General features: G+C 35.5%; 8 protein-coding genes, 1 non-coding gene and 1 pseudogene across 11 annotated transcripts; 4 read left to right on the forward strand and 6 right to left on the reverse strand.

The window, feature by feature from the left end:
• The first annotated feature begins 3,427 nt into the window (after positions 1-3,427).
• LOC121804591 (beta-caryophyllene synthase-like) lies at positions 3,428-7,106 on the forward strand. The gene is made up of 7 exons (XM_042204196.1): positions 3,428-3,565; positions 4,040-4,313; positions 4,681-5,056; positions 5,146-5,364; positions 6,135-6,273; positions 6,361-6,609; positions 6,687-7,106. Exons 1-7 carry the CDS (start codon positions 3,434-3,436, stop codon positions 6,969-6,971), a joined length of 1,674 nt encoding a protein of 557 aa, XP_042060130.1. The 5' UTR covers positions 3,428-3,433; the 3' UTR covers positions 6,972-7,106.
• A 1,368-nt stretch (positions 7,107-8,474) lies between these two features.
• LOC121804592 (ATP-dependent 6-phosphofructokinase 3-like) lies at positions 8,475-14,406 on the forward strand. Of its 2 annotated transcripts, none has more exons than XM_042204198.1 (14): positions 8,475-8,868; positions 9,840-9,886; positions 9,990-10,029; positions 10,390-10,452; positions 10,541-10,678; positions 11,018-11,176; positions 11,318-11,371; positions 11,464-11,532; positions 11,900-12,029; positions 12,317-12,570; positions 13,295-13,343; positions 13,413-13,567; positions 13,870-13,987; positions 14,110-14,406. In XM_042204198.1, exons 1-14 carry the CDS (start codon positions 8,767-8,769, stop codon positions 14,112-14,114), a joined length of 1,383 nt encoding a protein of 460 aa, XP_042060132.1. In that variant the 5' UTR covers positions 8,475-8,766; the 3' UTR covers positions 14,115-14,406. The 2 variants fall into 2 exon arrangements, with proteins under 2 accessions (XP_042060132.1, XP_042060131.1); XM_042204197.1 differs by having other exon boundaries at positions 14,119-14,406.
• Positions 14,407-14,670: 264 nt separating this feature from the next.
• LOC121804593 (serine/threonine-protein kinase Aurora-1-like) lies at positions 14,671-17,199 on the reverse strand. The gene is made up of 9 exons (XM_042204199.1): positions 17,069-17,199; positions 16,416-16,532; positions 16,055-16,201; positions 15,883-15,978; positions 15,665-15,760; positions 15,480-15,576; positions 15,242-15,359; positions 15,084-15,156; positions 14,671-14,993 (listed from the first exon to the last, which is right to left on the reverse strand). Exons 1-9 carry the CDS (start codon positions 17,105-17,107, stop codon positions 14,892-14,894), a joined length of 885 nt encoding a protein of 294 aa, XP_042060133.1. The 5' UTR covers positions 17,108-17,199; the 3' UTR covers positions 14,671-14,891.
• Positions 17,200-22,701: 5,502 nt separating this feature from the next.
• LOC121803705 (protein MAIN-LIKE 2-like) lies at positions 22,702-23,535 on the forward strand. Its single transcript, XM_042203335.1, has one exon. It carries the CDS (start codon positions 22,702-22,704, stop codon positions 23,533-23,535), a length of 834 nt encoding a protein of 277 aa, XP_042059269.1.
• A 2,732-nt stretch (positions 23,536-26,267) lies between these two features.
• On the forward strand, positions 26,268-30,736 carry LOC121805792 (clathrin interactor EPSIN 1-like). The gene is made up of 11 exons (XM_042205794.1): positions 26,268-26,494; positions 26,609-26,660; positions 27,261-27,340; positions 27,460-27,538; positions 27,707-27,790; positions 27,959-28,104; positions 28,209-28,421; positions 28,797-28,948; positions 29,148-29,341; positions 29,542-29,917; positions 30,345-30,736. The coding sequence occupies exons 1-11, from the start codon at positions 26,364-26,366 to the stop codon at positions 30,551-30,553; spliced, it is 1,716 nt and encodes a 571-aa protein (XP_042061728.1). The 5' UTR covers positions 26,268-26,363; the 3' UTR covers positions 30,554-30,736.
• On the reverse strand, positions 30,709-34,481 carry LOC121805790 (protein EARLY FLOWERING 3-like). Its single transcript, XM_042205793.1, has 4 exons — positions 33,731-34,481; positions 32,200-32,939; positions 31,955-32,006; positions 30,709-31,853 (listed from the first exon to the last, which is right to left on the reverse strand). Exons 1-4 carry the CDS (start codon positions 33,914-33,916, stop codon positions 30,828-30,830), a joined length of 2,004 nt encoding a protein of 667 aa, XP_042061727.1. The 5' UTR covers positions 33,917-34,481; the 3' UTR covers positions 30,709-30,827.
• A 408-nt stretch (positions 34,482-34,889) lies between these two features.
• LOC121803706 lies at positions 34,890-36,935 on the reverse strand (annotated as a pseudogene).
• An 8,460-nt stretch (positions 36,936-45,395) lies between these two features.
• On the reverse strand, positions 45,396-50,807 carry LOC121802987 (uncharacterized protein DDB_G0283357-like). Of its 2 annotated transcripts, none has more exons than XM_042202687.1 (8): positions 50,675-50,807; positions 50,435-50,550; positions 50,156-50,358; positions 49,965-50,075; positions 49,149-49,500; positions 47,499-47,874; positions 45,645-45,722; positions 45,396-45,565 (listed from the first exon to the last, which is right to left on the reverse strand). In XM_042202687.1, the coding sequence occupies exons 5-8, from the start codon at positions 49,481-49,483 to the stop codon at positions 45,512-45,514; spliced, it is 843 nt and encodes a 280-aa protein (XP_042058621.1). In that variant the 5' UTR covers positions 49,484-49,500; positions 49,965-50,075; positions 50,156-50,358; positions 50,435-50,550; positions 50,675-50,807; the 3' UTR covers positions 45,396-45,511. The 2 variants fall into 2 exon arrangements, with proteins under 2 accessions (XP_042058621.1, XP_042058620.1); XM_042202686.1 differs by having other exon boundaries at positions 50,664-50,800.
• A 1,993-nt stretch (positions 50,808-52,800) lies between these two features.
• Positions 52,801-56,629, reverse strand: LOC121805182 (vacuolar-processing enzyme alpha-isozyme-like). The gene is made up of 9 exons (XM_042204971.1): positions 56,327-56,629; positions 55,377-55,541; positions 55,147-55,303; positions 54,878-54,963; positions 54,600-54,802; positions 54,329-54,377; positions 53,914-54,123; positions 53,493-53,699; positions 52,801-53,210 (listed from the first exon to the last, which is right to left on the reverse strand). The coding sequence occupies exons 1-9, from the start codon at positions 56,528-56,530 to the stop codon at positions 53,028-53,030; spliced, it is 1,464 nt and encodes a 487-aa protein (XP_042060905.1). The 5' UTR covers positions 56,531-56,629; the 3' UTR covers positions 52,801-53,027.
• A 4,209-nt stretch (positions 56,630-60,838) lies between these two features.
• LOC121806109 lies at positions 60,839-60,930 on the reverse strand. Its single transcript, XR_006051642.1, has one exon. It is a non-coding gene; the product is annotated as a small nucleolar RNA R24 (small nucleolar RNA).
• Positions 60,931-63,272: the final 2,342 nt, after the last annotated feature.

The raw sequence follows: 63,272 nt of genomic DNA on the forward strand, positions 1-63,272 counted from the left end.
GAAGGATATTGAACTTGTACGACGCATTAAACTATGGAGTGCACGGAGAGGAAATTCTTGATAAAGCATTAGAATTTTCGTCTTCTCATCTCGAGTGTTCAATCATGAACATGAGTGATAATTCTCTTTCGACATGAGTTAGGGAAGCTCTGAATATCCCGATTTCAAAGACTCTAAACGGAGGAGCAAGAAAGTTCAATTCTATGTAGAAAGAAGACGACTCATGCAACGAAAAACTACTAGATTTTGCGATATTGGACTTCAATCTTGTGCAGAAGATGGATACCATGCATTTTCGTCGTTTTTTATGATAAATCTGCAATCAAAGAGAATGCACCACTAAATTGATAGAATTATTGTTGTAGGTGGTGGGAGGAAATGGACTTTGCAAATAAACTTCCTTTGCTAGAGATAGACTTGTGGAATGCTATTTTTGGATTGTGGGTGTTTACTTTGAGCCAAGCTATGCAATTGCAAGAAAGCGACTGGCCAAAGTCATTTATATGGCTTCTGTCCTTGACGACGTTTACAAGGTTCAGATTATGTTGAGTGTTTTTAGTGTCAAACGACACGAAGAAACTAGAACACGAGAGCCACGCGAGAAACGGATAATGAGATAAATAATTAGAGGATGCGTAATAGAAATTAGAGATCAATATAGTGACGATATTAATATCAAAATAATTAAAGAATAGATATTTTTATAATACAGAACATAATATTAAAATTGATTTTACTAATATTATATTTATGTTAAAGAATTATTTTTTATTATAGTTTTTTTTATCATTGAAATTGATTTTAAATAATACTATTATATTTAAGGGATTTTTGAAATAATTCATATTCTTAAATTATGAAAATCATTCTTTATGATTACAAAATAAAATTATCATTTATATATAATTACAACAGTAAGATTATAATGTTAGAAAATCCAAAAGAAAATTAGAATACACATCAGGCGTGAGTGAGTGTTATTTTAATATAAAAACATGTGTATTGGGATCAGAAAATGAGACAGATGTATAATTGCACCAATTTGAAAAACGTAGTCTCTAGTCTCTACCGAACCTTTATTTAGCACCCACTTCTGCTTTGCTGTATTATTTTACCTGTTTTTATTACTAATTAACATGCTAAAACTTTGTATATATAAAAAATTGATTGCTATCTAGTGTTGCTATTGGGTTGATTCATTTTGAAAGGGAAGATATAAAATATACTCCCTCATTCCCATAAAAGATGTCACACTTGTGGACGACACAAGATTTTTGGTAATTTTATTTTGTGTGTTAGGTGGAAATAGAAAATATAATATTTTTATTATTATGAGAGAGAACTTTTACTAAAAATAGAAATGTGATATTTATATAACAAACTAAAAAGGAAAGTGTTTATAGGACGGAGGGAGTAATACAAAAATGGATGAGAAAAATATAGTAAAATAATAAAGATATACTCCCTATGTCCACAAATAATAAAGTAGCTAAAATATGAGAGAGAAGAGAAAAAGTGAATAAAGTATGAGACTGAAAGTTCCCATTTTTGGAAATGAGACAAATGTTTGTGGATATTTCAAAATAGCAAAATGAGAATATTTTTCGTGCACGGGCGTATGTATTTTAAAATGCATTAGGAGAAAATTAAAATGGTTTATAAAATGTCGAAACTTAACTAGAATCCAATTGAAATGGAAAATATACAAAAAATGCAAAGCATGATCTTGGCTTGAAAAACGTGTTTAATAAATGAAGAAGAGAGCGAGAGGGAATCAAAGCTGTGGCGGAGAATCGAGAGTATCTTACACCATTCGACGTCGATGACGTGGCACCTTTCGATTTGCTTGTGGTAGAAGAGCTTATCCCATCACCATTTTCTCCATTCTCTTTTTCTAACAATATTGTCTATTATTATTAGTGATTCGAAATCCTGGTACACATCAAACTAACTTTTAGTGATTCCAAATCATACACATAAAAGTTAAAACTAAAACTTTGGTGCGTGTGAGGGCACCACGCACTCCTTTCACCAGAAAAATATTTTTCTTGTTCTATGTTAGTAGTACCACAAAAACCATTCACTTTCATTTCGTATAATTTTTTCATTATGTTGTAAGCCCATTCTACACTAATAATATTTGAATTTTTTTTTTATTTTCTCCATTCTACCAATTTGATATTAAACCTCGTCTCATCCCCCAAATTCCTACTTTATAGCTAGGACAATAGGAGTTACTATGATTCATTAAATGTACTAGTACTATTCTTTTCATCCTGTCATAAACGAGACATTTCTTTAGACATACGCTTTTTAAAAATAATATTTAGAGAGTAAAGTGGATAGAGAATAAAGTAGAAAAAGAGTAATTATATTAATATTTTACTAAAAAGAAAATTGACTTAATTTAGATTAGAGGTAAAAAAATATATATTTCACTTATAATGAGACAAATGAAGTAGTACTAATTAATTATATTTTCATAAAGAACTAGTCCTCATTACATGTTCATATTTTCTCATTTGGACAATTCCCAATAAATATCTCATTTCATTTTAACTATTTTAGGTAAGTGGATCCATATTCCAACAATTCATTCTATTTTATAGTTACTCCTATTACTTTATCCGTTCCATCATAAGCAAATCCCTTGTCTTATTGGAGTGTCTCATCATAAGTGAATTATTTCCCTTTTTAATAAAACATTTAATATTCATCTCTCTTATTCTTTTTTTATTCGTCTAGCTACTTTATTCTCTCTTTACCCTTCTATTTCATTTAACCGGAGAAACGCTTCGCTTGTGGTGAGACTCATAAAAGTAGTGTCCATATTCCACTATCTTTTCTTCACAATGTTAAATAAATTCTTAAAACTCGCATTCAATTAAATATGTTATTGGATACCAAAGAGAGTATTGGTTTGAGTGGTTCTCACTTCTCATACAAGAAGCCACCTCTTGACAAAACGTTTTACAACAATATTAATTTTATGACAAACGTACGAAATATGTTATTGGATACCAAAGAGAGTGCTGGTTTGAGTGGTTCTCACTTCTCATACAAGAAACCATCTCTTGACAAAACATTTTACAACAATATTAATTTTATGACTAACGTACGAAATATGTTATTGGATACCAAAGAGAGTATTGGTTTGAGTGGTTCTCACTTCTCATACAAGAAACCACCTCTTGACAAAACGTTTTACAACAATATTAATTTTATGACAAACGTACGAAATATGTTATTGGATACCAAAGAGAGTATTGGGTTGAGTGGTTCTCACTGCTCATGCAAGAAACCACTTCTTGACAAAACGTTTTACAACAATATTAATTTTATGACAAACGTACGAACCACTAAAGATTTCTCTATATAAAGGTCGCCTAAAAAGCTCCATTTATTCAAATCTATTGTGTCTAAAAATAATAAGATGGAAATTCCCTTAATGGTTACTTCCAACAACTCAGCTAATAATGTCAGTGTAAACGACAGCCGTCGCTCTGTAACTTACCATCCCAACATATGGGGAGATTTCTTTCTTTCGTATGCTTCACAACATAAGGTATATATATATATTATATTATTTCACTTATTAAAATTGTTTTAGTCATTCCATTATTTATTATATATATGTATGCAAAGTTTTCTGTCGAACCATTGTCGTGCAACATGCAGCTAGTTGATCATATTTGAAAGCTAACAATAAAAAAAAAGAAGAAGAAGTTGAGACGTCAATAGAATTTGAAACACTCATAACTCCATGTTCAGTTGAAAAGTATGCCTCAAACAATGGGCTGAAACTATTTTTACTATTATATTTTTACTTTTTTTTTTATTTCATGGACTATTCAAATTTAACCAAAATTTTTACGTAAATTATTACATAATCTGAATTAAATTAAAAATATATTTCTGAATAAAATTTTGCAAAAGCGCGACCCTTCTAACCTTTTTTTTCTGCATTTGCCCCTACGTACTTTTACGTATTACATGTATTGTCAGTTGTCACTGCTACTTTTGTGCTGGTTCGAATTAGGGCATCTCCATTGCTGAAATGGAAGAACACGCAAGACAAATGGAAGAGATTAGGGAATTGGTCCTTCAAAATGATGAAGATGATCTAACCCTAAAACTAGAACTCATTGATTCGATCCAACGGCTTGGAGTGGGCTACCATTTCGAAAAGGAAATCCACAAAACCTTACGATGGATTCATGACATCTATATCGCCAACGACAACGACAACGATCTTCGATTTGTTGCTCTTCGCTTTCGTCTGCTCCGAGAACAAGGTTTTCACATTCCATGTGGTATGTATAGATCTCTAAAAGTACACTATTGGAATTTTTACTTATATTACAATGTTCTCCCTTTGACTAAAATCATTTATAAGGTCGAACATCGAAATTCAAAATTTTAAAATAGCATATGCATTTATTGATAGTTAACTCTATTTTTATGGACAGATGATTTTAGCAAATTCGTATTTCTCACTCCGCAGTGAAATGAGACATTCTCTTTTGACAAAAAGGATTTATTTTATTTTTAATATTTTAATATTTCTCATACTATATTCTCTGTTTAATTATCTAGTTTATTCTTTCTTCGGTTTCATTCTTTGTTTGTTTATCTATTTTATTTTCTATTCACTTAACTCATTAAATACTATTTTGGCAGATGTTTTTTGCAAATTCTTAGATGAAAAAGGAAATTTCAAGGAATCGATACCAAACAATGTTGAAGGGCTGTTGGAATTATACGAGGCATCAAACTATGGAGTGCATGGAGAGGAAATTCTTGACAAAGCATTAGAATTTTCCTCTTCTAATCTCCAGTCTTTAATCATGAACATGAGTAATGATTCTCTTTCTACACGAGTTAGGGAAGCACTAAAGATCCCAATTTCAAAGACTCTAAACAGATTGGGAGCAAGAAAGTTCATTTCTATGTATAAAGAAGACGACTCATGCAATGAAAAGCTACTCGATTTTGCGATGTCGGACTTCAATCTTGTGCAGAAGCTACACCAGAAAGAGCTAAGTCATCTTACAAGGTTAGCTAAGATAGGTGCCAAACATTTTCAACGTTTTGTAATCTGCAATCAAAGAACACACCTCTGAATTGATAGAATTATTGTTGTAGGTGGTGGAAGAAATTGGACTTTGCAAATAAACTTCCCTTTGCTAGAGATAGACTTGTGGAATGCTATTTTTGGATTGTGGGTGTTTACTTTGAGCCAAGCTATGCAATTGCGAGAAAGCTACTAACCAAAGTCATGTATATGGCTTCTTTCCTTGACGACATTTACGATGTCTATGGAACGTTAGACCAACTCACGCTTTTCACTAGCATTATCCGAAGGTATGTGGAATGTTTTGTTGTCTAAAACAACATTGATTTGTTGTGACATCGTATTTAATTTTGTCATATTAGTTTCCATTTTGACTACTGAGAAACAATTGTAAGAATTTAAAAATTTATATTCCAATTTCAATAATTATAGGATTCTCAAAAGTCTACACAAAACTGTGGTTTAAATGAAAACTCAATCGTTATTTAAATGAAACCATAATTGTGATTTTACTTATTAATCATCCTTTTAATTAACTGCTAATTAAGTTTGAGAATTGATAAATTTGTCTCTTGTTAGAACTTAAATGTGATTAATTAAAGTCCAAGAATCACCAATGTTCAAAGTAATGTGATTAATTAAAGTCCAGGAATCATCCATGATTTTCAAAATATAGGCACCGCAAAAGTGCAACCAACAAAGTTAAGAGATATTTTTATAGTTCACTCTTGTTAAATTTATGAAGTTCGAGTTTAATTTGGGTTTTGATTTTGAAAGAAAATTTAATACAATAACAATGACATATCTCGGTTGGTCACTTGCTAAAAAATTATAAATATTCATCTAATCGGAACTTTAATTTGCATGCTGCGGCAATTATGATTTTACTATTTTATTTCAGCGCCTCCTACAAAATTGAGAAGCAATTTAGTAATATTTTGTACTGGAATGTTTTGTATTTAAAATTGAAACTACAAGAACTTTACTGGCTATTGACAAGAAATTATATTAAAATGCTAAAATAGAAAAAAAATAAAAAATTAACCCCGTTTGATATCAGGTGGGACATGGATGCGATTGATCAATTGCCACCATGCATGAGGATATACTACAAAGCCCTATTCGATGTATATGTTGAAATGGAAGACGAAATGGGAAAGCAAGGCAAATCATATGCGGTCGAATATGGAAAAGCTGAGGTGTGGATTTCATTTTTTCCTTACGATCGATGAGAAGGAGACAGAAAATAGGCAGGTTTAATATAATATTGGATTGAAATTGCGCAGATGATTAGGTTGGCGGAGGTGTACCTTAAAGAGGCGGAGTGGTCTTTCAGCAAGCACAAGCCAACAATGGAGGAATATACAAAAGTGGCACTTTTGTCTTCAGGATATGTGATGGTGTCAATAAATTCATTAGCTGTGATTGATGATCCAATTAGCAAGGAGGAGTTTGATTGGGTTTTGAGTGAACCACCTCTTCTTAAATCATCTTTACTCATTACTAGGCTAATGGATGACCTTGCAGGATATGGGGTAAGAATAATTTATCTATAGGTTATATACACATTCACTTATGCAACTTTGTTGATGAATCAAAAGTGTACATACAGTTTGAAAAAAAGCTCTCAGCAATACATTACTACATGCATGAAAATGGTGTGTCAGAGAAAGAAGCTTTTGCAGAGCTGCGCAAACAAGTGAAGAATGCATGGAAGGTTCTAAACAAGGAACTTCTTGACCCAAGAGAAGCTTCCATTCCTATCCTTAAATGTGTTGCCAACTTCACTCGTGTCATATTCGTGCTATACACAGATGAAGATGCATATGGGAATTCCAAAACTAAGACCAAAGACATGATCAATTCCGTGCTCGTCGACCCCCTCACCATATTGTAGTAACTACTCCTAATGAAAAGCTCAATTTTTATGTAGTAAGTCCATTTAGTTTGTTATTTTTACTGATTCTTGGAAGTTTTCCTTTGCATTCAAGGCCGAAAGTCTCCCAGTGAGTGGTGGGGTTTGAACCCGTGACTATATACTCATTATACTCATCAACACTATTTTAATTTTAAAGGACATAACTATAAGGTCGAATAGAGTGCATGGGTCGGCCCAGATTTCATTCTGCTTCTATTGGCCTAAAGGCCCATGAATAACGACCCACAAAAATAGCTCATTTAGGGCGTCCACAGATTGCAAGCTGAGGTAGTGCCGGGTACCCGGCAGTGGCGCCGCGAGACTTTGATTATTTTTTTAATTCTTTAATTTCTATCTATAAAATACGTATTTTCAATTCATTTTTTTCATTCCATTCTAATCTCAAATCTCAATTTTTTCTCAAATCCGTTCTCCGAAAATGGATTATGACGATGAGTATCAACGCGCATGAGACGAGGCCTATAAGGTGTTGTATAGGGAGTATAAGAACAATGCATAGCCAGTTTTATTTAATAGTATAAGAATAATGTATAGCAAGTTTTATTTGCTCTCCCAATATATTAAGTGATTAAATATAAGAATAATGTATAGCTAGTTTTATTTGCTCCCAATATATTAAGTTAGTCGCTCTTCAATTTATATACATTTCCCGTCCTACTCAAGATGTACATAATCTTGAGTGACACCAGGTTTTAGAATAAATTATTTATTGTACTTAATAAAGTAGAGAGGAAAGGTAATTGAGTGTTTTAATGAGGAGAGATAAGAGATAAATTTGTTTTCAAATATGGAAAGTAGACATCTTAAATGAGACAAATCAAAAAGAAAAAGTGGAAATCTTGAGTGAGATGGAGGGAGTATAAATTATTGTCAAACCATATCCAGAATTCATTATACTAATATATTCTATCTATTCAACTAAAAATGAAATGCTTTACCTTTTGGATTATTCCATTAAAAATGAAACGTTTTCTAAGATGGAAACAATATTATTTCTCATTTTCTCCTCTCTTACTTTACACTCATAAAACAACATTGCATAAAATTATGCTGAAAACCAAATGTTTTATACTCCCTTCGTTCTATATATAGTACTAGATACATTTATTTTCAACACGAAGTTAATAAAACAGTGTGTAATGTATTAAATAAAAAAAGAAAAAAAATAGAGAGAATTAATTAAGAGAGAGAGAGAATTAAGAGTAAGAAGTGTGATATTACTTTTTACTTAAAAAAAGAAATCACTATATTACTATGGAATTGCCAAAATAAAAAAATAACTCTATTACTATGGGATGCGAGGAGTATTTATTCATTAGGATTGAGGGAGTATTTTATTTCATTAAATATATTTTTAATTTCTTTTTTTTTAATTAGATCCTTAATTTTAACCATGGTGGAAGACTTTTAAAAAGAAACAAAAAATTATTCAAATTAAATGTGCATGTACTATTCTAACATGACGCAGCTGGCTCCGAATTTCAATGGAATCCGATTAGAGCAGAATCTTCCATGTTCCATACCACTCAATTCAACAGTTGCACCGCCACCTGTTTTATATAATCAGCTGTCTGGAATAATTTCATAATTAACCCCTGAATTCAAGGGAATGCTTTTCATTTTTTCGGCTTCGCCTTTCGATCGCCTTTAATCGGAGAATTCCGCTGTGAAGATTCAGATTTACTGTGTTCACATCTAGCTTATTTTTACACCACTTTTTCTCGTCGATTTGTTTTTCGCGATCGGGTGAATTATGGGGTCGCAGAGTAATTTTCAGATGAAGGTGGTTCAAGGAGAGTTCGGATACGTTCTCCAAGATGTGCCTCATTTGTCCGATTACATTTCCGATCTTCAGGTAAGCTGCGTTTATGGTTGAATGTTTTACCGTGCGCATCAGCGAGTCGATTGTATTAATCGGATACTTATTTGCATTTGCTAATTCTAATGTGCTGCTCATTTGTTCGATTATATGATGTTACTTGGACCGGGTACTGGTGGTTTTGCACTCAAGATCTTTTTTTGGTCACATTGGGAGTTTTAGGCAAAAAACTCAGCGCCAACTTAGAAACTCTCATTGGGGGCTCCACTGATTAGAAGTTTGATTAAGCCAATCCTGCATTGTCCTCAGTCTTCACTTCGAGTTTTGCACAAGATTTCGAACTTTTTAGCTATCATATAAGAATGAGTAAGATTAAAAAGAATTAAAAGTTGATTGGCGGGGGTGATCCTCATGTGTCTTACTGCATCCGCCATGTCGTAGATAAGTTGTACTCTTGTGTTGCATGTGTATATTAGATGCACAGTATATTATCTGTGCATCTAAGACTAAGAAACCGGGCTTAGAGTTCTGCTGTTTAGCTTCATTTAGATTACAGTTGAGATATGGATTGTTGGAATTATGAAGAAAAGTAGATCATAACTGATTCTGTCCTTGGTACGAGTCTATCAAATTTATCAGTAGATAAGAAAGAATTGGTCTGATAAATATCCTTCATGGATGCATTGAATTTTTACACTTTCCCTTTTCACCTTGACATTTTAAAAATTGGGTGCCCAAAGTTGTCTATTATTTATTTCCACAGCCAAGGCTTTTATTTGGAATTTTTTTGTGTTCTTAGTTAAATAGTTCTCATTTAATGTAGCATACATGGATTTGTTTAAACAGTCTCTTTCAGGAAATGGAGAAGATGGTAAGAGACTAGGAGGACTAACTGAGTCTTGTCCTATGTGTCAATAATTTGATTATTGTTTTGTACCTTTTCCTTTAAATTAATGTTAGCTCCTTTGTTCTTTTAATTAATTTTTGTGCTCAAACATTTGTTGCAGACTTATCCAAATCCCCTGCGCTCCAATCCTGCATACTCAGTGGTTAAGTGAGTTGAACTTTCTTTTTTTGGATTTCATTACATTCTTGCAGCATTGAACTTGTTTTATATTGACAGCTAATAATAATTTTCTGGTTACCACTGATTCCAGGCAATACTTTGTTGACATGGATGATAGTGTCCCTGAAAAGGTATGCTGTAGCATGCAGCTTGGTTTTATGCAGCCAGGATCATAAGTCCGGAGTTCTATTTATCCTTTTTGGTTTGGCTTTAAATCTGCAGCTTGGAACTGAAGTTGATTTTGTTATATGTTTTCCAAGGCTGGAGTATAAAAGTCCTAAAAGGCATCATAATTTAAATTTTAAGTTTTCTCTAACAATGTAAGAATTGAAAAGTTGTGTCCCTGGGTTCATTATCATTGAATTTCATGTGACTGGGAGATTGTGAGATATAGAGATCCAACCTTTTTGAGATAATAAACATTAGCCTTCCACGTCCACTCAGAGTAATTCATTCTTAGTGCATTCATGTATGCTTGGTGTATTTGACAGATGGTTGTTCACAAGGATACTCCACGAGGGGTACATTTTCGGCGAGCTGGACCTCGTCAACAGGTATATCAAACCTTTTTTTCTTCTTCTTTTCCCCCTTCTTTTAGGAAGTTTAAAGATAAATATGGTATATGTTCACTGATGTCCGCAGGTCTATTTTGCATCAGATGACGTACTTGCTTGTATTGTGACATGTGGTGGTTTATGTCCTGGGCTAAACACGGTGATCAGAGAAATTGTACACAGCCTTGATTATATGTATGGGGTCACCAAAGTCCTAGGAATAGAGGTGTGTTGGCTGTTCATGAATTTAATTGCATCTTTACAATTTATCTATTAGATATCATGAAACTTGGTCATGAACCGTCAGCCTTTTCTTTGTATCCCAGGATAGTTTGTTTAAGAATGCCTAATCTATATCCTTATGTCTGTTTTCCGTTTCGAGTTCCGTGTAGCTTTAACCTGACAGACCTACATCTTAATCTTTGTGATGGATCTTTGTTAGTCCAATTTATGGAACACATCTTTTTTGTTCATAAGACATAGTGGTTCAAAAGAGTGCTAAAGTCTCATAATTGCTCATTGCAGTTTCTTTATAATCTGACAATGGTGGCATCTCTTTTCATAGGGAGGCTACAGGGGTTTTTATTCAAAGAATACAATTAATTTGACTCCAAAGCTTTGTAATGACATACATAAGCGTGGTGGAACAATCATTGGATCTTCTCGAGGTGGCCATGATACCACAAAGATTGTTGACAACATTCAGGACCGTGGAATTAATCAGGCATGTATCAGATTGTACTTGACACAGCAACAATCTGAGATTTCTCTTTCTGGAAGTTAAATCCTTCACATGATTTACTGCTGATGCGTGGCTTTTTATAAGCTGCATTTTTTGCTCTAATGAACAGTATTATTGGCTCAGGTTTATATTATTGGAGGAGATGGCACTCTAAGAGGAGCGAATGTGATCTATGAGGTAATTTATTCAGGGGATAGGCTAAATTGTTTTACCCACAACTCTCCCAGTTCATAGGTTCTTGAGCTTAGCATGTCTAATTTGTTTGGCAGGAAATCAGAAAACGCGGTCTAAAAGTTGCTGTGGCTGGTATCCCCAAGACAATTGACAATGACATTCCGGTATCAGTCATCATACATCCTATTATATGGACTCCTTTTACCTTATTCTCCATATTGATTTTTTTAGTATCAAATTACATGCTTAACTGCGTGGAATGAAGTTTGTTAGTTTTTCACATGCACCTCTAAATAGGTCTTCTGATCTGCATGGAGGATCTGTTGTCTTCCACAGTTCCATGTTTGAAATGTGTTTCAACCAATTAGAAATTTCACTAGAAAAAAGAGAACCTATTTTGTGTTGAATGGATCATCCCTCACATTTAATTATAGGCACACCGCATCTACCTCTTTTGATTTTCTCTGTTAGATGCAAATGATCATTATTCCTTTTCATTTTTAACAAGCTCCCATTGATTTCTATTATCAGGTTATCGATAGATCATTTGGTTTTGATACTGCTGTAGAAGAAGCTCAGCGTGCCATAAATGCTGCACATGTTGAAGCAGATAGTGCAGAGAATGGAATTGGCATGGTGAAGCTAATGGGTCGCTATAGTGGTAAGATGAGTGTATACAACTGAAAAATCAGAAATGTTATGATGTAAAGGGTTTCACTTTCTAATTTAATTGCAGTCTAGTGTAGGTCTTTGCACGATAATTTCAGATCCCATTTACGGTAATATGTATATCGTATAAGCTTACAAATAGCTGAGGTCCATATACAAACAAAAACATGAGGAGTACCTATCATAAGTTACTATTTTTGCAATCTGTTCCCCTGTATTTTCTTTTATAGCGGCACAAAATTTGTACTTTCTTCCAAAATAATTGAATTCATTGTGCAGGTTTTATTGCAATGCATGCTACTTTGGCGAGCCGAGATGTGGACTGCTGTTTGATTCCAGAATCGCCTTTCTATCTTGAAGGAAAAGGGGGGCTTTTTGAATATATAGAGAAAAAACTCAAAGAAAATGGGCATATGGTCATTGTTGTTGCTGAAGGAGCAGGACAGGAGCTTCTAGTAACCAAAAACGAAGAAGATGCTTCAGGAAACAAGCTACTTCAGGATGTCGGGTTGTGGCTTGCTCAAAGGATAAAGGTACATGTTATACTGATGCTAAGTTTCAGTGGTGATTTTTTCTTCCATGTATATTTTTTATTAGCTAAATGGGAATCCACATGAAAAGTCTTTTTCACATGCAATAAGTCTTTTGCATTATCTTGAGAAAAAAAAATGGTTAGCACTAAACTTACAATCTGATGTTACCGTTGTCACACATAATGTATTATAGCGCCCTCATGTGGTTGTATGTAGAGAGACTGACCTGCAATCCCATATAGTTAATGTTTTAACCAAATATTATCCGTAGAAATCTCTCATTTTCTTGGCCTTTTGGCTTTTAGATCATATGAAAATAATATAAGTGGAATTCAGCATGCCAGATAATATCTGGAAAGGTTTTGTGGAGATAGTTGGTCCATATTCCATGATGTTCATTAACAAAGCTGGTTACTCTAGAGTGCATTTCCGAGCAAATGGTGATGGCCCTAGTAGTTATAATACTCTAATGGAGGCCTGAAAATGAATAAAGTAAATTCTAGATCAGAACACTAAGGATGGGAGTCAATTTTAATTATCTAACTGATCTTGTTTATTATTGTCCTTTGTCAAGGACCTGCATGAAGAAGGTTGTGTCATTGGTGGAGGCAATAAGCATTGTTACTTTTTTTGTACTTAATCATGTTTTCTTTATCTAAACCAACATAATGATTAATGATAGTGTCCACTGAAATTCTATTAAGTTACTTATCTCTTTTGACAGGAACATTTTGCCAAGCAAACGACAATGCCAGTCACTCTAAAGTATATAGGTTAGAGCACTTGTATTGAATTCATATGATCCTTATTACAATAGTGGCACTAAACTTGATTACATGCAGATCCAACTTACATGATCCGTGCTATTCCTAGCAATGCATCCGACAATGTTTACTGCACACTCCTTGCTCAAAGCGCAGTTCATGGGGCAATGGCAGGGTACACAGGCTTCACAAGTGGGCTTGTTAATGGCCGTCATACATACATTCCCTTCAATGTAAGTGACAGTACAAAAAATATTTCAATCTTACTGATTCAATTTCAAAATAGATTTCAGGTTTTCAAATCATCGTTCTTGATGCACACACTGGTCGGTCTACCTTCGATTCAGTATTACTCGTTGCTCAATTGGATTTTTATGGATCTTGCATGCAGCTTTAGTTCTTTCGATCCATTTGATTTTTAAATGAGGCTCTGAATACATGTCACCTGTCAAGTTTTACTCCTTTGCTTAGATTATATTAACGTAGATTTAAATAAGCTAATCCTACCAAAACCTAAATAATCCGAGTTTTGCAGCGTATAATTGAAAAGCAAAACAAGGTTGTCATAACAGACAGGATGTGGGCTAGGCTTCTATCTTCCACCAATCAACCAAGCTTCCTGGGTCCAAAATGTGCCAGTGTTTCGAGTCCAGGTAATACAGAAACCGGTATAAACTAAACAAAAAACACTTGATTCTTGACTACTTCCTTTTAGCAGCAATATTTAATCTTTTGTTCCACATTCCAACGTATGAGTAGTTATGCGTAATATTGGATTGATCAGGTCAACCAGGAACAGATGACAAGGTCACCGGTCTATTAGGATGCCTCACCCCAAAGCCATGATTTATTTTGCTCATGAAGTTATTTATATATTGAACATTTGGGACTCAAAAGTACTTTGTATACTAATTACTTTAGTAATAAGATAAGTCCTTCAAGCTATATGTAGTTTAAAGGTCTTGGTTTTATGCAGATTTAGCGTTTGAGTATTTGCTGTTAGTAATTGATAAATTAGCAGCTGAAATTTCACTCTGTTTCTGTTAAATAAATAGTTAGCCTGTTTTTCATCTGTTCATTTGTTGAGTGATATTGTTTGGACATTTTGTGAACCTATATTTTTGGCGGCAAGACTGGCCATAATTTGATTAAACTTCGTGATTTTTCAATAATATTTACCCAATTAAAAATTACAAAATACATAGAGTTTAATAGGTAAAATGATCACCCATATATTTGGACTCTCTGAATAGAATTTTAAATTATTGTCAATAATAATTTACCTGCTGTCAATATTATAACCTATGATATAATTTTTTGAACTCTGAGTAGTAAATTATTGTCAATAATAAGAAGCATTACATTCAACCAGATAATCGTTTAGTGGCAGATAATGCTGATTACTGCCCCAACATATATGTATAAGAAAGAGAGAATGCATATTATATAGCTTTCATCTACATTTAACGCAACAGAGATTAATGTAATCTACGATGCTAATCAAGGTATGAGATGATTGATTGGCCAGAAATATAAATGTTACAGCAGCAGCATCAATCAACCCCTGTAAACACCGGAGGGATCAGCATTCTGAACGATCCACGTATGCTCTAGCAGTTTGTGCAGAGGCAGACGCTTGGAAGAATCCTTGACTAGAATCTGCAGATTTTAGAAAAATCACTAGATATGAGCTTGATGAACTTGGGACATAGCATAAAACTTGATATTAGCATGTTTGGGCTAAATTACCTGACTTATTAGATCTTTAGCTGCTGAAGAAACTATTGGCTTTGGGGGGAATTTTAAATCTACTTGGACAATTCTACACAAAACAAAAACAAGTATGTGGATTGCAGATTAGTACTGTGCATATAACGAAATGGACTATGTAAGATCGTGGATTTTACCTTCTGTAAGTGTCTGAATGTTCTTTTGCTTCAAAGGGGGGCAATCCATAGAGAAACTCGTAGCACAGAATACCGAGGTTCCATATATCTACATTCGCATCATGCTCCACACTCTCCACTGCGTTAAAGATTTGGCATGACTCAGTAACCAATATAAGGATACTTTGATAAAGAGATTTTTCTCCATATATCTACATTCGCCTACTTAACACCGGATCTTGCATAAAAAATGGCTTACCCATCTCAGGTGGAAGATAATCTAGAGTGCCACACATGGTCCTCCTACGATTAAATGTGTGGACAGACCAACCAAAATCTGCAATTTTGAGCTCACCCTGAAAAATTTGGAAACACAAGTGTCAAAATGGAAAGGCTGCAGCTGTTTTCTTTCAATTAACACAAGCATAAGCGGTAGGTAGTGACCTGTGCTCCAACCAAAAGGTTTTCGGGTTTGATGTCTCGATGTATAACATGCTTCCCATGGCAATATATGAGTGCTCGGGCTAATGATGCAATATACTGTAACATGTTGGAAAAGTACAATCAGAATTATATTTCTTTTAGACAAGTCATAAAATCATCAGCTAAATGGAGCATTATTTTTCTGATCTCAGTTCATGTAAGAGAGAGGAATAGCTCACAGTTGCAGCGCGTCTTTCACTAAAATATTTGCACTTCTGTAGCTCTATGTAGAGCTCTCCCTTGGCAGCATATTCTAGAATTAAGTAAACACGTTTCTGCAGTTGATGATCTTACATTTTAGGTCCAGGCAACATTTACTTCCAAGTCAATAACTAGGGAAATGCTTGCTACCTGATCGTAAAAGTAGCCATATAGTCGTAGTATGTTGGGGTGTCGAAGATGACTTTGTATCTCCACTTCACGACGAAGCTGGTGCTCAACCTGAGATTCTTTCAACTGGCTCTTAAACAAGACCTTCAACGCAATAACGTGGTTGCTCTGCTTCAAACAACAATAAACATAATTGAGTTCTAAGCCCAAGTAAATCAAACACAGCCATTTTATCTTTCCAATTTAGTTTTCTAAAAGCTATTGATCATAACACATATAGGTCTTAATAACAAAGTGAAACAGCATAAATAGTTACTTATCAGAGTAAGCGAGATCTAAGCTCCACAAATACAAAAAGACAATTGATTCAAACAGCACTAACCCTCTTTTCTCTAGCGAGATATACATGTCCAAACTTTCCTCGGCCAAGAGGCTTTCCGATGTCAAAGTCAGTTAAGGTCCATTTCTTTCTCTCTGCCGCTGTGCTTGCTGAAGAATTCTGTAGAAAAATGGAAATTTCTTTATCGCATTCAAGCATATCGAGAAAACGGCACCTCAAAGCAGGTTTACTCTGCTCATACAATAAAAATGACAGATTATGCTATGAAAACACAATGCAGACACTGAGAACATGATTTCTATCTCTCTCGCGAATACAGAGGTTTTGTCACCGGAATTTTAGTTGTTGAAAATTTCGATTTCAGATTGCAAATTCTTCGTTTCTTTTATGTTAGAATATATTGAGAAATCGATGCATGAATCATTTCATATCCGATTACATTTTAAAGACCGAAGGCGATGAAAAACACTAAAAATAGGAGGAAGAGGAATTGAGACAACCAAATCTCATCAAAAAGAAAAAAATGAATCAGAATAGTATTTCAAGATAAATCTATAAGAAAATTGAACAAAAAAGGAGAATAACGAACTTCAGAAATTCTTCAAATTCCTGGACAAAAAATCATCCAACAACCTACCCTAACATTCATTTTTTTTTTGCAGATTTATGCAAACAGAGAGGTTTCTATCGCCTACCTTGTGCTCCTCTTGTTGAGACTCCGTCGCGATCGCCATCTCCGGAAAAACACACAAACCTCACACAGTGGACGTGAGAGAGAGAGACGAACCCTTGAAAATGATTTGAAATTTGTAGAGAGAGAAGAAAGAGGAGGTACGTTTTTGGTTTTTATTGGCGTAATATAGCAACGGTCATATTTTAACAGTAGTACTGTACATGTGGCGTTGCCGCTGCAATCGCTTTTCAAATTTTTTCATTAAATAAAAATCATTTTTAAAATACTCCGTAGCATATTTCTAGTTTGTTTTTAGGAGACCGTATTTCTAGTTTTATTTTTTTATTTCATTTCACCCATTAAAATTAGTTATAGTAGTACTTCTATTATTTATTTAAGCTAAATTTCTCTTTATAATAAGGTTATTTTTTTGGTATTAGACAGAGGGTATTCCTTAACGGAGACGATGACTATTCCTAGTACCAATTTGTAGACACTTCGAAGGGTGGAACACACAATGACTATCCTCGTGCTGATTTGTAGGCACCTCCAAGGATGGAATAACTGATTCAAAGTTTAAAGCACCTTGATTTGTAAGAACCTCGAAGGATGGGACACACAATGACTATTCCTCGTGCTAATTTGTAGGCATCTCGAATGGTGAGACAACTTACCCAAAGATTGACACACAATGACTATTCATTGTGTTGATTTGTAGGCACCTCGAAAGGGGGGACAGTTGACCCACTACCCAAAAGTACGAATCGATCCCCTGACCATTTGATTAATGATGGACGAGTCTCGTGCCACACGATTACACCACTCAGATTGAATCTCATTTTCCATTAGTACTTCATGTATATTTTCTTTTTACTTGTCTTACTTTACCAATTTCAACATTCATATAGAATTATCGTGGTCGGAATTTTAATTTGGCCGTATTCCAAAACAATCACAAATTTGTGTATTTTTGGAAAAATGAGTACTCTTTTCGTTCCAAGTTATGTGAGACACTACTATTTTGACACAAGCATTTAGGAATTGATGTTTAAAAAATTAAATTGCACTAAATAATAAAGTAGGAGAAATAAAGAAAAAATATGAAAGAGAAAGAGAGAATAACATAAGGGATACTTCCTCTGTCCGTGAAATGTTGTCCATTTTTGCTATTTCGGTTTCCGTGAAATGTTGTACATGTTTGCCATTTCGGCCCGTCAGTGAAATATTGTCAACTCTGTTTTTTTTTTCATTTTTAGTAAATGGAGTCTACTTTCCACTAATTCATTACACTCAAATTCTATTATAAAATTAATATATAAATGTGATAACACATTCTACTAACGTTTTCCACTAACTTTTCTTCACATTTCTAAAAACCTCATCGATTCAAATATGAACAACATTTTGCGGATGGAAGGAGTAAAATAAAGTATAGTATGAACAAAAACAGAGTTAATTATCGTCAAAAAAGAAAATGTCTCGCTTAGTCAAGACATCTCAAAAGCGAATGAAGTAGTTTTTCTTTTTAGTGTATTCACATGTGATATTTAATGAAATACACACCCGTCCACAAAATAATACTCCCTTCATCCACAATTAAGTTTTTTAAGTTGACTTAACACGAGTTTTAAGAAATGTAATAGAAAGTGGGTAACAAAAGTTAGTAGAGTGTGAGTTCTATTTTTATGTATTACTCCAGTTTTATACTAAAATGTGAGTGAGATAGATTAATGGAATGTGAAGTCCATAATCAAAAGTAATAAAAACTAAATGAGACACTTAATCATGGAGGAATGAAAAAGAAAACTTGAAATACTTAATCGTGGACGGTCCCGTGATAGGGTTTGACCCCTATTCTTAATCGAGAGAGAGAGCACACGTGAATAATGGAAAGATTTGAAAAAAGATTTAACCTAGTTGGAGTACTAGGTTTTGGACGGGAGAATGAGAAAGAAAGTTTTATTTCATATTCTCAATAAATGACTCTCTAATGGGATCTACAATATATAGACCCTCAACCCTACACGGTTCGACCTATCCTATTCTTCTCGGGAAAGAACCGACAAGAAAACCCGAGGCAAAAACAAAATTAAGGAAACGTTGATATCTTGCTTATGGAGCAAGATATCGAAAATAATTATTCTTACAAAATTGCATAAGGAAATAATAACTAAAATATAAAAACAATAAAAGGAAACTTGTCACTCATCCGCGAACCGGGCCGGCCTCTTCACGGATCTCTTCGGTCTGGACCTCTTCGTCGCGGTTTGTCTGCTCAATGATCGACCCCTTGACCTTGGTTTATCCCCGACTTCAGTCACGTCCTCATCTTGGTTTGTCTCGAGCTCCACCTGCACCGCCGAGTCCCTATCATCCCGCTTGGAAATTCACAATTTAAAATCTGATATATTTATTTTTTCACTTTTGGAATCATTTCATATATATTCTATTTCGGAAAAGGCCGAATGTGAATATCCACGCACCGAATAAACAATATTGGGCTCCGTATTCTTGCACATTTACAATCCTTTCGTTTAGTGATGATACTCCATTTGACATACCTCACACTCATACAGGATGAGTAGCAGGGCAGGTATCCTTCTTCGAGCTAATCCACATTGGAATCTATTTGTTCTGTGGCACGTACAGATACTGAAGACGACAATCTGCGCGATGACGTGCCTCGAGTATTTGATAATAGGTAACTAGATTCGTTCGTAACATGATATAATTGTGATTTATTTGAATCAACAACTGACTTTGGATCTTCTCCAAAAAAAAGAAAAAGAAAAAAACTGACTTAGGGTATGTTGCAGGGATGCTATAATAGCTGAAGTGACTAACTACGAAGATTCATGCATCAAAGTTCCAAAGGTCTTAAATAAGGAGTAAATATCAGGTTTTGAGTATGTTACTCTTCTCTTCTGTTCATCGTTCTGACATTTTGCCTTTGCATATTTTCATCCTTTAATTCAAGTTCGGTAATAAAGTTTGATAAATCGATTTATTTAGAGCACATTTGCAAACACTGGCTAATAATAGAAGTATATATATGCTTTACCATAAGTAAAATTTCAGTGGATTATGACTCAACAATGGCTAAGACACAAAGATAACATTCTTAAATTCCAAAGTTTCAAGGAAGCTGAAACACTGGGTTAAAACATAAGATGAACATATCATAACCCTTTTATTTTTAGCTTTAGTGAATTCTTTGGCTTTTTCAACTTCTCCAGCGGCCTTTTTCAAGAGAACCTTCTCTTTTTTTCTCTAGCATCTCAAGAGTCTGCATGGGCATTACGTATTTTAAACAATAGAAAGCACTATATTAAAATATAATAAAAAAAAACAGTACAAATATCCGTCCCGTTCAAAATGACCACTTTCTTGAATGACATGAGATTTTAGGTGGAATTGTGAGTGTATTAAAGTAAAGAGAAAAAGGCAGTTGAGTGTTTTGAATTTAAAGAGAGAAAAGACAAACTTTATTCTAAATATTAAAGGAGGATATCTTGAATGGAACAAATTAGAAAGGAAATGCGGACATCTTGAATGAGTATGACAATAGCTGCTCAACATTTGAACAATAAACACTAGAATGACCCTGAAATATAAGCCAGGAACTATGGTCACCTAGTGGGATCAACTGCTAATCACTTGTACAATTAAAACACGAAAAACATTGATGCATCATGAATTCACAATACCAACATCAATAATAAAACATATCTATATCATTTTTATATGAAGGTAACTGTAAGTAATACATAAGCACATCAGCAGAGAGCAAGTTATGATTCGTATATTACGTGGGATGCCAAGAAACCATGTGGATTCTCTCCACAGAAGCACAAAGTGATGCCAATGATATGCTTTTAAAACATTTATATCGTTAAGAAGTGGAACTTTTTGGGGACATGGTCAAAGGCGATGGATAATCAGCCCAGCTTGTTCTTCTCCAGGGCTACCAATGTTTCAAAGAAGCTGCAACACGAAGGTGTCCAAAATCTTTTTAAGATTGATTTTACAGAAACTTCCAATTTTCCAGCCTGAGCAAAAAAACTGAGCTTGCACAATTGCCAATGAACATCTCTCATTGTGGCAGGACAAAACCATCAGGGATGAAAAACAAGTTCATCAAATTGTTTACATACTTGTAAAAAACTTGTTTTTTCATCGATTTTGTTGTCATTACCCTTTTCACGCTGGTTCCTATAAATTCAACTCCCTTGATTCCTCAAATCCTCGAAATTTGTTCACATTCAACAAAACTAGCCGAATTCATCAAAACAAACAATAGCTTGCCAATGTAATAAAAACTTAAGACTGTGAACTCGACCATGAAACAATTTAAATTCAGCTACTATCATTCAGGAATTCAAAACTTAAGAGATCACACACAGAATTAACTCAATACACGGCGAGTGGTACCACTATTTCCAGATAAAAGCATTGAAGAACAAAAAAAAATCTAAAGCATTTGTCTCTTGCTTAGGCTTTCCAAAAATCCGCGTAAACATCGTTAGCGACCAAAACTACTACTATTTCCTCGCAACAAAGCAAAAATTATGCCTTTAAACCCTGAAGAAACAAAATTAAAATTGAAAAATTACGCCACTTAAATCCAGTAAACTTAATCGAACAAATTACTCAAAATCCATTACTAATCAAATAAATGTGTTACGATTGCGCAATCTTACTAACCGGGGTAATTCTTTTTTAGTTATAGACTATATTTAACATTCCATAAGTGTACTGGACTTTTTTTTATTCCAGCTTTGGGAGAGACGCATGACCCTCATGCGTATCCCGTTAATGAAACGCATGACCGTGATGCGTTTTTGTGTAAGATGCATGAAAGACATGCATCGTTCAATTTTTTTAATTTTTTTAGACGATGCATGACCGTCATGCGTCTTAGGGTAAAGCGCATGATGCTCATGCATCTCTAATTTGAACAAAACAGACGGAACAGAGGCAGTAGCTCACATTCTGCGCGAGAGAAAGAGGCAGACGCGAAACTCAGGCGATTTCTTGGCGATTCTGGCGATTTCTCGTCATATTCCGGTAAGTTTTCTTCAATCTTTCAACGTTCCTCCCTTATTTGTTGTTTATTTGCATATTTTGTGTAGGTTTCACCCAATTTTGTAAATTATGGTTTATAACAATGTGTTCAATTTTGACCGATGTTTTGTTGTTTTGTTAATTGTAATGGATTTTATTGGTGAAATTCATTCTATTATATAGTTTTTGATATGTTTGAGATGATTGGTGTTGTGCTTTTGGTTGTTATTGGAGAAGAGAGTAGGAGTTGAAATGTATCTTGTATTTAACATTCATTGGCTTGATTATATTGGTTAATTTTTGCAATGACTACTTATTTTGATTATGATAATAATTTACAAGTTATATATACATTGAAGTGGAATGAAATTGTGAATTTCTAATTTAGTAGTTATATGTAAATTAGGCCTTATAAATCATGATGAATTGTGATGAATTGGAGTTTCTAATATATAGTATATCAATGGATTAGGAGTGAATCATTTGGTTTATAATATTTTGTTGTTTTGATGATGGATTTGAATTTATATGTTATTTGTATTTTAAATGTGAGTTTGTAATTCTTGTTTTGTGAATATGTTATTAGATTAGATGGAAACTTCAAGTTCTAGCGGGCAGTTATTATATGGACCTGAAGATCCGTCAGTGCTATATCTTCAGAAAAAACACATTTCAAATAAACTACTGAAAGATGGCACAACACAACTTTTTAAAGTTCGACGGACGGAAAGTAAGACATGGGATGTGGATATTCATGACAATGTGAGGTATTGGCTTGACATATTTGGTTTCAAAGGCGTGATGGATTGTGGGAAGTCGATGAAGGTCGACAATGAACTTATCACGGCTTTGATTGAGCGTTGGAGGCCGGAGACGCAAACTTTCCATCTACCGATTGGAGAAGCGATGGTGACCTTAGAAGATATGCAAGCCATTTGGGGCTTGAGAGCGGACGGTCGCGTTTTCACAGGCCGTGACCATCATGTCGGATATACCGATTGGCCTAGCAAGTGTCGAGATTTGTTGGGATGGATACCAAATATAAACACAGAGACAAAGCAAGGCGGTTTGCTGATGACCGCTCTGATCAACCAAACGAGGATATCTTTGGGTGATGACCTACCTACATATGTATACATCCAAATGGCACGTATCCATGCCCTAATTTTGTTAGGAGGACTCATTCTACCAGACACCACGGGGTGTAAGGTTCCTTTTATGTGGTTGAATGCATTTGAGGATCCGGACGAGGTGCAGAATATTAGTTGGGGAAGTGCGGCTTTGTCGTACCTGTATCATTATCTGTGCGAGGCTTCCATGGATAAGAGGAAAGAGTTGGGCGGGCCTATGATGCTTCTGCAGCTATGGACGTGGGAAAGAATGCCCACATTGAGGCCGTCGTGCATAGGAGCGCTTGTGCACTAGCCATATACGCCATGTGGCGCCAGGCATATATAGTTAAATATTTATTTGTTTATGTATCTTGGGTTATTTATTTACATCAATTTTATTTATAGGTGGAGAGGAACTACGCAAATAGGAAATGCTCCTAGATTTTCGGTTGAGCATTACCGTGATCAAATATCCTTGATTAGACCTGACCAAATGAATTTTATTTTAATGTTGACTTAATTTATGAATTTATTATGAAGTTAATTTGGCGTTTGCATTGCTGGTTTGTAGTTTCTGTGGACGCCACATGCAGATTGCATACTGTCTGACTACTGCAGTGATGTGAATGGATGCTCCTTATGCGGCACTTACTTGGTGTGTTGGGCCTATGTCGAGGCACATGAAGCTGGACGAGTGCGCAGACAGTTTAATCAGTACTAGGATATTCCTCAATTCGTAGATAGGATGCTAAAAAATGCCGATCATTTGGGTAAAAATGATCGGCGTGGTAAGAAGGGTAATAATTGGGAAAACACGCATCAGTTCTACATTGGGGAATGAGACATGAGGTATGAAAGGTTCCAGGCAACCGAAGACGCCGCAACGATGTCCACGAACATTCTATTGAGTCCGGGGTATATGGCGTGGTATAACAGGATTACAGTGACGTACCTGACTCAACCTGGGGTACGGTCAACTGTTGAACGAGTCGGCTTCTTCGATGAGATTACTTGTAAGTTTGTTATATTAAACTATATGCTTTCATGTGTTATAAATTGTTTCGTATTGATATTTGTATGATTTTTTTTATCTAGGTTGGGGGTTTTCAGCAGGTTTGGCATTTAACTATCTCCTCATCATTAGAAACATCACCTGGAGAATCATCACTTAAAATAGCATCAGATGATGATGACGATAATGGTGGATCAAGGTCTCTTCGTACAACATCAACATTATCTTGAACATTCACTTGATTATTCATTCCAACATCAGCAGCATCTACAACATCTACTTGCTCATTTATACCACAATCAAAGCTCATATGTTCAACCCTCGTAGATGATCTAACACCATAATCAACAACTGGTGGGATTTCTAAATTTCCAACAGACGAATACTTAAGAAATAATTCAATATGACGAGTAGAATTTAGAGTCTCATTGAACATAAACATCACACTTTCATCACTGTCAACTCCAATACATATATAACTCATACCGGTACCAAAGAGACAATGCCTCCATGATATTTCGATGGAGTGTTGATATGAATCTATTCTTATCTTAGCACATATCATTGCAACTAATTCAGAGAATGAAACACACGAATTCAATATGATGAAGGCTCTTGCACGAGGTGGATCATAACCAATACCCACTTGAGGAAGTTGAACTATTCTACCACCCCAATATAAACTCACAAATACTTGCATGATTTCCAGAAAAAAAATATACAAACCAACAACAATTAGAGACAATTTTTTTCTATAAACCCTAATTTAGTAAATTTAAGATAAATTTATTAGAAACCCTAATATTATGCAATAAACACCGAATAAGGGATAAATGTTGAAATATTGAAGAAAACTTACCGAAATATATCGGAATATGACCGGAAATCGCCGGAAATCACCGAAAATCGCCAAGAAATCGCCCCTTTCTCTCTTTCTCTCGCGCAGAATGAGCTGCTGCCTCTGTTTCGCGTCTGCTTTGTTTAAAATAGAGACACATGAGCCTCATGCGTTTTACCCTAAGACGCATGAGGGTCATGCGTCGTCTAAAAAAATTAAGCGACGCATGTCTTTCATGCGTTTTATTGGAAGACGCATGACCTTCATGCGTTTTCTAAAAAAAATTAAAAAAATTGAACGACTCATATCTTTCATGCGTCTTCCCATAAAACGCATCACAGTCATGCGTTTCATTAACAGGCGACGCATGAGTGTCATGCGTCTCTCCCAAAGCTGGAATAAAAAAAAGGCCAATACACTTATGGAATGTTAAATATAGCCAAGAACTAAAAAAGAATTACCCCCTTACTAACCTGATGTGGCTTCGACCGCCGATAGTCAGGTTTGGTTTTCCGATAAATATTTATGGATTCAATTTTTCGCAGCAAATTTCGATCAACCTTAGAATTTATACAAGTATTAAGTCGTTGATTTAAAGACTAATTCTTTTCGTATTTTATATGGCATTGACGAGGTTAAGTATTTGGCGTCGACACTGTGAGCGTGGGCCACGCGACAGACCAATTAGAGTTGATGAGATAAGCTTAATTTGGAATGAATTGTGATTGAGCTTATTTTTATGTATGCTAATTATTTAAATATGATCGGTACACTAAATTGGAAATAGATATTTTTATATGAAATTCAAATTATAAAATTAAGAGAAATTCCAAACCCAGATTTTATATAATACTATCAAGTTGTATTGAATAAGCCCAATTTTATGATACTGAATGGAGCCCTAAAGTATTTAAATTTAAGATATTGGTTTTTATAAATTATCGACTCTAGTACTTTATGGTTTTTGCGAATTTCTCTACCAATTCTACTCTTCTATTTTCAATCAAACTGAAAACAATGTGGCATGTCGGATTATCTACGTGGATATTCCAGACTTCAGCTGAATCAAAACGATATGATGTATTTTAATCAAAATTCAAAGCCATCTATTTGAAATTAATATTTTTATTTTAAAGTTAAGATTGCCGCACAAATCTAATTATACCTAAAATAAATTACACTCTACAACCGAAAATGCACATACCCTTCCTTTTATCGCGCTTTCTCTAATCCTATCTGCACCAAGCTGTTTCCACATTATTAACGAATAAAAACGATTTAATTCACATTCATGATATTGATTTTTTATCAATCTCCATATTCTCATTTCGTCGCCGATTTTCTTCTTTTTTCTTTTCTCCAATTTTTAGCACAAGCAGCCATGGATTTTATGAAGGTCTTCGATCAAACAGTTAAAGAGATGTACGTGTGTGTGTGTGTTTATGTTTTTGCCATTTTCTCCTGGCACATTTTAGTTTTGTTCTCATTTATTTTGTATTAACATGCATGATTGTATCTGTATATACGTAAATGCAGAAAGAGGGAGGTGAATTTGAAGGTGTTGAAGGTTCCAGAGATCGAACAGAAGGTGATGACAAAATTATTTGAATTAATTAAGTTTTGGAATCGATAGTTTTACCGTTGCCAATTTGTTAGGATTTTACTACCTTATTGTTTGATTTGGAAGTATATGAGGATAACTGGATAAATGAAGAGCATGGCACATCAGCATAGGCAGCTTAGTTACTTATGATTTTAGGTACACTGTTTCAATAGCATTTGGACTTATCCTTATCAGATGATTTTTTTGTTATCCTGATATTCATATTCCCATATTCGAAGTTGGAGTGTTCTGGTGCAGGTTATAATATGGGAATAACTCGTACTATGATTTTTGGTCCCTAAATACGAGTATAAATATCTTCTTAATGCTATTTGTAATGTGTTAATTTATTGTTATCATAAAACCTTTGCAGTGAAAGAGAATTGTGATTGGATCGCCTGATAATGGTGTTATTGTTGTCTATTTGTTGAATTTGATCAAGGGTGATAAACTTGTTGTTTGGTCATGCATAGTGCTTTACCATTTTGGTCTGGAGATTTCTACTTTGAATTGGGAGATTGATGCACATGTAGATATTGGAGCTGGAGTTTATCAGATTGTGTTTTGACACTCTGTTTAAGTCAGGTGTTGGATGCAACGAATGATGAACCTTGGGGTCCTCATGGCACAATATTGGCAGAGATAGCTCAGGGCACAAAGAAATAGTACTTTCACATTTTTGCAGAGCTCACTATCTTCTTATATGATATGAATGATGAATCTGGTTATAAATTGACCTGATATGCCTTTTGTCATATGCCTTGCCTTTTGAGCTATTATGCAGCTCTGAGTGCCAGATGATTATGAAGGTTCTTTGGACAAGACTGGCTGAGACCGGCAAAAATTGGCGCGCTGTCTACAAGGTTGCAGCTCAATATTTTATGCTGGTCATATCTTTTATCTTTTACATTTTCGAATGAGTAAAAATGGCATCTATATTTTCCCTCATCTTTGGTATCCATTCTATTTCTTTTTAAGTCCTATCTCCTCTTCAAACTTTGGGCAAGAAAACTAATGTTATTTTGCCACAGTCTTTGTCCGTTATAGAGTATCTTGTGGCACATGGATCTGAACGTGCTGTCGATGAAATAGTAGAGCATACTTATCAGATAGCGGTATGCATCTTCATTTATTTGTAACTCAGCTCTTTTATGTTATCTCTAGATGGATTTGATGGATCTTTAGTAAAGACTATCGTGTGACAATTGTATTAGGCTCTTTTTTTCTCACTACTATTTTATTTTTCTATTCTGATTTCTTCCTCTAATATCTGAACTCTCTAGTCTCTGTCAAGTTTTGAGTATGTTGACCCAAGTGGAAAGGATAACGGAATAAATGTGAGAAAAAAATCTGAAACCATAGCGGCTCTTCTAAATGACAAAGATAAAATACAAGAAGCAAGAAATACAGCGGCTGTCAATCGTGATAAGTAAGTCTGTGTGAAGACATCAAACACTATCATTGCTTCTAATTTCTTCCTTTTCTGTTTCATTAAGGTGGGAGAGGTTTATGATATTTGTAGTTACTTTCCAGGTATATTGGACTTTCATCATCTGGACTTGCATGCAAGTCAGCTGCAGCCTCAGTCAGTAACAGTAACTATAGGAGTAGCGATCCATATCGAGGTTATAGTAATGCACGAGATAGTTATGCATCTAAAGATGCTTATAAGGGAAAGGACCAACAGAGTGAAGATAAATATTATAAACCTACCAAATCAAGGAGAGAGCCCTCTCGCTCTGGCAGGTCTGTCTTCTCTCTCTCTCTTCTTTATTTCTTTCCTTTTCCTGTTTTATTGCCAACAAAAGATTCAGGCATTGCTACGCACTCAATGTCCCAATTCTTGGCGTGCTGGATATCATTTTGTTCTTAGGATACTTCAATTCTTTTATAAATGAACTTTAGTTGGTATTTCTGCAAAATTTGAGTATAGAAAGCAATGTCCCCTGTGGTTATTGGCCTCTAATGGCAGGCTTGATACATCAGTAACCGACAAATCAAATATGTATTTTCTACCCTCTTGAAGTAAAATGTTAAGGATTTGATCACCTGTGCTCAACTCTGACATATTCCTAATAATATTTTCACTTCACTCTTCTAAACCACGAGCATGATCTGCAGCAAGAAACAAGGCTCTCCTGTCGCTGGTGCATCAAAAAAATCTACCACAACCAGTAAGACTAACATACAAACTTCAAGTTCAAAAAAAGCCCCATCAAACAAATATGATGATGAGTTTGATGATTTTGATCCACGGGGGGTTTCAAGTGCTAGTAAGCATTAACTTTTAAAGCTTTTTTTTAATTAACGTGCTGCACTATCCAAACTTTCTGTTTCATAGGAAGAGGGCACAAGATATAGCCTCGTGTCACCTGACTTATGATGCTTCACCATAATTTTACCTCTATAAACTCCGGGATTTGGAGTAAACTATACTGATGTTCTCTGGGTAATTTTTTTGGTGTTGAACAGAACCTTCAGCTGGAAGTAGCCCAGTGGATCTTTTTGCACTAGACTTTGTTTCTTTTTCGGATGAACCAGTATCTCTTCCAACAGATAATTCAACCACGTCGGTAAATAATTCATCAGAAGTTGATCTATTTGCTGATGCTGCTTTTGTATCAGCAGAGCCTGCACCGGTTTCAGGGAAATTTCCTGGATCTCAAGTAAGGCTACAGCCTGTTCCTACCTGCCAAATTTATACTCCTACCAATATACATCTCAAACAATGTTATTTTCAGTTGGAGTAGCTGTAACTGATCCGAACCTAAACAGCATTAGCTAGATTTGCTATCTACAGTGCCTTTATCTCGATTACAGGAAATATAAGGACTCCATTTTAACCAAATATGATTCCTTTGTTCAGACCAATGTTGATGATCTATTTGCATCCCAGCCTGCTCCTGCTGTTTCCACACCGATGGATCTTTTTGCTTCCCAGCCTGCTCCAGCTGCTTCCACCACAACAATGGATCTTTTTGCTGATCCAGATCCAGCTTCTAAACCTGATACAGCTAATAACACCTTCGATCCGTTTGCAGCCATTCCATTGAGCGAGTTTGACACAGATACTTTGCCAATAGCTTCTGGTCAACACTTTCCCGATGACGGTTTTCATGCGAAAACTAATTGTACTTCAGTTGACACCAACCCCGCACCCAAGAAGGATGCATTTCAAGTAAAATCTGGAATATGGTCAGATTCCTTGAATCGCGGGTTGATTGATCTAAACATAACTGGACGTAAGTATTTCTTACTTGACAGCTTATTTGGTGGTATGCTCTCTTTACTCTTAATCCATAGAATATGTAACTTGACAATATTCTCTTGATGAGTGTATAATTTGTTGGTTATATTTGTGAACATCCATATTGCATATTCTGAGCCGAGAAACTAGGGCCCGGTACATTGCTTGATCACTAGGCTTGAGCTCTAGTGACCATCATATAAACTAAGATTTCATCAGCCATCAGTTTCAATCACGTTTCTGCTTGTACAGGATCTAGTGCAAATTCACTTATATCACAACACTACTTCCTCTCGTTGAAAGTCGTAAAAAACCATAGATAATCAACTGTCGACTTAGATGATTGACATCATACTCAAATTTTGATTATGGAGTTGTTCTGATTTGTTTTGATGGTAACTGTTCATATCCTATCCTGACAGCCAAGAAGGTCAACTTAACAGACATTGGCATAGTTGGTGGATTGACAGATGGATCAGAGTCGAAAGACAAGGGACCTCTGCCTTCGTTCAACATGGGAATCGCCATGGGCGTCGCATCTGGAGTAACTACACCTGAGCGATCAAAACCAATATCTGCACTAACATTGGACGACGATTTCTTCTCCAGTTTAAGCAACCAGCAACACTAGATTCCCAAGCTTTCAAAAATGAGTTTCTCTGCTACTTGAGTTTAGTATTTATTTCGTAAAATTTTCAGCAGCAGTTTGAATGCTAGAGAAGATTGTTTACGTTTTTTTTGTTCTGTTTGTGTATGGTTGATTGTTGGTAGGAAATATTTCATGAATAAAAGGCTATAAGTGATTAAACATTAACTAAGTCGAAAAGAAAACAATATTAAATGCTGAAATTACATAATTGAGCAATACTTTGTACAAAGGCTTGGAATAAAAAACAAAGAAAGGCTTACGAAAATTCATACTGTTTTCTTTCTTCCTGTATCGATTGAAATATCCTAGCAGCAGATTCAGTCGCTGATCTTGCATTATGAGGCACAACCCTGATCACCTGTGTCAGGCGAACGGGATTGGGCCGAGCCAGGCTGCACCTCCCAGTGTCGGAAGATGGAGCCGTGGGGAAAAGTAGCTCGTTTGTTTGTTCCGCATCATTGCTTCCTCTACTATCTTGCAATCTCTTGGCAGGGCTACTCGTACCATCTGTAAAAGCTCGTACATGGTCAGAATCCCTAGGCACATGCAAGCTGCTCGCCCCGTCTCTATAAGCCCGTTTCAGGTGGCGTAGTGGTGTCAAAGACGCGTTGTGATGCTGGACGCAGATGCTGGCCTCGCCAGCTGAAGCTTGACTCGGGATAGGTCGAGGGTTCATTTGCTCGACGGACGAATTCGACATTGCGACTGCGTTCATGATCGGCAGCATGCCGAATGTTGGGAAGTATCCGTGTGGGCCTGACGGCCCGGACGGAGGTAATGGCAGCGGCTGGTAGTGAGGATGCGGATGTGGACCTGCAATCCCATACGGTCGAGTTAAGAAGCTGTCGATTGCCGGGTTTGGTCCTGGCGGCCCGACAAAACTTGGCCCCGGATAGGGCTTGTATACTAATCCTTCCGAAGGAGTCATCACAGGGATCAGCCACTGGTGCCCTGGAGGTTGATTGAAGCACCATGGCGCCGCATTCGGATTGCTGGTGAGAGATGGGGCCGGAGAGTTGCCTGTCACCAGCTGGCTGCTCGGCAGGGGCGCATCGTTCTGAATGGACGAAAACGAGGCTTTTCCAGTGGTGTTTTCTGCCGAGATTTCCTTGTCTGGACACAACTTCTCAGGTTCACTTATTTGCTTGGGAACATTAGGCATTGCCTTAACAGGAGCAGGCAGTGCGATTTTCGCCCCGGGCAAGACCTTCAGAGTAGGTTTGTCGATTAAATCCGAGTCAGCGACCAAAAGCTGTGGCGATTCAGCAATGGATTTCTGGACCTGATAGAGAGACTATGCTCAGATGTTCGAAAAAAAGAATGCAAGAACTGAAGCAAATAAGCGTTCGTGATCGTAAAACGCCAAGCCAAAAACGACTGTACCTTTACGAGTCGATGCAACTCGAATACTTGAACAGCAAAAACTCTTTGTTGACTGCGAAGTAACAAAATAAAATAATAAGATGATTGCAACTAAAACAAACTATTTAGCATTATGTTGGAGCAGCAAAATGAAGTCTTGCTAATTCATAACTCTCATATAATCATCCAAACTCGATTTCATATATGATTAAATGTGATTATAAACAGAACATGTATGATAGAACACGTTGAGCGAAGAGACTTACTTAAGAATGGCTTTCCGGGCTTTCCAAAAATGTTTCTGACCTATCACCCCGACCACATCATCAGGTGTCATATCCACTGTGACGACGGACTCCAAGACAGAAATCTCAGACACATTGTCATCCCTCTCCAAGTTCTTCATCGGCACTGATCTAAACGATCTCTTTAGAGATCTTGCCTCGTTTCCCATATGACGAGAATTTCCATGATCTCTTGAAGGATAAGATCCTGCAGAACCTCTTTCATCTAATGCTGCAGAACTCTCCGCCAACGCACTAGTGTGCTGATTACGAGCCTGCTCCAAATCAACATGGACCACTGGCTCATTATTAGTATTAGCATGAGTATCTCTTGGTTCACGGCTCAGATACGAATCAGTTGTCATCTTCGGACCTCTATCCTTTGCAATGCTAGATGAATTTGATACTCGATCAGTGGGAGTCTCTTTCGAGTTCAATTCCGTTTGGCTCTTACCTACTTGCTTTCTGTACTTATGGAATTTCGAAAGGCGCTCAGCATCAGAAGCCTTGGAAAGAGGGTCGTAACCATTCTGACCACTTTCTCGACTTTGGACAGAGTGGTTGAGAATGGGAACTCTGAAGTCTTCTTCATCCAATTTCCTTTTCTGGCTCTGTTGCTTTGATGGAGCGACGAAATTGGAAAATTGGCTGTATAGCTTGTCCGATGGATGTCCGGTAGGCAACTGATACGACAAAAACGTACTCCTTTCATTTGCAACCCTCTGCAAATCCGAGATTATATGAGACTTCAGAAAATAAATTGCCTAATCAACAAAGTGAGCAATACTTCTTTTCCAACAGAAAATGGAAGCTTGAACATTCCATACAAGCCAATGTAACTCAGAGACACAGTTCAATTAACCGCACAGTTGTGCACACCTATTAGTTCCCGCCTCAACAAGCAATTTACTGAAAAATCGGGCTGATATTTTTCCTCATACAAGTCTCGATTACAAGATCCTACATCTCTCTAGAACTGAAATAGATCACATAACTGCATCTGTCCTAACACATAATTGAATATTTTCTGATACAAGTCTCGAATTCAAGATCCTTTCATCTCCCAAGAATTGAAATATATCACATACACAATCAACCAAACAATCTGATCACTTAGCTGCAACAGTCCTAACACATAGTCGAAACATTTCATGCGTTTCCTATTACAAGTCTCGATTTCAAGATCATCCCATCTCCCTAGCATTGAAAATAATCTCATACAAAAGCAACCAATTAATCTGATCACACAACTGCATCTTCCTTGACCCATAATCAAAACATTTCATGCATTTTCTCATACGAGTCTCGATTGAAAGAAACCACATCACAACCTATCAATCTGATCACATAACTGCAACCCACAACATCTACATTCTTTCCACATAAATCACAACTTGCACATCAAATCATATCGATTTCATTAACTAATTGATGTTATACATTCTTTCCACACTCGATTGAATCCCAAAAACGTGCAATAAGCATAAATAAACCATATCAAATGCTAACTCACCTGCTCGGAATTCGAAGTAAGAAGAGGAAGAGAATGGGTGGCTCTCTGAGAAGGAATGCTGAGCTGTTCATAAAGAGCCATCTTATTTCTAGGAGGAGCTCTTAGCCCTCCTTTCTCAGTATCACTCACATGTAGCCTTGGAAACATAGGCCCTGTGCTCTTCCCTTCATCTTTCCCTCTCTTCATACCCTTCCTCTCTCTAGATTCTATACACACAACAACAAAATCTCAAATGGCAGTGAACATATAGAAAGCCAGCATAAATCACTTCAATTCCCATCTCCTAGATGCCAAGATCAAATCTTTTTCTTCAATAAAATGAATTGATTTTCAAGAACCATCTAAATAAATATCTACTATCTCAAAACCTAGCCACCCTTCCTAAGTTGCCACATAATCCCACAAACAAAATAAAACCCACTTCTCAAAAAGCCACATACTCACCTAAAAAAAGGATTCTTCCCTTTTTTCCCTCTTTCCCAAAAAAAGTGCACACAAAAAAATCACTACTCTAGACACTACCCAGAAATTTTGGGCAGACGTAAACAACTTTCTTTTTTTCTTTCCCTAGTAAAATGATTAGAAAACGGTAACAGATTCAAGAAGAAGAAAAACAGCAGGAGATAGAAATATGAAAAAGGGGAGAAAAAAGTGCAGTGGACCCAATATTTGGATATAACAGAATCTCGAGTATGCAATAAAAGGACTCAGTCATTGTAGCAGTAAACTCAAAATAATAAAAAAGTGCAGAGGACCCATTATTTGGATGGAGTACTTTTGTCTTGCAATAAAGTCTATTTAAATAATGGTTGTAATGATTGATTTATTGTGGTAATAGTTTGAGTCATTGACTTAACTTGATTTGTTTTGTTGCTATTATATTTGCAAACACTAACTTGACTTTAATGGTTGTTCAATGCAGATTTTTGTCTTAAATAAAAACAAATGGATTTATTTGGATTGTTGAGAAAGATGCTTCATCTTCATATAAGTTTGTTGAATCCTAGTTTTGTACATAAGACAAACCGTCTTTCTTGTATGTCCGTGTGATGTAAGCTCCGGAATATATTGAAATCAAGATTTAGTTATCTTTTTATAGTTGAGGTGAAATCTAACTTCAAAAATACTAAGAAATTAGATCATATTCCATTTTCGGCATTTCTAGTAGACCGTTGTGTGGTAGAGCAAATCATATCCCACATCGGAGAATGAACAAGAGTTACAAGCATATAAATGGGCTACCCCAACTCCATTAGTGTGAGGCCTTTTGTGGAGTACCCCAAGGGCAAAACCGTGAGGGCTTTGCCCAAACCGGACAATATCATACTAATGTGAAGTTCGGGTGTGCACCACCGGGGACCCAACACGTTGGGCTCCAAGCGCTAAGACTCGAAACACCGACCCTCTTAGGGCCGTTGTTGAACACATAAAAGTGAGAGTTTTCGGAGATGGCCAATGTTGGATATGCTCTTGCTGTGATGCAACTCTTCCCCTTCCCGCTAAAACTCTCTAATATCGAGTGATCAATCTGTGCAAGTCAGCAACTCTTCCCCTTCCCGCTAAAACTCTCTAGTATCGAGTGATCAATCTGTGCAAGCATGATAAATCATGACTCCTGTTGTTTATATATTTACTACTCAATGACTGAAAATGAAACAAAATACGAGATTGAGAGACAATTGTATGTACCAAAGTTCTCAATGAGATTTCCTCGTTGGGATCGACATCGAGAAATGACCCATAACTCGTGTCTTTGACTTGCGTTTTTAGTGAAGATCAACAAAAATGTTATATTTATAAACTTTTGGACGTGAATGAGATTCAAATCGCAAAATCTTACACCGACCTGCTTTGGTCACTACACATGAGCACGACGTGCTTCTCACGGCCCTTGAAAACTCGAAAGAAGACAGCAGTTTGTTCGGTCAATTCCTCTGAAGCCAGGACTAGGAGACCGAACGGCCCCAAAACTCCGTTCACGGATGCATTGTGTTGGATGCAAACGAGTTGGGGGTCGAGCAATCCTTCATCGATCAGCTCGACCCCATCTAGGTTTGAAACGCGAAATGAGACTTCAACATCAGCCTATAAAACAATAGATATCACATATTTCATCATGTACAATGTAGTAATATGATACTACTACGAAATATGGGAATGAAATAGAAATATTATGAAAAAAATAAGAATTGGAATATACTACTCCTACTAGTTTTTACCTGTGAAGCTGAATACCTGAAATTTCCAACACTTTCCCACTCTCGATCTCTTCCTTATCTAACATAACCTTTCCATAACGAAGTTGTTCAACTTCTTCAATAGGCCATTGTATCAACTGTCTATGATCTTTTTGAAGCAAAACACTTCTTGGCAATGCTTGTAAGCCGTACCACCCTCGAGTATCCACGACCACAGCACCCACCGTTTCTTGGCCGCGTCGTAGAACGATTTAGACGCGTAAAAGTTTCCGTAATCATACCTTAATTGGACTCGATCATCCATGAAATCAACCCCGACAACGTTAAATTCATCCGTCGCGGGATCATAAGTTCCCACATCGCGGCCACTGAAGCTCGCCTTCAGGACGTGCAACACAGCTTCCCCATTGGTCGACGTGTCGAGTCCATCACCACCACTAGTACTAACAGGGTAAAAATCAGGACACTCCCACATTCCCGTCCTATTCGACATGTGCAGGGGGCTATCTCCCCTGCTCCATCTAATGAAGTCGCGTCTCCTGTACAAAATCCCGGCTCCGTCACTGCCTAGCTGGCTCCCAATTAGGACACACCACGTCCCGTCTGTCTTTTGCCAGGCGGTCGTGGGGTGCCTAAAGGATCTCGGGTCTATGTCCGATGGCGGTGTTATCAAAGGATTATGCCGAGATTTTAGCCACTCCCTTAGAAAGGGATCGGACGTGTCGGTCGGCATTGCAATATTTTGCACCTCCTCGCCTTCGTGGCTAAAGCTTGTATAGAAAATGACGGGCGTGTTGTGGCTAGGTAGGATCGTGACGGAACCCAACCAGCAGCCTCGGAGGTCGTAGGGCTCGGTCGGAACAAGGGCGTGCTCGATGTGGGTCCAGTCAGTGAGGTCGTAAGGGCCCATGAAAGGTTACCGTTACCCCATGTGGATTGTATTGACAGAAAAAATGGTACACTCCATTGTAGTACATTGGTCCTGTCACATTATTATTCATCGCCATTGATATTTCATTGATCACCAAAAATACGAGATTGAATAAATAAAATAATAATCGAACCTCACTTTTAACTACGGATGCTCGAGAAAATATTATTTATGCCAATATGTGTTCTTTTCTACTCAATAACAAGAGATATTTTTTTTTTCACATAATTCATTTCAGTTCCGATCCTTGAATTAAGTCCCACTAAAATAATTAACAGAGCTTGCTGGAAATATATTAGTACTACTATGACGAAGATGAATCTCATCGAGAAAGAGAGAGAGATTACCATATGGATCTTTAAGCTCAGATGGAAAGAATCAAGATTTGCACCAACAGTGAAAATTGAAAAACAACAAAAAAAATAGTCAGAAACTATTATAGCTAAAAAATAGAGTGAGATAGGAAAATGAAATAATTAAAGAAATAAATACTACTCCTACTAAGTAACCATTCATCCAGTTTTTGGGAGGTTGAAAATGGAATCCAGTTCGGTATGGCTGATCCTCTTTCGCCTCATATTCTTCGATAATCTTTTTATTTTTTTCAAAATAACCAGTTTTAACTTTAGCTATCAAAATGGCTTGCAAAAGAATTTCCCATATCACATGGAGTATTATATTTCTCCATCTTTTACCCAGAAATGGAGCTCAATATACATATGTATAAGCTCGCTCCTTACTAACTTTTCTGTACATTTATTATATTTTTCTATTGCAACTTGCACTAATACACATATTTTGATGTGTACATTGTCATTATTTAGTCATCATTTAGTACCAAAGTTGAATACTCAAACATCATACTAGTATTTGTTTAGACATTATTTTCAAAGTGTATAATATTTTATAGTAATGCACTGTTTCTTGTCTCAGACTATTAAACCGATTTAGTAATTTTCAAAGTAACAAATACTTTAATGCTCATATTTATAAAGACTACAGCAGTTGGTTTAATAACTTGCTCTGCTGTCCGAGTCTTAATTTTATAATTAATTTTGAATATTTGTAACAACTTTCACGACAATTCACTATTATTACTTATGTTACTTAACATATCTTTTTAGCGGCAGTATTATTTTAATTTCGAGATAAAGGATTTGGTTGTTACAGTGGTGACAATTGTTTCACTATAGTGATTGTTTGAAAGTACGAGCATGCCAGAATAAGGTGAAAAACAGCTGACCATCTCCGGAAAAAACAAAAAAGAAACCTAATAAAATAACGGTAAGTGTCACACCATGAGAAGATCTCGAGAACCAAGATATTTATTTTTCACAATGAAACCAACTCCTGCTGACTCGTGTGTTTCGTGCAGTTCTCTCGACGTGACAGCATCTCATTGGCTCACCAGAGCCTATTCATGGTAAGCAACCCGACAGTTCGACACTTCATATTATTCTTTATCAAGAATAAAATCCTTAAGTCACTCGAAAATAAGAGCTGTCATAATGATAATTACTGCCACGATAGTTTATAAATGATTAAATAATAACTAAAGAAGTGGTTAATGGAGTAATATCTGAGAAGTTCATTGTTCAAATGTATTTGTCAAGATAATTATCATAGATTATAAATGATGACAGTAACTTATACTCCTTCGTAACTTAGTTGAGTCATTTCTTTTGAGCACATAATTTAAGAAATTGATTTGTTAAAGATTAAAGTATAGAGAATAAAGTAATATAGAAAACAAAATAAGAGAGATGAAGAGAGTAAAGTAAGAGAGAGAATAACGTTTGTATCAAAAAAAAAGAAATTACTCAACTGCCTTGGGAAAAAAAAGAATACGACTCAACTACCTTAAAATGATAATCCACCCCTATATCTAGGGATGTCAATCGGGCCAGCCCAGCGAGTTTCGGGCCAATCGGGTTGTGTTTTTTCGGGTTATAAAAGTTCAACCCTAACCCTAAAAGCTCAGTGTCACGACCGCCCATACTAGGGGTACTACAAACGAGACGATCGTGACCAAGGGACAAACATTAAGAATAACATTTAAGGATAACAGTTCATAAGAAAGACTCAATTAGCTTAAAAGAATAATATTTTAGTTCATCAACTATTAAACAGCAAGTTTTTAGTTTAAAGAAACTTAATGTCAAAAATTCATTATTAATTAGCAAAGACTTAGCAAACGATTTTTCCAAAGAAGCAGCGGGGAAAATAAACATAAAAAAATCCAATTAACTTCTAAAAGAAAACATTTGTTTTAGTTTACGAAAAACCATTTTAGAGTAATGAAGTAAACAACGGATTAAAGTCTAACAGAATATTGACATACTCAAAACAGTACGAAATAATGAAGACACAACGCATCCCAATTTCCTAGGCCGACTCAACATCCACCGCAACATCCCGCTCAAACTGCACATAGGGAAAACACATGTAAGGTTGAGTACTTGTTGTACTCAATGCCCTCATGCCGAAAATATTTTATACAGTTATGCCATCCATACCAGTGATCTCGAGTTTTATGTGTAGTTAAGAAATATCACGAGAACATAAAAATATTTCATAGACTGGCCAGTCAAATAATCTCCCCACTTTCTCAACAATCCATCAATCACAATCATCATTCCATGTGCGACGAAAGTGTGGCCATACTATTCGCCCACGAGACCGGCCGACTAGCAAGGACGGCTCACGATCCCACCAGTGTACACAGCCTGATAGGGTTTGCGGCCCTACTCAGACCCGAATTTGTTTCACAACTCAGCCATATAGCCTAACGGAGCAAGCTCAGACGAACTAGGCATCTGGCAACAATCTCATAAACAAAACATCATGGCATGACATAACAGTTAAACCACCCTTATAACACCACATCATATTTTTGAAAGGTAAAGAGATTTGTAAAAGAAAACTCACCTCGTTTGCTTAAACAATTCAATATCCACTTAAGGCAACCCTCGTTCCTTATGCTCACGTACAAACAATAACCCTTGCCAAACCACAATACAAATCGGCCTTCCATCAAGTCACATTATAATGCATGTCCTATCGTTCCTATTATCAGTATCTTAAATTACCCATCCCAACATTTATCAACATAAGGAAAACATGCCATAATATTTCTCAACGTGTCATACATAATCACGTCATAGGATACATTCCTAAATCGTACATGCATCATATAATTCACTCAAATTTGGCAACAAGTGATATTTCCACATAACAACAAATCTGGCAAAACTGCGCGGTTGGTTTGTAAAACTCACCAAAAATCCATCCGACCTCATATGAAGCTAAATTTTGGTCACAACACAGTAGACACATTTAAGTTCATCCAGTTAAAATTTTACACCAAATCAATAATGTAACTCTCTGGTCGGAACACAAAATTCTGGCAGCATTGTGCAGTTCAATTGAAAAATTCACCAAAAATTCATCCGATGTCCAATGACGCTGAAATTTTCACACAACTCAGAAGAAACTTCAAATTTCATCTAGTAAAAAAAATTCACATCAAAAGGAGGCCATTTAGTCAGTCAAATAGAAAACGAAACTTTCTGGGCGAGAATACAAGTTTCTGGCAGAATTGTGCAGTCAACTTCAAAAATTTATTAAATATTCATCTTTCGTTAAAAGGGGCTGAAATTCACACACAAAACAGAAAACACCTTGAAGTTTACTCAGTTAAAATTTAGTGTCAAAATTCGATCGTTTGGTTGGTCAAACATACGTTGGAATTTACTGTCCGAACACCACAGTTTTCAGGCTTCACAATTTCGAAATTAGGGTTTCTTCCCCATTCATCCAAACACAATTTTTTTCATGCTTCCAACACACAATCATGCTTAAAAAGGTTCTCACAATCACGTTCTCATATAATCACACATCATTCACCAATGATTCATTCAAACTTCACACATATTCAATCAAAATCGCATATTCACAATTGTTCTCATACAAACACAAATTCCCACCAATTAATTATGCGATCTAAGATTCCTACACTCACTATATGCATGAAGGAATCAAGAACAAGGGTTTCAATGGTGAAGATGAGGGAAAAGATTCAATTATACCTTCTTGAATCGAAAACCAAACGGTAGAAGCAAAGATTGATACGATTCGTCGAGAACTCTTGAAAATCAAACTCCAATGGATGCAAGAACAAGGATTGGAAGGAATTTTGGAGAGGATGAAGAGAGGGAGAGGAGAGTGGCGTGTGGAGAGAGGGAGAGGATGGAGGTGGACGAAAATTTGAGGGAGAATGGGGGCTAGGGTTTAGTTTAGGTGATTAAATAGTCCTAGGTTTAATCCCATAAATAAATAAATTAATTAATTGTGGAGGAATAAAATAGAGACAAATAAATAAAATCCCACAATTAAAAGGAAGGAAAGTTTTTGAAAATTATGGCTAGAAATTCAATAAGGAATTTATTTGGTATTTACTTGGAGAGTAATAGATTCACAATTTAGGAAATAAACAATGAATATTCCATAAACAAGGGAACAAAATAAATTAAATCTCCAAGTAGGAAATAATGAGGAAGGGGCGAAAATTTTGATGGTGTGCACAAGGAAATTATTTAAATTCTCAACTAAATAGAATGGGATTTAAATTTGGTAATTTCTTTATAGGAAAAGACTCCCATAAAATATGCAACAATTAAATAAATTTCCACAAGGAAATTAAGCCAAAAAAACGTGTGGGATGGAGACACAATAGAAGGAAAATATTCACATCCCCAATTAATTTGACTTAGGTATTAATTTGGTATTTAATTGAATAAAAGGAATTCCACAAAATAAGAAGCAAATATATTCTTCTCTACAAATAGGGGGCGGAAATTGGCTTAATTAGCCACAAGGAAATAATTCAACTCTTAATTTAATTGGAGTGAGGGAATAAAATGTGGCAAGATTTTATTGGATTTAAAATAGCTAAAGGAAATCAACAAGGTGCCAATTAAATCAAAGAAACTAATTCATCCTCCTAATTAAAATAGAGAATATTCGAAACTCACAAAAATAATAGGTTAGAGTTCGAATTTCATGTAGCACAATTTAGGGATAATTTGATTTGGATTTAATTTGGATGAATATCCCAAAACAATTAATTAAATCCAAGAAAGAATAAAATTTCCAATAATTGGAGGGGCCGACAATAGCCACTTTATTTGGCTAGAACAAGATGCATGATCTTATTTAAATTGATTTTCCCCACATTAAAATATAAATAGCACTTCATTCCAATTCCTCCATGACGATTTATTCCACATAATCAAACTCAATCACGTAGAAACAATTTAAATTTCATAAATGAAATTTCCAAACGACATATATTAAATAAAGGTCACAAAAAAATTGGGATGTTACACTCAGGCTTCGGGCTAGCCCAACGAGTTAATCGGGTTACTACCGATAAAATTAACATGCGAAATCCAATAAATAATAATGAAATTTAGTTATATTTATAAAATGTAAAACATTTAATTATGATAAATTTGATAATTTGAGATATATTCTTAAACTCAAACATAAGCATGAATAAATATTAATATTTGAGATTTGTGCTAAATGAAGTATAAACATATTTCGAGAAAATTTAAAGTATGTTTTAGAAATTTATACATTTTTTTAGTGAATTTGAAGTTTCTAATTTATTTATTTATTTATATTAATAAAAATATAATATATAATTTGTATATTTAATATAAATTGAAAGTTATTTTGTAGTTATATATATATTATAAAATAATCAATGAAGTGACGAATTATGAGTCGTATATATAGAACAATAGAAATTTTATCGGGTTTTCGGGCCAGCCCATTGGGTTTTCGGGTCTGGCCCTAACAGGTTGCGGGTTAATCGGGTGCGGGCTAATCAGGTTGTAATTTTATCGGGCTATAAACTTTCAGCCCTAACCCTATAAATTTGGCGGGCTATTCGGGCCTATCCGCAGGTTACGGGCTGCACTGACATCCCTCTATAATTTAAAATTCTATTATCACTTATTACAGTTTTAATTTATAAAGTTATTTTATACTATACTCCACTATCTCATTCTAACGAGAACATTTCTTATTTGGAACAGATCACTTTATGCATTATTATTTTTAAGTTAAGTAATATTGATAGATTTGTGTTTTTCATTTTAAGAAATGGGTCATGTAGAGTGGATAGTCTTAAAAGGAGTATGTGTCACTTTTCGTGGGATGAAAAAGTATAAATTATTATATAATAAAATGTAAGTATAATGATTTAGTAGAATGCAATCATTTAATAAAAATGGAATTCTAAATAGTAAATATCCCGAAATGACAAAAATGAAATACTCCATTATTATTAAGTCGACATTAAGAATTTAAGTAGTAGTATAAATTTTTTAGAAAGTACGTTATTCAACCACCAGTTAATTTTTTCATAATTATATAAGCAATACTCTTTCTGTCCCACTACAAGTGAGGCGTTTCTTTCTGGTCGTTGTTTTGTGAAGATGATAATAAATAGTTAAAATGGATAAAAAGTAAAGTAAGAGAGAGTCGTATATACATTATTATCTTACTTATTTTACTTTATCTCTAATCTAACTATTTATTACTCCCTCCGTCTCATAATAGATGTCACACTTTCCCTTTTTGTTTGTCCCACAACAGATGTCACATTTCCATTTTTGGAAAAAAGTTCTCTCTCACATGAATATAAAAATTATATTTTCTCTCTCCATTTAACATATAAAATAAAATCTCCTAAAATCTCGTGATGTCCCACAAGTGTGACATCTTTTGTGGGACGGAGAGAGTATTATTTTTGCAAAACAACGTCCAATTTGGAGCGCCTCACTTGTAGCGGGACGGAGGGAGTACTTTTTTAAAAAAAAATAACCTAGCATTTTCAGTTGCATCTCTTTAACACTTTTCACTCTTGAGCTTATTAATCCAATTATCCTAATATACATCTTATTAAGTAATCTATAACCTGTGTCTATCAGACAAACAAACCATTGCCAACCAAGTAAATACGGCGTCGTCACTCACACGAGCTGTATCTTAAGCACTGCCAGTCTGTACTACTCGGGCAGCTGCCCGTACAACCTAGCCTTTGCCCGAATATGTCTCGCCTCCGCCTATATATAAACCCTCACTCACTCTTTCTATCTCTCCCTCAGCTCAGCCGTTTAACTTTCTCTCAACCCGCATTACTTCAATCACTTTTCAGCAGCGCAATGGCGGTGTCTAAGAGAGGAGTTTTGATGGTCGTGGCAACAATTCTGGCTCTGGCTGGAGCCGCTGTGGCGCAGGAGGCGCCGGCGCCCGCTCCTGCATCCTCCGCCGGTGTGGCGGCTCCGTCGTTGGCGGTCGGCTGCGCTCTCGCCGTGGCGTCGATGGTGCTCAGGATCTGAGGTTTTATGGAGTTTCTGCATACGTATTTAGTGAGTGCTGTTTATAGAGCGAGATTCTATGATTGTGTTGTGCAGATCTGCTTCCATTTCTGATTTCTCGGCGATTTGTTAGATATACATTTCTCCATTTATTTACTTATTTGTACGTATTTGGTATTTATATTATCGTATTTTATTTTTTATACTCTTTTTTTGTGACTGAATTGCGCTTTAGTGTGATTTACTTTTATAAATACAATTGAACTATTTAACTTTAATTTTAAGGTGAAATATTCCAATTGTGCTATTCATTGAATGAAATAAGTTTTAATCGAAGACAACTTTATTGCAACATTGCGCTATGCATATAACAATGCTTAATTTTTTGGAATCTTGGGTGGTCCTTTTTTTTCTAACTTTTGAGTGGTTCAAACTTTTGTGACCTAAAAAGAAAGTTAAAGCAAACTCCATATTCTCAACTAAAGCTAGATCTAATTCCTTCTACAGAAATACTCCTAACATCCGATAACTCAATTTTTCTGTCCAGAATCTTTAATTTCACCCTAGTTTTATTAAAATCCGACCTCTTTTTTTTTAACTCTTTTTGGTGATTTTGTTTTCTTTTACTATAACTAACATTAAAATTTTCAAGAAAGGAAAACATGAATAACATCATTTGTGAATATACAAAACTATATATACATAAATTGGTAATCATGATAAATGTTTAAATATTATTCAGGTGTGTTGTCCTGTTTTAATAATTTATTAATAATTTACAATTCTACAAGATTAAAATTTAAAAATTGTCTTGTCTAAAACAGTCATAATGCGGCCGTTTGGCATTCTTAATAAAATTCGAGCAAAACAAAAGATATAGAAAAAGAGCACTCAAAAAAAAAAAGAGAAAAATCATCGAAACATGTAGTAGATAAACTATGGCGTACCCGTGTAATACAATTTGATAGCTAATTATTTCTTTGTTGACATAGTGTAACATGATTTATAAATGAAATAAATTAAATCATACTACAATAAATTTAGACCAATAATTTATAGTGCAAGTTCTGCTTAAGTAAGGGTTACAGTAATTTGGAGTTGGACGAATATTATAGTTACCCAAGAATCAAGATGAATAAGATCAGTAAACAAGAAATTATTTCACAACTTGCATTGATTTTTTTACTAGTTCTTTTTCTTCAATTTAATTTAAACTAATCTACATACACTGTCCATGCGTTGTTCCTATTTCCTAACACTCCTACTCGGAGTCTGATTCGATCATGTTTCCCATAGCTCTTAACCCTCTTGGTCTCTGCAAATAAAATAAACCATAAATTCAAATAAAATAAGTAATAGTACTAAGTAATACGTATATATGGAAACTGGGATACCTTCTTGGAAACCTTCTTCTCACGGACCTCATATCGTTCGAAGGTCAAATCGCATAGCCACGTACCCGGACTCACAAGCTGTAAAATTTTACTAGTAATTATTAATCATTTGCTACTCCATATATCATACAATTAACAACATGGGCTCCAAAAATAAAAACCACAAAATCTTAGTTCCAATGACCTGTATATCGTAAACTCTGTTCTTCACGTGAAACAAATGGAACAAGACAAAGAAAGCACCCCACCACCGCGACAAAAACAAAATTGGGATGGGGTCTATTTGGTAAGTATGTTCCTTTTAAAATACTACTGTACAATATTTTCTTATTATTAGAGAAGTTTATCTTTCAGTTGTCATTAACAATGTCAATACAGAGTACTATATTTCATTTTTATCTGAAATGTAAAATATTTATTTTTTGGATTTTACTAAGACATAAAATTATACCCCGTTCGTCCCACTCAAGATGTCTACATTCTTGACCAACAGGAATTTTAGGAGTTGTTAGATTGAGTAAATAGAAAAAAAATATAGTTGAATATTTTAATGAGGAGAGAATGATTTATATCTAAATATAGAAAGTGGACTTGAATGAGACAAACTAAAAAGGAAAGATGAACATCTTGAATGAGAATGAGGGAGTAATAAACAAAGATAGTGGTAGTTTTTATTACAGATACACAATGTGCCTACCACTAAAAAGTATTTCCTCCGTCCCACCTTAAGTTAACATTTCTAATTCGACATGAAATTTTATGTAGTATTGTTTTGTGTATAAGTAGGCAGAATAAAGTAAGAGAGTAATGTTTCTATATTTAGAAATATACTATTATTTAGAGTGGGTCATCCCAAAAAGGAAAATGTGTCAACTTAGAGTAAGACGACGAAGGGAGTTGTATACTTTGTTTTTAAAATAAGTAATACTAGTACTTACTACTGCTAAGCACTAGTTAAAGGGTTGTGACAATTAAAAACAACGCTAGTATGACAAAATTGGTAAAAGCCTAAATAACAGCTTTGATGCTTTTTCTATATGTTCAATTTTTTGTTTTTTTGCCCGACTGTGAAGTTTTGTCACTACAATAAGAGAAGAGCCTGTTTTTCTATCCACATGGCTAGCACTACCTAGCAATTACCAACCCTCTATAAATTGATACAGTACCTCATATTAGTCTCATATGTAACACCATTATAATATCAGTCCGTATAATAATTAACCATAACACCTCTCTATTAGAGTACAAATTAAACTTACAAATAATTACAACTTTCAATACTTTATTTTTTCTTCTTTCATTCCACTCCATTATTGAAATAGAAGCGTTGAATCTTAAATAGAAACTCATAAATTTGGTGGCAACGCACAATTTTCGTACAAATTATGTAACGCCCCGTTTTTCTGAACCTAATTTTTTAACCCTAATTCTTTTCGTCTGTTTATTAAATTCTTTTAATTACGATCGCCCGTATTTATTAACCCTTAAGGGCGGTCGTGACAAATTATTTCCAGATTTAGAAGTAAATAATCATTATCCATTATTAACTCATTAAAAACCTCAGATTTCACCTACTCAATTAGCATTATCGTTTCAAAATAAAAAATTTCTTTCATAGTATTATTCGAATTCAATTTCAAACCATATGGAGTATATGGAACAAAAAATAAAACCAGGCAAAGATTATATTCATTCTCTCTATCAAAAATGACATTCAACTGCATAAAGCAAATCAAGAAAGAAGCAACCACATAATTTCCTTCTAAACGCTAGATTAATTAGCTCCTATTTGACCAAATTCGAAATTTGAACACTCCGACATATAATAACTGAGGGTGGAAAGAGAAAACTCACATTGAGTGTGCGCTGAATCAATTTAGCTCGCTTCTTAGGCCGTTGAGGAAGCTTGGATCCTTTAAGCGCCATGAAATCCTCCTCCTTCTCCTTGTTGGTCAAGCCGATCACAAACTTGGGCCACACCGCAGCATCCCCGTCACCCTTTTTTATATCATGGGCGTTCTCCGATGACCCAGAACCACCACCGCCGCCGCCGCTATGGTGGTTGTTTTCATGATTGTGATTGCTATTATTGGCCTTGTTATTATGGTGGTGGCGGTGGTTATGACCATTATTGCTAGTAGATGCACCTTTTCTTTCACCTCTATCCGGAGAGGCCAACCCCTTCACACCATTGCTATTCCCTCGCATACCAATTTCTCTCTCTGAATTTCTAGCAAAGGAAAACACATATGCATCAAATACCATTTTTCAAAATTTTATAAAAATAAAAAAACAGTATCATCACATATACATCAAGAAAATTTGACAGCTCAAAGCAAAAAAGTTAGACTAGTAAAAGAAAAAAAGAGTTCTCATGGTGGGGGAGGGAAATTACGTGAATACCCTCAGGCGTAGAAAAAGGGGGGAGTTGTTGAGAAAAATGAGAGAGATATGTGTGGTTATGGTTTAGAGTCCCCTTTTATATTTTAGAGGAAGAAGGGTCAAGATATGATGTGAAGACTCTTGTAGAGAGCGAGCGCTATAGATGAGAGATTTGAACTAAAAAGGGGGAAAATAAGCTAAGAAAGTGAGAGTAAGGTGGTTTTTGTTGGGGGGGGGGGGGGGGGAATTTGGGCCAATTGATTGGAATTTACTCATATGATTCATTAACGCAATAACGCTAATCAAACAAAGCAAGATTACGTGTCCTAATCTCAAAATATGGATGTAGTAGTAACAATAAAAATCATATAACTCGTTGGAAAAGAAAGACAAATAGGTGGCCCACATTTCAAAGTCCCCTAAAACCAGTATCGCACATTTAATGGGAAAAAAGGGTAAGGTTTCTTCAAGCTTCAACAATGATGGCAATTGTGGAATTACTAGCACCAGAATTAAATTAATTTATGTTATCATGTACTCCTTCCGTCCGCCATTAGGAGTCTCATTTTTAGTGGCGGCACGAGTTTTAAGTTTAAGAAATGTTAAAAAAAGTGGGTGGAAAAAAGTTAGTGAAATAGGGGTTTCACTTGTATATATTAATTTCAAACGAAATGTGAGTGGAATGAGTTAATGGGGAATGTGGAACCCTATTACAATTTATGATAAAAGTGAACCGGGAATTCTATTCGTGGACGGACTAAAATGACAAAACATGACTCCTATTCGCGGATGGAGGGAGTAGTACATGATAAAATTCTACTCTATGGTGATGCCACCACCAACAAATACAAATAGAAGAACAAAAGAAAGAGGGGCAATTTTGTGTTTTAACATTAAATCGTGAATCGTGAGAACAATCATTAATTTTATGTTATAACTAGATTAAATGAAAATCAACAGGAAAATCTCATCTTGAACATCCCCAATTCTACTACTTCAATGGAGCCTGAGAACTAACAAAGCAAAGAAGCAACGTGACACCCAAATCGCGATTGAAGAACAACACAGGCAAATATTCTTTAAAAAATCAAGCATTAAAAATAATTGAAGAAAATTAATTACCTGAGAATTCGATGAGGCGGAGAGGTGGGGCGGTGGCGGAGGTTCAGATTGCCATTGGTAAAGGTGGGTGGATTTGGGATCGGATTCTTTGTAGTGCTGTTATTGTTATTATTGAGAAGATCCGACCTAACTACCCGCCGGTTCACCCGCTTTGACGGATCCGAACCGGCCGGGTCGTTAGTAGTAGCGCCCTTAACGTGGACCTTCATACAGCGTAACCTTTTCCGGTTCCCCCACTGTAAAACGAAGTCCGACGACGTCGTAGCAGCTGACCTGGACAATGATCTGTACTGCAATTCATCTCTATTGGTCGCGTGGGAATTCTTCCTCTCCATCTCGCTGCTTCGTGCACCTTCACAGAAACAACCGCCGTTATGTTAACGGCTGTTAAACTGAGCTCTTATTGAATTTTTTTGAGTGGAAAATGGAAACGGAGGAGCGGAAACCACTACGAACTTCGGAATTAATATATTTAGCCAATTGCAGGAAAGAGATTCCAGAATTAAGAATAACAACGGAGAAAGAATGGCTCATGATCTAAATTCTGCTTACAATTCTGGGGGAAAAGAAAGAGAGTTGGACACAGATCGAGAAACCAACAAAACTTTGACATAATTGAGAGCTTGATTTCATCATTATTCGCGATGAGATTTTCTTTAGGATATAGAAAAAAATGTTTGAATGTAGCAACTTGAAGAAGGCTCTGGATTTGCATTCTGAGCTAATTCACTGACCAGAAACATTTAGGGAACTCTGGTAAAGATCGAAACTGAAATCATGAGAAAACAATTTTTTGAAAAACAATATTTGCGTTACCGGCGAACTTCAATTCTGTTCACTGTACTCTGTTCTTCCTCATACAATCCAGATTTTCCTTCTGCTTCCAGAAATTAGATAAATCAGCTAACAGAACAGAACCATCCAAATCTGCAATTGCGAGAGCAAAAAGTTCATCAGTTAGGAAGAAAATTCAACGCTCGTCATCTTATAACGAAGAATCAAATTACCTAACGAAATCTGGATTTCGAAGCAAAGCATTCATATCATCGTCTCAGAAGCGGTGAACAGAGAATCATATTTGCTGAAAATATATGTCTAAACACAGTAATTCCGCCACGCACGTCCCGATTGACGATGAAAGAACAATAAATCACAGCTTCCAATTCAGATCTTCTGAACCAGGATAATAATCCTATATCTCCAGCACTACCTGTCGAACAAAAAATCCAGATTAATTTCCGGAAACGGAAGAAAAAACAACACAGAAGAATACAATTAATCGAAACCTCTGGAGTCAAAAAATTCGTATCAGAAATCCAATCAGAGTACAAAAACAATTCCACGATTCTCTGAACAAAATCGAGCTCCGACGCTTTCTCCTTCAACAGCTACAAAAATGCACCTGCAATTCAACAATCACGATTCAAACTTGAACTCAGAAAAGTGAGAATTTTATTACTACGAAACGAGAGGTTAGATCGTTTCGTATTATCCAATCCGCTACATTCCACTCACCAGATGCTCACCACGAAAATTAATTTACAGAGAGAGAAAGGCACTTCGAGCTTCTTCGTCTCCGCCTTGTGAAACGATGAAAGGAAATACGAAATTACTCTCTTTTTTTCTCAAACCACCATTTTTATACCTCCCAGTTTCTAAAATTCAATCTGCAGCCGTTGAAAAATAATCGACGGTGGGTAATATAAGGCTTCTAATTTTGGCCGTGCGATCCGTCGTTTCTATGTTCTACACAAGAAACCAGAATTCGACTAACGGCGTGAATTGGTGTGACGGAATCTAATATTCCGTCAGTTTCGTCGTATTTTTGTTATTCAATTGGGCTTAGCTTTTCTCATGTCGACCGGTCCATTAAGTCGTAGCAAAATTACTAGGGGTGGCAAATCGGGTGGATTGGGTCGTTATCGGGTCAACCTGATAACGACTCGACCCAATAAGGCATAACCTGAACCCGACCTATTAAGAAAGTTGTAAATCCGAACACGGACCCGACCTGCTATCCTTAAACCTGAACACGACTCGAACCCGTTAACGACAAGATATAATATGGGTTGATACGACACGATAACGACCTGAATCCAATATTACACAATTAAAACCTAATATTACAGTATTAAACATAATATTACACAAATAAACCTAATTTTTAAACTTGATTTACATGATAAAAATTCATTTTCCACAATTTAAATCTGATCTACAAGAAATTAAATCACTAAAGTAAAGTATTATTTTTAAAAAAATAATATTATTATTTCTTAATGGGTTATCTGCATCCAACCCGCATTCAACCCGAACCCAACCTGAAAGTTTCGGGTTCTTAACGGATCAACCCAATAAGGACACGAATCCAATAAGGCTGGACACAAACTCATTATTTTTGTGTGGATTCGTGTCGGATTATCGTGTTGGGTCAAAAATTATCAGCCCTAAAAATTACTCCCTTCGTTGTCCACTCTGATTGATTTGATTCGAATTTTAAAAAATACAATGAAAAGCGGATGAAAATTGGTAGTGAAAGATACTATGCTTGTACTTGTATAGTTTTATAATAAAATATAAATGAAATAAAGTTAGTGTAATATAATGTCCATTAAAAAAATAATAGTGGTAGTAGTAAATATGAAAGCTCGTCCGTGTTTCTTCTATTGAGTGCACAATGTATGTATGATGGTTATGAATCTCCAATTTGTCGTAGAGTTGGATCGACGAAAATAAAGTGGAAAATGATGATAGTTTAAAAAAAAGTCCAAAATGGCGATTGGGTTTATGGTTTGGATTTTTAAATTTTATTTAGTACTATGAAAATCAATATGTCGTATTAACAAAATAAGTAAATTAAAAATGTGTCATTTTGAGACAAGATTGGATAAACGGCGATGCCATGCACACATAGGCGTGCAAGCAGCGCATGCTGAAGCAGCACAAGATCGTGCGATAGTGTTGAGCAAGCGGCTGAGCATGTAGCATGCCAATAGCTTATTACTCACCTAACGATGCTCAGCTTGTGTTTACCATGGTTAAGTTTGCCTACGTCGTGTGTTTTTGCCTTATAAATCTGGTGGAAACAGTTCATAAGTTGCTAAATTTAGTAGCGATTTTCTTTAATTGTGAATCATCTCCTTATCGCGTCTAAATTATGGATCAATATTGATGTACTCCTTTTTAGATTTCGAATGACAAAATTAATTACCGTATCTAGAATCATCTATATAAGTGCATTACCTATGATCTTTTGATTTTTACAGAGTTAATCCAAATGAGTTTTAGACTAGTCGGATTCAACCAATAATTGTCCATGTTTACATTTAATTTCGAAATAACATCTTCAGATTGAAATCATTGTTAATTTAGTCGAACATGAATCATATACCCTACGGATGCATCAACTGACAACATAAATACTCATTTGTTATAACAAAGAAATATCATCCGATCTTTATTAGATAAAACAAATAAAATGCCCGCTCTTACAGAAGTAATATTATAAATAAATTTGCCACAAACAAATACTACTCATTAGTATTCATTTACTTTCTGCTTATATTTAGTCTTATGTGGAGTATACTTTTTAACTAATCGAATATAATGAAAGACATGCTCTTTTATAAAATTTCTTATTACTCAATATAACTTCATAATAATAGTATAGTACTACCATATACTAATTTACTCAATAAAAAGGGCATTATTTACAGAGACAACAGCCAGTTCAAGTATTAAGGAATGTGTCTATGTACATGGAGGAAATCTTTCCTTAGAGGAGAGAATCATAATAGTAACAATTTTGCATTGAAGGCCAAGAAATAGATCCATATATAGAGAAATATTAACCTACGACGTAGGTTTGTCCGTCGACCATCAAGCGCTGAAGCCCCTGTGCAGCGAGCTCCAAGGGTTAGAAGGGAAACTGGTGCAGGCTTGGGAGGATGCTTCGGCCATTTGCTGTACATTCACCCCAGCATTGCAGATATTGGCGATGGAACGCATATGTTTCATCCCGTATTGGGATAGAGATCCACAATAAGTCTCAAATTTTCGAACCTGTATAGCATATCAGCGTTATGTGTTATTCTTAGTAAGACGACAAGCTTGGAAAGTCATAGTAAATGCACAAATTTGAAGTTGGATATCTCAGCACAAAGGTGAATATTATGGCTTTCTTGCATAATTAAAACCTAGCAGAATTTTCATGACCACTTAATGCAAAGAAAGAAAAAACTATAGAAGATTTTTCTCAACTTGATAATGTAAACATAGTAATTGAAGATAGGTAACACAAAGAAATATTTGTACGAAATTGGGCACAAAATTATGATATCTTACCAGCGATTTAAGGCAATTCCAGTCATCAACAAGAGGTTCTCCGGCAGGTCTGACGTTGTTGAGCACTTTGGGGCCCCTCTCGATCCCAAAAAGAAGTTTTCCTATAAGTTTAATATTGTTGTCTACGTGTGTTCGATGTGTCATAGCTTCCGTAAGTTGTTGTTGGGATTCAAATTTCCTCGTCGAGCCTTCAGGAGCCTTACTGAACTGTTAGAAGAGATCGAGAAGCCATTGATTAACAATAAGTTTAACCATCACTCTGTTACAAGTGTACAAAACATGCATACTAATGTATGTTTATCCACTACATGATCAAAAATCAACTCTATTACACAACCATCAAAACCTAAATAGTGCTCCTCCATATGAGAGTTAAACCACTGATCTTGTTACTTGGAAACAAGAGTTTGATTGAACATACCTTATACCAAAAATGTAGAAGATCTGCATCCCGCTGGTTAACAGCTTTGGAAGAAGGCCACAGAAAGTTATCACTCAACAACGTAAAGTTATCATTTGCAGGATTTGTACCCATGTACATGTAAAGAGTATCCAAACTTTGTTTCAGATCACCATATTGCATGACATGGGAGCCATAATAAGAATTTCCAGCAGCAGTTCTCTTTTTCACCTGCATTAGTAAAAATGGCAAAACAATGTGAGTATAAACAACACACTTAAAGCGAGATTGGTAAGAACATCATCTGAATGCATAATAATGCAACACCGGCAAGAGGACAAAGTAAGTAAGACACATTGTCCTTGAGTTCCGACACTTATGGGTCACACTAAAATATGTTGCTCTCTGAAGACACATGACCCAAACACGATCTTACCAGCTGATATTGTTGTCTCAAAGTCTCGGTGCGTAGATTATGCGCGTCACTGTTCATGATGAAATAAAACAAACAATAATTAACAAAAGATGTGAGGCACCAAAACTCTTAATCACTTGGCCAACATTTTAACTTTGCTATTCTGTTGGGAGTAAGAGATGAGTTAACAACCATGATATTTTGAAAAGTAAGAGATCACCAAATTTAATTCAACTTTTGTAACTCGAGTTCAAGTCATAAATAACTAAACGAACTTAGAGTAATCGCACACCTGTCCTCCATCCATGCAACACTATACAAATCAGCTAAGCAAGTCCCGTATTCATCAGGTGTAGAACTAGGAGAGTCTCCTGGACAGTACGTTCCCCAGCTACTTTCTTCTGCATTAGCTGCCGTGGTTGCATATATATTCAAGCCTTCAGGAAGAAGACCTTCGAATATACTTCCAGACTCGCATGCTTCAAGGTAAAATACCTAATAGTACAAAGATCATAAGGGTCGATATTACTTGACTGATTTTCTAAGTCATATGAAACAATTTTGATGTACCAAGTTGTTATATGTTCCGGAAGCATGCTTCTTCTTTAAAACATTGATCAGATCATTTGCATAAAGGTACGGACTAGTAGGCATCCCTGGAAACACATAATAGAATAATGAATAGAATAGAACCAATAAAAATGCATAAAATATCAAGCACAAAATATATACCCTTCATGAATACCAACCAACTTGTCATGTTCATAAAGAATTGACATAATAGTGAATTCAAAATAACTAAAAAATGAATACGGTGATATAGCAAGAATTATACTAACCAAGCACCCCAGGACCACCATGATCGGAGTAGTATATGAATATATGATCATTGGGACCACTTTCCACGACTTTTCCGCTACCTCCTTTAACTGCAGTTTTGTTCCCAAGAAGGACGGCAAAAAAGTTGTCGACAGTAACATGTTCTCCAACATAATCCTGTTTCATAAAATCTAAGCAAGCAAAATGCAAGTAACCTCCATTTAGTCGACTAAGGGAGTTTCAACCGAACCTTTGGAACTCCATTGTAGACATCCTCACCATGAGGACTATTGACGATAATTCCACGCCTTGGATTTTCTTCATTGTTAGCAATATCATCATACATGAAAACAACAATGTTTTCATCTTTGAGACCACCCCGTTTTAGGACTTGATACGCATGGCATACATCAGCCTATATTTTCAATGATAAGACCTTTATTAGTGTATAAGATAGGATAGAAAATCAAAGGACTTCCAATTTTTTCTGTAAAGCATAATGGTAACTTCCAAATCGGCTAACCCACATTCAATTTGGTCCTAAGCCCACTGAAACTTTAGTATTGGTTGCTAGTTCTTTTACCAAATACAAAATGAAATCATAGTAAATTTTATTAAAAATCACTAATTTAACAATATTTGTAGTGGTGTGAAGAACTTCAACACCAAGATAACTGTGAAAGCATCATAGATCAGAAATTAGAGTTTGAGTTGGCAATGGTTACTTCTTGAACTTGTCAATCTTCACTAGTATAAAACCCTCAGATCTCATATTTAATGGAAAATAGACCGAAGTTTTAAAAGTCAGGAAAAAGTCTAATAAATGGCATCTAATACTAGAATAAGCCAAAAACAGTGCAGCTAGTTTATGTGTATTACTCCAAATAAGCAGCCATAAAAAAAACCAAATATTCTAGGAGAACACCAAAGAAAACAAATACTAGAGCAGATAGCATACATAGAAGTTTGGATTCGGAACACAATGTCAATTGCATTATTTAATTTAAACATACACAAATACTATAATCAACAGCTACATCATCCTACACACTGTAGAATAGCAAATTATCGGAAGCAAAAAAATCCAAGGGAGCTGAAAAATCAACATTATTAACAAATTGCTTCAACTAGTCAAAGAAAAGATGCAGAAAAGCTTATCTCAATGCTTCAGAAGTACTCCTAGTTTAGAGAGAGATAAACCTGGTGGCGATAATTCCAGTAGCCATTGGAGCCAGCTAACAGGATAGCCCATCTAGTGCCGACGTCATCGCCGTCGAAGAAGCGGCGAGCCTCGGAAGGAAGCCTGATAAAATCGCCGCCGTCGGAAAGCTTATCACACACGGCGATGATCGAGAAGGTTAGGATGAAGAATGCGAGAGCGGAGTAGCGGGATCGGATCATCATCTATTCGATCCCGTCAACAAATTTTGGATAAATTGATTTTCGAATTTGGTATGAGTATATGTTAATTGTTATAGCGCGGTTAATTTATTGCGTCTAAACTCATTGATTACGCTTTACGCTACAATGGTTAATCCTATCCATAGTTTAATTGTGTCCGATATAATAAATTATCCAAATCGGTGACAGAATTTATATAAGGAAAATTTTCCATCCAATATACTAGTACTATATAAAAATTACTAGCCCATATACATGACTCCATCATTAAATAACATACTACTATATTGATAGATTTTCCATCCAATATAATATAAAAAAAATACTAGCCCATTATACTACTACTATTGTTGATCTAAATGAAATACTATTAATATTTTAATAATTATAGAATTCAAAATTAGATATGAATATTGTGTAAAAAAGTTATTGCTGTTATTATAAACTATCCAAATCGGTGAGAGAATTTTGAGCTGAATATTATGTAGGAATATTATTAGGTGAATACACATTATATAGTATGTGTTTCTTTTGAGGGACTTCATTAGTTAAATAAGTAATTTATCCTGTTAACAAAATATCAACTCTTTTGATATCTGATTTTGATAGTATAAGGTTCGTTATCTGATTTTAATTCAATAATGGTTCAACATGTGCATAAAAAATGTTTTTCAACAAAATTTTTTATCACAATTTGCCTACACATTTCAAATGGGAGTTCAAGTTCTAGAGGAGCCTCCAATTGAACTTACTCCCTCCGTCTATGAATAAGATTCTCATTCATTTTAGACACGAGTTTTAATAAATGTTAAGAAAAATGAGTAGAAGAAAGTTAATGGAATATGAATCTCACTTATATATTAGTTTTAAATAATATATAAGTAGAATGAGTTGGTGGAATGTGAGCTTTTTTACCATTTATGGTAATTACTAGGACTCCTTTTCGCGGACGGACTAAATTGTAAATATGACTTCTATTCGCAGACGAATGAAGTACTTCATTTTAACCAGATATATCCACGCTTTCAATACAAAAAAAATATCAACTATTTTGAAATTTTATACTCCATCTGTCCCACTTAAGATGACACATTTTCTTTTTCAGTTTGTCCCAACTAATATGACACGTTTGCTTTTTTGAAAACTTTCTCTATCCAATTAATACATGATACATCCAGCTACTTTTTCTCATTCCTATTAAAATATTAATCTTTTTTTCTCTGTCTATTTTAATACTTACACTCACGTATTTTTTCTGCAATTAAATATTTTAACCAATAACTCCTAAAATCTCATATCAACTAAGAAATATGTCATTTTAATTGGGACGGAGGGAGTACTTTATTAATTTCTAACTCACTAAATACTGCATCAATTTTCAGAGCCTACCGTATGAATTTCATATTAACTCAATTTTTACAACTTGTTTAGCCAAACAATGGGATTTATCTTTAGTCACACAGTAGGCCCGACAGTCGCATAGTTATACGTTTGATGATGTTTTCTTACGTTTGCAAGAAGCGTCGCAATAATTATAATTCGCTTACAAGATACTCTCCCTAAGTCAAAATAAGACGACCACAATGTTAATCTGAAAAAGTAGTGATTTAAATGCATAACCAAATTAACTGCTAAAATCGTTAATTTAAACGGATCATGCCATTTTAAAACTCAGCCCAACCTAGCTTTTCCAATGAAATTTAGTAGCCGACAGATCATGGTGAATACACGTTATCATTTCATGAATCTATGTGACCAAATTTTGAACAACAAAACACTACTTCACTTTAGAAAAAAAATGGTTTATTTATGTATTAAACTAAAATATATGGGCGCAAATATAGTACTTCATATATCCCAAGATATTAGACTCGTATACCACTTTGAGATGTCCCATCATACTTGAGTTATTTCTATTTATGGAAAAATTTACTTTATTACCCAACTTCACTTACACCACTAAGCAACACCTCATAAATTTTTGTGCAAAAAAAATGAGTCTAATATCTTGAGACATAGAGAGTACATAGGACGTGAATAATATTGTAATCATATATTAATGATTTATGTATAAATTTTTTACATTTTCAGAACCACAAAATATAATTAATGGATATTTTAATTTAAAATTTTAAAAACAATAAAGAGACAATTCAAATATTAAAAAAAAATTGAAAATGAGACTAAAAGCAATTAAATATTTGTGCTAATCAAGTCTTTTAACTTTAACTTGTCCACTAACTAAATTTATTATTTTAAAATATATTTAATATATCAAATCACTACAAGTAATTAAATAATCCTCCGTCCCGCACTACTCGCACCTTTCCTTTTGGATACGGAGATTAAGGAATGAGTGATAGACAAAGTCAACAATTACGGCTGTAGGTATAAATTGTTACTAAAAATGGAAAGAGTGCAAATAACTTGGGACGCCCAGAAAGGAAATAAGTGCAAGTAGTGCGGGACGGAGAGAGTATATTAATTAAAAATTAAAATGATAAATGAAGTTAGTTGAAAGTTAAAAAGACTTTATTAATCTTCCACTTTATTTTTAATTTTTATATTTGAATTGTCTGAATATTGCTTTTTAAATTTAAATTAAAGTTTGTATTAATTAGTTCTAAAAAATACAAAAATTATAGACAAATCATTAATATATATGGACAATACTTTGGGCATTCCATGTACTGTGTCTATACATTCAATTAAATGTATAAATAAACTAAATTTTTTCTCAAATAAACCAATTTTTTGTTGCACAAAATTTGGTCATGTGCATAGAGATTTTACTTTTTTTTCAAAAATCATAAAATCAAATTGGTGCAGCAATTCGAGGCAATTGTGCCGCAAATATAAGTTCCACCAATTCGAGACCTAATTCGAATTGAACGTTTTAAAATTGGCTCTCAAACAAATCCGTCACTAATCCGTCACTAACTGGAAGAAACTACCGTCACTAATCCGTCATAAATGTGATCTAATTTCAAATGTGAGGGACCGAATAAGAGAGAGGTGGTGGAGGCCCTCTTGGCGTTCAGCAAGGGGGAGGCGTTTTATAATAAGATCGGGCAGGCGTGGAAGCGGGGCTGCCACGGCCCCGCCCGGGCCGGGGAAGTCCACCATGATCGCTGTCATGGCGAACCACTTGGGCTATTACGTCTACGACCTCGAGCTCACGGCAATGAAGGACCACACGGAGCTGAAGAAGCTCCTAATCGCGACCTCTAGCAGGGCGGTGATCGTGATCGAGGACATCGACTGCTCTGTCGACCTCACAGGGCAGAGAGTGAAGAGAAGAGAGAAGGAGAAAGGGAATGAGAACAACCAAGTGTTGCATAGGATGTGAATGGAGGAGAATGAGACGAAGAGCAACAAAATTATATTTCTGGGCTGCTGAATTTCATAGATGGGTTGTGGTCTGCTTGCAGAGGATAGAGAATCATTGTTTTCACGGCCAACTATGTGGAGAAGTTGGATCCAGCGTTGATAAGGAGAGGGTGGATGGATAAGCACATCGAGATGTCATATTGCAGCCTCAATTATATATATGATACGGATTTGTGACAGATTAGTGATTTGTGATTTGAAATAGAGGATTCCTCGGCCGAACCTTTCATGAAACAGAATTATTGGGGTAGAGGTTATTATATATATGATACGGATTTATGACATATTAGTGACGGATTTGTAACGGATTTATGACATATTAGTGACGGATTTGTGACGAATCAATTTCTCCCAGTTAGTGACGGATTTATGACCCAATAATTAAAACCATCAAAAATTTAACGAACCCATCCAAAATAAACCAAACGTGATCCAATTTCAAATACGAGGGACCGAATAATACAAAAAATAATGTTTTGGATCAAAATAAAAAAACGCAATATGTTAAAGGACCATTTTGAGACTTTAGTCTAAAGTTTATATTAATTACATTTTATGATTTATAAAAAATAAAAAAATTATAGACAAATCATTAATATATGTGGATAATATTTTGGGCATTCCATGTACTATACATGTGTCTATACATTTAATTAAATATATAAATAAACTAATTTTTTTCTCAAATAAATCAGTTTTTGGTGGCATAAAATTTGGTCACATTCACATAGATCTACTTTTTTCAAAAATCATAAAATCAAATTGGTGCAGCAATTCGAGGCAACTTTGCCGCACATATAAGTTCCACCAAAAAACTGAATAGGAAAATTACTTGCGGTATGAAGACTTTTAAATCGACTTGAACGTTTTAAAATTGGCATCTCAAACAAACATTCAGTGTTTTCCTTTGAAAATTTTGATTAGGCTCAGAAGCCAAGCGTAACAAATGGATTGCATCGAGGCAACAGCACATAGTTGCTACCTCTTACATGTTAGCATCTCATCACAGCAAATAATCAAAAACTAGGAATTGAAATCGATATGAAAAAATTTAGCTACCGCAAATTTGAAGAAAAGCTGTGAAATAAAGAGCTCATCTCCAATCGTGATAGGTAGCTGAATCTCGGCACTGTGCAAAAGGTGGTTTGTCGTTGAAATTCAATACAAACAACCCGTGTCTGACTGAAATGCCTTTTTCCAATCCAAATTAGGAAAAACTAAAACAAAAGAATCGATGATTTGGAAAATGAAACCGGTTTATTGTATCAAAAAACAACTGAAAAATTAGGGTTTTATGGATCTTCAAACCGGGTGAATTAATTTAGGCTCCAAGCGGCAGACGGGTTGCCACAGGAAATAGGCACCTGCTGCTGACTCGAAATGGAGCCATCGCCAAACAAAACGACGAATCGAAGAGATTCAGAAAGCATGATAATAATCAGTGAATTGATAACTCACCATTAAAAATCTTAAACAATAAAGCTAAATAATAGACGATTCGGCCGCCACTGAGGTTGAGTGAGATGAATTTCACAGTGAATGTGTGGGATTGGGAATATATATAGTGGAAGATTAGGGCATAAATGAAATTTTGATTTTAGGTATTTTCTGCAAGGGACATTACTTTGGGCTTATTTACATACGGCGCCCATGAAGTATCCTATATAAGCTTCTTTCCCTACACTTCTATTTCTAGTGCTTAAACTTAAACAAAATAGCCCAACTTGAATAATATCCGGTCCGAGTAAATTGAAATTTAAAATCTAAGTTAATTTTTTCGGATAGTTTCAGTCTGTTTGAAAATTTTTGACAAATTTCTGTTCGATTCGAATGTTAAATTTATAATTGAGCTGTTAAAGAGTCAATGAAATCATCGTCTTAAATTTCGTTATTTATTAAATTATATTTTGTTATCTTTATTTTTTTTAAATCATGTTTCATGGTTATAGAAACTGTGGTCTAGATAGTATTTGAAGTTTTAATTGCATTACTCAAGACTACTATGATACATTTATTTTTAACTATATTTAATAACACAGTCCACTTGTAATATTAGTGTTGATTAACAAAACATCACATCCCTCCTAAACCCTAGACCAACAATCAGCCACAATTGACAAATAGAATGAAGGGCATTACTTGATTCCATTAGAGGGATTATTTTTGACATGCGGTTCAAATCCTCATTGTCCTCAACATAATCATCCCCTCACTACATTCCAAAAATGTTAAATGCTAGGCTCAGGCTCAGGCTCAATTCATATATCGTCGTTCACCACTGACGTTCTCAATTGAGGAAGCTTCCCAAACCAACGACATTTTCGCTTTGATCTAGTGTGGATTTGTGGCCACTGGCGGTGCCAATGTAGAACAAGGGGGTACAACCGTATCCCCAAATATCGTTCGTATTTATATACTATTTCAATGAAATAATTTCCAAAAACATGCTTTGGCGCAGCGGTAGGAAGCAGCTAAGCGATAGGCGTATGCCCGAGTTGATTCCAATTAACTGCAGTTTCATTTGTTTTATAAGTACTTTTCTCTATTATTCCATTTATTTTTTCATTTTCTCTATACTTTTTCTCAGATGCTATACTTCTTTCAAATATTTTACTCCGAAATAAAAAGCAATGTTTGTGGCCCATAGCAAGAATGGATGAATGGCCAGGAGTATGAGATGGGGGCGGGCGGGCGGGCGGGGGGCAAATCACCCACATATGAAATGTCGCCGGTCAACCTAACGCTTTCGTCAGTCATCTCGGTGGAGGTGCCATCTCCACATTTTAATTCATTTTAATTACTCCATAAGTGTATGATTGCCCTATTTTTCCCACCTAAGAAGGGATTATATTTGTTGGAAATGACGAAAAAATAGTGAGTTGTTTTTTTAGGATATATAGTGTTTGACTACGTAGTAAGAGCATCCACAATAGCGCCTAGCGCACCGCTTAGCCGAGCGTCGGCGCTAGGCGGTGCTCTAGGCTATCTATTACAACCGCCTAGCGGTTTTCGGATTTAAAAACCGCCTAGCGCTCGGCGGTTCCGTGGCGCTAGGCGGTGCGCTGGGCGATCCGCTCGGCGCTATTGCAGCGTCCGGATCGCCTAGCGCACCGCCTAACGCGAAATTTTTTTTTTCCGAAACACTATATATACGGGCCTTGCACATCATTTTCATTCGCACCACTTGTTTTAACGAGTACTCTCTCTATCTAAATTTCTGTACAAGATCAACAACGGTAAATGGATCTCAACAATGAGCCTACTTCAGGGAGTAGCGGGTCTCAAGCTCAAACTCCCCCGGTCCCCGTGGGAAGTGGATGGAGTCAGATGCCACCACACTACAACATGTACCCGT

This window comes from Salvia splendens, chromosome 5 (assembly GCF_004379255.2).
Source record: "Salvia splendens isolate huo1 chromosome 5, SspV2, whole genome shotgun sequence".
NCBI classification, from domain to species: Eukaryota; Viridiplantae; Streptophyta; class Magnoliopsida; order Lamiales; family Lamiaceae; genus Salvia; species Salvia splendens.

Excerpts from the sequence above, each read along its gene's own strand:
- LOC121805182 (XM_042204971.1), bottom strand. The coding sequence starts at position 56,530 with ATGATGATCCGATCCCGCTACTCCGCTCTCGCATTCTTCATCCTAACC. Across the intron at positions 54,964-55,146 it reads TGGTGGTCCTGGGGTGCTTG|GGATGCCTACTAGTCCGTAC; the intron begins GTTAGTATAATT and ends ATGTGTTTCCAG. Across the intron at positions 54,378-54,599 it reads GTTGCATGGATGGAGGACAG|TGACGCGCATAATCTACGCA; the intron begins GTGTGCGATTAC and ends CATCATGAACAG.
- LOC121803705 (XM_042203335.1), top strand. The coding sequence starts at position 22,702 with ATGGAAACTTCAAGTTCTAGCGGGCAGTTATTATATGGACCTGAAGAT.
- LOC121804593 (XM_042204199.1), bottom strand. The coding sequence starts at position 17,107 with ATGGCGATCGCGACGGAGTCTCAACAAGAGGAGCACAAG. Across the intron at positions 16,202-16,415 it reads ATCTCGCTAGAGAAAAGAGG|AGCAACCACGTTATTGCGTT; the intron begins GTTAGTGCTGTT and ends TGTTTGAAGCAG. Across the intron at positions 15,157-15,241 it reads CATTCAGACACTTACAGAAG|AATTGTCCAAGTAGATTTAA; the intron begins GTAAAATCCACG and ends TGTTTTGTGTAG.
- LOC121805790 (XM_042205793.1), bottom strand. The coding sequence starts at position 33,916 with ATGAAGAGAGGGAAAGATGAAGGGAAGAGCACAGGGCCTATGTTTCCA. Across the intron at positions 32,940-33,730 it reads TTACTTCGAATTCCGAGCAG|AGGGTTGCAAATGAAAGGAG; the intron begins GTGAGTTAGCAT and ends TCGGATTTGCAG. Across the intron at positions 31,854-31,954 it reads AGTTGCATCGACTCGTAAAG|GTCCAGAAATCCATTGCTGA; the intron begins GTACAGTCGTTT and ends TCTCTCTATCAG.
- LOC121804592 (XM_042204197.1), top strand. The coding sequence starts at position 8,767 with ATGGGGTCGCAGAGTAATTTTCAGATGAAGGTGGTTCAAGGAGAGTTC. Across the intron at positions 8,869-9,839 it reads ATTACATTTCCGATCTTCAG|ACTTATCCAAATCCCCTGCG; the intron begins GTAAGCTGCGTT and ends CATTTGTTGCAG. Across the intron at positions 9,887-9,989 it reads CCTGCATACTCAGTGGTTAA|GCAATACTTTGTTGACATGG; the intron begins GTGAGTTGAACT and ends CACTGATTCCAG.
- LOC121804591 (XM_042204196.1), top strand. The coding sequence starts at position 3,434 with ATGGAAATTCCCTTAATGGTTACTTCCAACAACTCAGCTAATAATGTC. Across the intron at positions 5,057-5,145 it reads GAGCTAAGTCATCTTACAAG|GTGGTGGAAGAAATTGGACT; the intron begins GTTAGCTAAGAT and ends TTATTGTTGTAG. Across the intron at positions 6,610-6,686 it reads ATGACCTTGCAGGATATGGG|TTTGAAAAAAAGCTCTCAGC; the intron begins GTAAGAATAATT and ends GTGTACATACAG.
- LOC121802987 (XM_042202687.1), bottom strand. The coding sequence starts at position 49,483 with ATGGAGAGGAAGAATTCCCACGCGACCAATAGAGATGAATTGCAGTAC. Across the intron at positions 45,723-47,498 it reads TGATTCAGCGCACACTCAAT|CTTGTGAGTCCGGGTACGTG; the intron begins GTGAGTTTTCTC and ends AAAATTTTACAG. Across the intron at positions 45,566-45,644 it reads AGAAGAAGGTTTCCAAGAAG|AGACCAAGAGGGTTAAGAGC; the intron begins GTATCCCAGTTT and ends TTTTATTTGCAG.
- LOC121805792 (XM_042205794.1), top strand. The coding sequence starts at position 26,364 with ATGATATTGATTTTTTATCAATCTCCATATTCTCATTTCGTCGCCGAT. Across the intron at positions 28,949-29,147 it reads ACGGGGGGTTTCAAGTGCTA|AACCTTCAGCTGGAAGTAGC; the intron begins GTAAGCATTAAC and ends GGTGTTGAACAG. Across the intron at positions 29,918-30,344 it reads TGATCTAAACATAACTGGAC|CCAAGAAGGTCAACTTAACA; the intron begins GTAAGTATTTCT and ends CTATCCTGACAG.